The 72,089-nt window shown below is 37.2% G+C and overlaps 6 protein-coding genes across 6 annotated transcripts; 4 read left to right on the top strand and 2 right to left on the bottom strand.

The window, feature by feature from the left end:
* The first annotated feature begins 18,179 nt into the window (after positions 1–18,179).
* On the top strand, positions 18,180–22,211 carry LOC111905291 (protein unc-13 homolog). The gene is made up of 5 exons (XM_023900983.3): positions 18,180–19,027; positions 19,111–19,974; positions 20,084–20,539; positions 20,627–20,816; positions 20,995–22,211. The coding sequence occupies exons 1-5, from the start codon at positions 18,590–18,592 to the stop codon at positions 21,933–21,935; spliced, it is 2,889 nt and encodes a 962-aa protein (XP_023756751.1). The 5' UTR covers positions 18,180–18,589; the 3' UTR covers positions 21,936–22,211.
* Positions 22,212–24,040: 1,829 nt separating this feature from the next.
* LOC111905290 (dolichyl-diphosphooligosaccharide--protein glycosyltransferase subunit STT3A) lies at positions 24,041–29,728 on the bottom strand. The gene is made up of 22 exons (XM_023900982.3): positions 29,538–29,728; positions 29,372–29,434; positions 28,882–28,937; positions 28,722–28,793; positions 28,257–28,362; positions 28,099–28,149; positions 27,854–27,949; positions 27,678–27,737; positions 27,483–27,596; positions 27,283–27,369; positions 26,724–26,827; positions 26,399–26,494; positions 26,144–26,264; positions 25,986–26,066; positions 25,763–25,894; positions 25,477–25,698; positions 25,256–25,399; positions 24,994–25,180; positions 24,809–24,906; positions 24,660–24,739; positions 24,393–24,576; positions 24,041–24,272 (listed from the first exon to the last, which is right to left on the bottom strand). The coding sequence occupies exons 1-22, from the start codon at positions 29,661–29,663 to the stop codon at positions 24,210–24,212; spliced, it is 2,343 nt and encodes a 780-aa protein (XP_023756750.1). The 5' UTR covers positions 29,664–29,728; the 3' UTR covers positions 24,041–24,209.
* A 6,487-nt stretch (positions 29,729–36,215) lies between these two features.
* On the top strand, positions 36,216–38,891 carry LOC111905288 (SNW/SKI-interacting protein A). Its single transcript, XM_023900981.3, has 2 exons — positions 36,216–36,428; positions 36,858–38,891. Exon 2 carries the CDS (start codon positions 36,875–36,877, stop codon positions 38,690–38,692), a length of 1,818 nt encoding a protein of 605 aa, XP_023756749.1. The 5' UTR covers positions 36,216–36,428; positions 36,858–36,874; the 3' UTR covers positions 38,693–38,891.
* Positions 38,892–44,550: 5,659 nt separating this feature from the next.
* LOC111905287 (pentatricopeptide repeat-containing protein At1g77170, mitochondrial) lies at positions 44,551–46,272 on the top strand. Its single transcript, XM_023900980.3, has one exon. The coding sequence runs from the start codon at positions 44,583–44,585 to the stop codon at positions 45,987–45,989; it is 1,407 nt and encodes a 468-aa protein (XP_023756748.1). The 5' UTR covers positions 44,551–44,582; the 3' UTR covers positions 45,990–46,272.
* Positions 46,273–64,955: 18,683 nt separating this feature from the next.
* Positions 64,956–66,275, top strand: LOC122195423 (uncharacterized). Its single transcript, XM_042897310.1, has 3 exons — positions 64,956–65,064; positions 65,119–65,639; positions 65,847–66,275. The coding sequence occupies exons 1-3, from the start codon at positions 64,956–64,958 to the stop codon at positions 66,273–66,275; spliced, it is 1,059 nt and encodes a 352-aa protein (XP_042753244.1).
* A 1,160-nt stretch (positions 66,276–67,435) lies between these two features.
* Positions 67,436–69,380, bottom strand: LOC111905286 (SNW/SKI-interacting protein A). The gene has a single exon (XM_023900979.3). The coding sequence runs from the start codon at positions 69,378–69,380 to the stop codon at positions 67,593–67,595; it is 1,788 nt and encodes a 595-aa protein (XP_023756747.1). The 3' UTR covers positions 67,436–67,592.
* Positions 69,381–72,089: the final 2,709 nt, after the last annotated feature.

Here is a 72,089-nt window from a genome sequence, read left to right on the forward strand (position 1 = left end):
TCCAGATGCACATTGATAACCCAGATCGTAAGTAATGATCGTCATTCCTGGTTGTACTCTATAAATTTTCGCATCTTGTCGTATACTTCTTACTGCCTCCATCTACATCCCTATGATGTATTTGCGGTAATAGGTGATCACAGATCTGGAACGATTGTTACGTCTATACTTAGATTATATGAGTTGTTTTAGTTTCGAGATCCCTAAGTATCTAGTGGTTCTGAGGGTTCGCTTGTGCATATAATTGAGTCGTTGCAGCAATATGAAATAAATATAACACATAATCGTTTTAGGGGTATGTACCATCTTAGTACACGAAAGAGAGTCATGTCGGATAGTAGGGGAAATTAGAAAAGGATGATCCTATTCGTGGCGAGAAGTGTCTGGTGGTGATGCTGATGAAGTGGATGCACCTCGGAGACGAGCTACTTGTTGCTCGGTATATCGTAGGCGTGCCTCCCAAACTAACTGTCTCGCTCGAGAGTCTCCATTCACTTCCCGTGTTTTCCTTTCATCCCTCTTAATAACAAACCACATTTGTTTCGTTCGATTTGGGGTGTCCTGAGCTTGGTTATCGATACCTCGAGTGCGTCGCACCACGACTGGGAGGGCCTGGTCAGCCGGTCCTCTGTGGCTAAAATTAAAAGAGACCTCAGCTCCTACCGTGGTGTGGTCGTATTCCTTACTGGTGACTTTATCCCCAAATATCGGGTGCCCGAGGGGGCATGGGGTCACCGGGGCCCACACTATAAGTCGGTGCCCTGGATTTACATGGAGGATTGATGTCATTGGATTCTACATCCGTGTCGTCATCGTCACTGCCCTCCGGCTCTTCCTCTTCGAGGTCCACTATTGACTCAGCGGGTTCACCTGCGAGTTCTACTTCGTGTCCCTCCTGGGGTTCTTCCTCTGGGTCTAGCCACTCGACTATTCCTTGACTAGGGTGATAGGGTTTCCTGGCTAATGGTACTCGTCTATAGCGTATTGCACGATGGGCTATGAATACTAGAAACAAATAGCATACCAATTACTCCTATAGCTCTACGACTATTGCATAGATTCAGTTGAGGTTCTCTTCTTGGAGATTAAGGGGTATGATTTTAGGTTCCTAGTTATCACGATCTCTTCACGACATGTGATGGTTGTACCTTGGAGGGAATGTAGTTGATCAGGCTACATCCGCTCCTTGATACAACTAAGAACAGTCCTGAATTAGCCGAGATACTAGCATTATATTGTTTGGTTCGGTGTTAGGTTCCTATTCCTAATGCAAGCAAGGGTGTTTTATTTATTTGTTTTGTTCAGAGTTATGTTAGTCCCTCTTTTGGTTTATAGTTGCATATCAATGTGTGGCTCGACATGCTAGTTCACTATAAACAAAGCTCTGATACCAACCTGTCACACCCCCGAACCAGACGGCGGAAACGTCCGGGGGCTGTCGTGACTCAATTGAATACCATAACATTGAAGATATGTGAAACATAACAACATTCGTCACCATTCATTAATATAGTACAACCAGTAGCGTTTACATGTCATACATTGTTAAACATTACATTCCAACAAAAATTAAATTGTTCGGTTCGAAAATAAACTGCAAGCCGTCACTGAATATGATTTCCTTTGGTTCACTGGTTCCCTGAGAATACAAGTATTTTGAAAAACGTCAACATATGAAATGTTGGTGAGTTCATAAGTAGTGTTTGAAATCGAATGTTTGTATTGTTTGAAAAACCACCAGAAAATCCGATATTTTCTGAAAAGAAAAGCTTTTGAAAACGTTTGTGAAGATCCATAGGTATGCTTGTTTGTTTCTATACTTGTAAAAAAAAATGTTCATTTAAGATGTATGCATTTCAAATTTGTATGTATTGAAAACCCTAGGGAAACCCGATGTTCCCCTAGTTCCTTTGGAATCCATTAAGTTGCGTTGAAACCATTACGAAGATAGCAGTGTCAGTCCCAGGCGACGTTGGAAGGTTCTCGAGCAGGATTATTTACTACAAACCCGCGTTACGCAAACGCCCAGTTTGTAGATATACCAACGATTCCCGAAGGCGTCGTCAGTACTAATCGCGTTATCCAATCGCCCGGACAAGGTGTAGTCCCACATCCGAAGAGAAAGAGATCACGAAGACCCCGGTGACTCCATTAACCGGTTGGGGAAAATATGCGTGCGAGGGGTCCCCGACCCGCCTCGTAAAATATGCAGACTCTTCTAGCAATACCAAGGACCCTTGGGGACCAGTGGTACAAGCCATTGAAAGTCACTCCACGTTGTGCCAAGTCGGTGAAACTCAGCACTTCGTAGAAAATAAGTGTCTTCGGGCCTTAAGATCAGGTCATTGGGCTAGCTAGGCCCAACAAACAAGATTTTACACTTTTGGGGCCCGAAGATGGTGCGTAGACGTCTGTGCACACTCGTATGTATATGTATTACCAAACGTTATTTGTATGATTCGTAGTGTCGAAGAGTTAGTAGTTGTAGATTTCCATTGGCTCGAGACCGAGCCAATTCGTTTAACAACGACTTTTGGTATTGTAATGAGTTGTATTCCGTTGATAGTCGAGGTGTCATTATTTGATCAAATTGTACATATTGAATTAGCCTTGAAATATTTCTGTTTTCAGCCCCTCATTATTTGTAAAATTTACATTTATAACCCTTTTATTGTAATGTTTCCCGGTTTGGTCCTTAAACTATTTTTCTTGACATTTTAACACCAAAAATTATTGAAATTAATATTTTCCAGCATATTTTTCATAGAAAACAGTTTAAGTCCCTGAAAATGCAGTTTTTCTCGGTTTTAGCCCTTCTTTTCGCAATTTTGACAATTTTGGCCCAAATTGGAAAATTTGTGCAACTTTGGTCCTTTTTAAATTTAAAAAGCATTTTAAACCTTTGAAAAGGATTTGGGACACTTATAGTCCACTGTTTTACAGAAATTCACAGTTTTGGTCCTCCAAAACAGAAAAATTCGCATAATGGGCCTCCTTGGGCCGAAATTTTCATTTTTAGCCCAATAAGCTTGAAATTTATGTTTTTAATCCTCTATTTGAATATAATTCCAGAAATAGTTTTATGGAAACTGTTTTGGCACATTTCATCCATCAGAATCTGTGAAATGTCAATTTGGGCCCTTAATTTTGTATTTTTCACATTTTTGGCCCAAAATGTGTGTTTTTAGCTTAAAGAAAATTGTTGCTAACCACTTAGCTATTTTTCTTGTATCACTTTATATGTAGAAATATATTTGAAGCTAAAATCATAAAACATAAGTTATGTCTCGGTTTTGAGGGGTTTAATGGCTAGATCCAACATTAAAACACATAAAAGCATACATATAAGCATGGAAATCATACAAGGCATACAAAACACATATAGATCTACACTTTCACTTGTATTCCCCCCCCCACAAAACTCATAAAAACAGAAAATAGGGGGTATGAAGCTCACCTTGGGTGAAGGTTTCGGTTTTTGATGAAGAAAGTGAGAGATTTCGGCCTAGCTTGCTTCTTGAGAGGATCCTCAAAACTATGATGTTTCTAGTAGGATAATCAAGAGATTTGTGATGTTTCTAGGAGGATTTGATCATAGATGAATTTATACAACTTGAGGGTGAAGTAACTTACCTAGTATGTGAGTTTGATGAACTTTCTTGTGCACACACACCCTCTCACGGGTTTAAGGAGAAAATGGAAGAGTTCTTGGGGTTTTTGAGAGTGAAAGGAAACATGAATGATTTTTGGTGAGGGAAAATGGCCTTAGGCCGAGATTTAGAAGGGAGAGAGAGAGAAGAGAAGTGAGGTGACATTGCATGGATATCCACCATGCAATAAGTAGGTGGCATCCTCACAAATTTTCCCATAATTTCCAATTTTTGTTTTTATTTCCTTCACCATTCTTATCTCTTTTCTTCTTTCTTTCTTTTTTTTTTTTTTTATTAACATGGGCCTATTTGGGCTAAGGAGAGAGGAAAGGAATCATCTTGGGTCCATACTCGAATTTATGAAGCCCAAAAAAAATAAATTTTCGGCCCATTGGGGAAAATGAAATCTTTTATGGCCCAACAAGGCTCATTAGAGATAAGATGGATTATTTTAGGTCTACATGGCCCAAATACTAAAGTTTTATGAATGTGGTTTATTTAGAGCCCACTTAGGGCTTCTAGGCCCAATAGGATAATTTTAGTTCATAAGGAACTTGGACCGGGATTGCTAAGGTTTCCAACCCTTAGTTGAACATATGAGGTGTATTTTGATCGAGGATAGAGTATTGTATTCACTTAGAGTACATGCTTTTACAATGGATGATGTTTGTATGAGGATAGAATTTCCTAGCTAAAAATGCTAGTTGTGACATAATTCGCCTCCACCCTCACCAGCTCATGAAGGTAACCGAAACTCACCTCCTCCCTCTCCTACTCAGTCAGTGCCTATCACAATTGCTCTGTGCCCACCTCCCATTTCATCTTCAACTACAATTTCAATACCAATTCCCACCCCTTTATTTACCGAAGTTACCACAACCACTACTACTACAACCGAACCTCAAGTTCGTGTCAACGTATCTGATATGGGGACACCTACTTTCGAATCTGAACCCCAAATTACCTCAAAACCTCTATCCCCACCTCCCTCACACGAATATGACACTGTTCTTGGTGGAGCAGAAATGGAGTTTGATTCATGTTATTTCAGCCCATACAGCGTTCAAAGTGATGATGATGATGATGACACTCCTAACACGAAGAGGCATTTAAAGGATCTGAATGACAATCTTGACCAATTGCTTTCTTCTTCTTCTATTCCAAGTGGGGCATACTCTGAAGCCCCAATCAAGGCTCTGTTGACAACCTTTGTCAAGGAGCATGACACTTCCATTTCTAATGTTGTCAAAGCTATAGATGCCTCCACTTCCTCATGCCAACAAGCTTCTATTGCAATTGAAGAATCCACCAAAGATTGCAAGCAAGCGACCACAAAAGTCAAACAACTAATTTTTGATGCTTAAGTTTTTCTTGATTCTCTTCAGGCTGCAGCTCATAAGAATGCTCAAACGATAAATGCTTCTGTTGATGATCTTACCTGCTCGCTTCAAGCTGAAAAGAAGCACTTTGAGGAGGCACGCCAAGCTATCAAGTCTGCCAACACCGACCTTCAGACATCAGTTGATGCCCATCTTACTCAACTCGAAGCCGAACTAGCCGTGGAAAACAAGATAATGGATGAGCTGGATCGTTGAACTACTCAGCTTAAAACTCAGAACTTGAAGCTCAAGATGGCGACCAAGGAAATTGATGAACGTAAGTCTAAGCGAGCAGTCATAAAAATTTGTGTTGGTGATTTGCATTCCATTATTTTACATATTTTGGACGCACATGACTCGGTCCTTACTATCTCGGTTCGACGCCTCTTGGTTGAGGAGTTGAGACCTGATCTATACATTCTAAGCAGGATTGAAGGTGTTCCGGAGACCGTTGTCCCTTTGAAACAAGGGGGAGAATATGTTAGCCAGGGTCAACCACAACAACCTCCAAAAAGCAAACCCATCACCCAACCAAAAGTCACTGTTGAACTGAAGGGTAATGAAGCTTCGAGCAGTGGGAAGGACAAAAGAAAGAAGAAAATTGGTGATGATGATGAGGTTGAAATCGAAGATGTGGTTGAAACAGAAGAAAAAGCTTCCAAAATCGAAGACCTCAAAATCAAGTGAAATGATCGAGAGCTTGAGGAAAAGATTCGTAAAAAAAATGAAGAAGCTGAAAGGGAGAGGAAACAAAAAGAAGCAAGCGATGCTTTAGAACAAAGCAAATCTATGTTCCCTTTGTGGACGACGGAAAAACTTCTGAAGGAGGTAATTGAATCTCCAAGCACACATTGGCTCTAACCGGTCCTTTCATTCGATCTTGAGAATTCCAAGGATTCTCAATTTGATATGCGAATCACCTGAAAGGTGTAACATCCATAAATTTTATGCCAAATTTAAACTTTTCCAATTATAATTAAAACCCACATAGTGTTTGTTTACAAATTGTTTTCAAATCATTATTCATCAGAGTGTCCCAAAAACAAATCATAAGGATGAGGATCGGTACGGTCACACCTTCGCCTTCCCACGATCTCCTGAAGTACCTGGAACAATAACTAAAAACTGTAAGCCCAAGGGCTTAGTGAGCTACCCCCAAAATACCAATATCACACTGAAATACCAAAATGGTAACAATCAATCAACAACATGCATACTGGGCCAACGTCCTGACTGGACCGCCCTACAAGGCCTACAATCTAACTGAATCTATAACGATCCTTCGGCATGATGGGACCGCCACATGGGCCTACAGTCTCCCCGGACCGCTCATAGGGTATGTTGGCCTTCAACACAAAGCAGGACCGCCTCAACCCAAACAACAAGCAACTAATCATGTGCACATAATTAACATTTACTGGCATACATAAGCATCAAACCTATCTATCTCATGATCATAAATCATAGCAATCTCTCATAACTAAAGCATCGACCTAGCAGGCCACTAACATACCGATCCCTAAGGATCATAGAATCATTACATATTGTCTATCCTGATTCCGATCTATCAGATCGTAACCATATATATATCATAATGATAACAACTAAAGGGCCGGCCTTGGTGCCTTAGAACCTATTGATATAGTGAGGATAACTCACCTCGCAGATGCCGACTCGGTAGATAAATCCCAACTCTCGGATCACTGGCCAAAGACTCCACCACCTATTACCATAGTACAAATATACTCATAAGTCCTCAACCTCACAAGGTACTCCATAAACCAACTAGTCAACCCCTGGTCAAAGTCAAAGTCCTCAGTCAAGGTCAACAGTTCATGTTGACCTTAACTCGCCGAGTCACCGGGGTGACTCGTCGATTTCCTACGATTTTCGATCGAAACCCTAAGGGCACCCGCCGAGTTTCCTTCTTGCAACACGACGGATACACACGCATTCATAACTTGGGGAAAACTCATCCGACTCGCCGAGTTGTTCACATAACTCGTCGAGTCTATGGCAATCTTCATCAGACTCGCTGAGTCGTTCATCCAACTCGTCGAGTTCATGGCCATCTTCATATGACTCGCTGAGTCAACCTTGCGACTCGCCGAGTTCCTTTAGTCCTTAAGCCATGCAATGGCTCCAAATTACAGATCCAAGCTTCTAGGGCATGCTTTTCACGTAAAGTTGTAGACTTTACGTGCATGCATGACTAAAAAGGCTCTTAATGCCAAAAATAAGCACTTAATGGGGTTTCATGCACAAGGAGGGCTTCATCCACGACCAAAACAGAAACTTTATGATTCTAGAACTTGAGAAGGGTCCAGATCTGAAGTTACAATTTCAGATCTAGCCCATAGCTCACCAATTTTGACTCCAAGAATCCATAAAACCCTAAAACTCAACCACAATGAGATATAGAAGAAAAGGGGAGTAAAGATTGAAACTTGATACCTCCAAAAGATGCTAGCTGAGGTAAGTTCTGATTCCCAACCCTTCCTTGCTTCAACTTCTTATCTCTTCAAGCTTTTCCCTCCTAGCCAACCTTCTTTCCAAGGCTTAAAACACACCAAAAGAGTAACACACGAATTAGGGTTTCACTGAGCTCTCAAAGATTGTAAAGAGGCCCAAGGAGGCTTAGGCCTCCTTAAATAGGGTGCAAAACCCCAAGATTTAGGGTTTCCTCTGCCAGCTCCTACTCGTCGAGTCCCTCCCTGGACTCGGCGAGTAGGTCACTAAACACACGATCCCACCCAGCTGCTACTTGACGAGTAGGGCAACCAACTCGTCGAGTAGGACTTAAAACCAAAGAACCTTTAATTTAAATCCATACCTGAGAATCGGGGCGTTACAAAAGGCGTTCATCTTTCATTGTTTCGAGTCAACAGTTTCCATCCCATCTCCTGACCCGAAGGTTGATCAAGACCTGATCGAATACTATCTTGCGTTCTCTCAATCGCGATACCTGACTTGCAGTAAACAAAAGGTCACAACAGTCAAGGTGTTGAAACCCACTTCGACAGGGAAGTTTATCATTGTCAAATTCAAAGTGACCCGAGGCTCAGACAGTTCGGTTCATATGATCTCCTTAGCTTATCTGCCAAATTTAAATCCTCATGATTGGATTCTCCTGAACAATATTTTTTTCACTAATCAACAAGAGTATGAGCCTATCATCGATCACATCAAGTGAATGTTGGTGTGTTATATTCTTGAAGTCACGAAGATGGATCAGGAGTTCGCCTCTACCTTAAAGAAGAAGCCCACTATCAAGCTAATTGGGAAGGCAAGCGACATCAACGTGATGATGAAGGGAAAAATCGACCCACGGTTTCATACAGTCATGTTCACCAGAGGCGAAGGTCAAAAATGCATGTTTGTTCTTGTTGAAAAACACCTGTTCTCCGCTTCTTGCTTGGAGCATATTCTCAATATCATATACAGGTGCAATCAGAACATTGAAACTGATAAAAATATGTTTTCAGATATGCTTTGGTGGTATATTAACTTTCGTCAAACTCTTCTTGACATCATACCGAAGCTGTTCAAGACAATGAAGAAAACCACCGTTACTCAACTGAAGTGATCTCTCGCCTCAATTGGCGCAAAGGGGGAGATTGTTGAGTCTATGGGTTGCGCCATTGGGCTTCATTAGTTTAGTCCAATGTATTCACAGTTTGGGCCTGTCCAACCGTGTATTTGTTTTTAGGGTTTAGTATTTATAGTTCATGCATGCATCACATTAATGGGTCTTCTATTATATTTTCTTAAATAACACTGTAACCCTAGCACACCTCTACAGTAGAAGTTCTTCATCGAGCTCTTCTGAGGTGTTGTTGTTTTAATCATTCTACATCCTTTTGATTCACTGTGTGTTTGTTTTTGGTTTACTTTCTGTTTTATTTGTTAAGAATCTTAATGATCTTAAAAGAGTTTTCAACTCATCATCCCCTGCAAATCAGAACAAATGTGAAATCTACATCCTGTATCAAGGACCCCCGAATAAGAATATGGTGAGTTATTAGATAAGATAATGTATATACCTGTAGAAGTTGGCTTCACCTTGCCATCTTTAATGTCTTGCAGATACTTTGGGCAACTTCGTTTCCAATGCCCTTTTTTGTTGTAATAAAAACAAGTGGCCTCTTTAGGATTAGAGACATGAGGAGCATCAGAATTGGACTTACCTATGTGCCCATTGCTTGACGACCCAACTTGAGACTTTCCCTTCCAGTGCTATTTTGGAGGACCTTTCCTATTTTTTTCCTTTCTCTTGACCAATGGCCAAAATAGGAGCACTAGTAGGAATGGAGGCAATACTTTTTTCCTTCAACCCTGCTTCAAAGTGGTCTCATTGTTATTCAGATGATAAGTCAATATGAATTGATCATAACAACTAGGCAAGGAGTTTAAAACTATATCAATAGCCAACTCCTCATCAAAATTCACAATTAGCCTAACAACATGATCCACGTATCTGTAACACCTGGTTTGAGCATTGGTTAGAAACTTGCCAATGGAGAAGTTTCATGCATGGACTCGGCGAGTTGGGAGCTCAACTCGTCAAGTAGGGTCGTATTTCAGGGGCACAAATCGGAAGTGACTCGGTGAGTCAGAAGGCTGACTCGACGAGTCAACATTGTTTAATGAAAACCCTAATTCTAGGGTTTGCCCCTCTATAAACCTCATTAAACGCTCTTGTAGCCTCCCTTAACATCATAAGAGACTGTGTACGACCGCAAACTCCCTAGTGTGTGAAGTGTGTGCATTTAAGAGCTTGGCTTTAGGAATTTGGGAAGGAATCCAAGTTTGGAGAAGAAGAATCAAGGGGAAAACACTGGATATAGCATCCAGTTCATCTTGGACATCAAGTTGAGGTATGAATCTTTTACCTTAAGCCTATATTCTATTTGGGAGTTCATGACCAAACTTTGAGGAAATGGAAGCAAGCCTAGATCTAGACCTATCATAAGGGTATGGTTCCAAATCTGAACCTCACTAGGTCCCAAATATCATAAAGTTGCATGCTTTATAAGCTTATTCCCTCTCTATGTATGAAAACCTTGTTGGAGGATTAGTTTTGGTGTTTACGATTATTAAAGGCCCTGCATGCACGTAAAGTTTGTAACTTTACGTGAAATATACAATAGGAGATGATGGATCTAAAGTTTGGGGCCTTAAGTCCCACTGCAAAAGGACCGTAATCATGATGAACTTTGGGGGACTCGACGAGTCGTGCAAGTGACTCGGCGAGTCGAGAGGGTTTTCTCGTTTACGGCCAAGGTTTTACAGCCAAGGGTTTACGGTCAAAGGTGTACTGTTGGTGGTTTACGACCATAAACACCAAGGAACTCGACGAGTCACTCGGGCGACTCGAAGAGTCGACGAGTTAAGCAGGGAACCCGACGAGTGAATGATTGTACTTGGCGAGTCAAGGTCAATATGGACTGTTGACCCTGACTATAGACTTTGACTTTGGCCAGAGTTGACCCTGGGGGTATTTATGGGACTATGCTGAGATATTTACTCATTAATTATAAGCAGTTTGGGAAGAGCAGCACAGGACATACCGGAATCTAGTTTTCCAGTTCAGCCTTTGAAAGGTGAGTTTTCTCACCATACCAATGGGTCTAAGCCACCAAGGCCGACCCATCTTGTGATAGTTGGTTTACTTGTTACGTAGAGGTGTGATATGTATTGTATGTGTACATGATATGTGGTAGAGATAGCCTTTGTGGCTAACGGTAGAGATAGCCTTATGGCTAATGGTAGAGACAGCCTTAGGGCTAATAGTAGAGACAACCTTTATGGCTGATGGTAGAGATAGCCTTTGTGGCTAACGGTAGAGATAGCTTAATGGCTAATTGACATGTGATATGTGGTAGAGGTAGCTTTATAGCTAATGTGATATGTAGTTTGTGTGGGGTATGCTCTGGGGGACTCACTAAGTTTTCAGCTTAGCGTCTGTGGATTTGTTTCAGGTACTTCGGAGTCCAAGGGCAAAGGCAAGGCATGATGATGCGGCGTGCACTCTATCTCTCTTTTTCGATGATGTTTTGAAAATAATAATGTTGTAATGTTGATGGTTTTGAAAACAATTATTGGGATCTTTATGTTTTATGAAAAATGGTTGACTAATTAAAAATGAAAATTTTCTTTGTAAAATTTGGGTTGTTACAGTATCGTTGCATCCTTTGCACGTGGCTGCTAACAGACTCTCCCTCTTTCATTTTGCTTGTTATGAGGGACTTTACCACCTCGTACTTATCTTAAAAAGCTCGCTTATGGTACTTTTCCATAAGGTCATTGTTCATCTCGTACGGCCATTAATCCTCATAGAATATTTGCAGCTCAGGAGTCATGGTGGCTACCATGATGCAAGAAACTTTTGTTGCATCATTTTAGTGCTTCTTGTAAGCGGCTAGTTCTTCAGGAGTGGCCTTCTCTTCATCAAATTCATTCAATTATTTCTCAAGGACATACTCCTTGTCCTTGAAACGAAGGGCCATTTTGATGTTTTGCATCCAGTCATTGTAGTTGGTGCCATCCAATGTCACCCTTGAGCAAATGTTCAACAACGAGAAGTTTTGATTGGAGGAGGAGGAGGAACCAGAACCATCATTTGAAGTAGACATCTGTAAAAAGAAGGTAGTTTTAGTTAGATAAGAATAATCCTTAATATAGCAACCCAAAATGAAATATTAAGGCTAGGATCCAACTATATAATTCACAACTTAGAAAATGGATGTCGTAATCTAATTGTAAATTTTATAAAGGAAGGTAAATGACAATTTACCAATTCCACCATTAGAAAACGAAATTTGAAAGAAATTAAGTTAAGTAAAATTCCTAGATCTTTTAAGGCTCATTGAAACTATCAATGACATGTTTAATCTCAGATTATGTAATTCCATTTGTGACTGGGATACCGGGGATCACAAACAAGATGTGAACAACCATGTAAATTAGCTTGTCACTCTCGATGTCATTTATCATCTCATTTTAATATGTTGGTTAACCACATGTGCTCCATTAATCAATGATAATTCTCGAGATGCCCATTATTACTTTTTATAGTCACTATTAGTGTGTCGGTTAACCACACACGCTCCACTAACTACTATAAAGTATAATGTGTAATTTCATGGGTTAGCATACAAATTCACATTTTTCCTAAAGTAACTAATATTGTGATTTTTAATAAAAGAATTTTAGTTACTTTTAATCGCATTATACTTATTAATGAGAATTAATTATCTTATCAAACTCGTTCGACTAACGACCTCCACCATACAAGATAGTGGCGGGTAAGAATGGATACCCAATGACGGTTATTTTATAGGTCGCTTCCTTAAACTCCTCTTATAGTATGGCTTCGTGAATGAGGTGTACCAGCGTTCGTCTCACTTATTCTTATACATATAGTAATTATTAAACTTATAATCTTACATATAGTATAAAGTGTATTTTAAAACCTTTTCAAAATAGTAGGTTTATAATAAATTTCGAAAATTTATATAATTTAAACTTAATATAAACCAAATTATATTTGACATTAATTATTAGGATTAATTAATATCTAAATCAATTATTTACACACTTAAATATTAATCATATTAATCAATAAAATAATTAATCAAGTCAAAGATTTATTTCCTAACTTTTAGGATTTTATTTTATCATCAAATATTCAGCAAATTCGGATTTGGAAGTAATTTAAAGCAGATAATTACCAAATAAAACAAATTAGGTTGATAATCTCGAAAAAATTGGATATGTTCAGATCTCACGCCATGAGCATCAATTCTCACGTCGTGAGATGCAACAAATTCGAAAAATTTAGTTTTGATCGATTCACCAATGTGCAATCACATGAAAGATAACCATAGGCTCTGATACCAATGATGGAAAACGTAAGTTACAAAAAACATTGCTCTAAGTGGAAAAACATTTAACAATTAAATGACTAGGATACATGCAACCTAAGAAGGATCTATGTCTTTCATATAAAGGCAACATATTATGAACTATCAAACTATAAAATTTTCCTATTAAAAATCTGAATTCATAAGTATGAATACATACCTCGTTGATTGTTGAAGTAAACAACCAAGAATCCTTTTGTTGATCTTTTGGAAGCAAGCATCACAAGCTTCGTGACTCTAGTGGCTCACACCTAACATAAGCAAAAAAGTATATTGAGGAGAGAGGAGGGAAGAGGTAAGAATTTTGGCCAACCCTTGGGGAAGTATGAGTGTCGAAAATCAAAGCCATATGGGCCTTTATATATTATAGCAAGGAAACCTAGATAAGCCCAAAACCAATATAATAATATTATCGTGAATTGGTAATTATCTAGTTTCCTAATTATCCTCCAATGATAATTCTAGAAACCCTAAAACCCTCCTAAAACCATCGAAGGCTCTAGGTAGGTTCTAGAATGCCTCTTGTTTAACTATTGAACAATTACAGTGTAGTCCCTACACTTATAATTAATTCTATTAATCCCAAAATTAATTCCAATTAATTTCTGATTAACTATTAATTAAATATTACTATTTCTAATTAATATATTATGCTCATAATATATTAATAAATTATTTATTTAAATTTATTAATCTAATAATAAATCAACATCTCTTTCAAAAAATCATCATGTCCAATTGCTAGGTTTGAGGGCAACCCAAAATGATTGTGCTACTATCAATTCAAGTTTATACCAATTATAGTTATGAGCTTAGACACCTAATCCATCAACATAATACGGCTCTTAGAGGTTAGAACTAACATTAAAGTTGTTACTTTTTATTATATGAAAATTTTTCCTTTTTTTTTTCCTTTTTTTTTTTGCCATTTTCTAAATATGAGGGACCAATTCAATAAAAGAATCACCAATCACTACAAGTACCATCACCACCAATATAATCACTATCACCCCACCAATTACCACCAATACAATCACCACAAAAACCACTATCACCACCACCATCACCACCTTACCGACACCCATGACATCAATTTTACATAACAAGAAGAGGGAGGTGGGTGAATTTATTTATGGTTCCTGCTCTTTCACAGAACATGCATGCTCACACCCATCTATAAAATTAGATTTCAAAGAAAATAACCCATGCTACTCTTACCAATCACTTATAAGGTGTAGGATGAAAGCATAAACATGTATCAAGGAGTTAAATACCCAATATCCTCAGTTCATCGATTTCCCTCCTTGATTGACCCATGGTTATTCATCGAGAACCACATCAACAAAAGCACAACTAGCACAACTAGAGCATTGATTGGGGTAGGTCTTAGTTTTATAGATGTGTATTTAGGGATCGGTACAGAGGGGGAAAGGAAGGGGTAGATTTAATTCATAAAAGAATGATAAAAAGAGGGGAGGGAGGTTGTTATCGATCCAGAGTGTCACACCCCGGCCGTCAGCGGAAACACCGGGTAGTGCAACGTCATTTTTCGTATCACAGTTATATAACATACATTAAACAATACTTAAAGAAAATGCATACCTTTATTGATGATTGAAAGTTACATTATTGTTTTTCCTAGTATTTATTACATAATATCCGACTATGACATACTTCTTAAAGAACAGAAAGATACTAGTAAAACTTCTCCTGTTCGAATACATACCCGCTTTTCAAGTTCCTGAAAACACATGCGTTTTAAAATACGTCAACATAAAGTTGGTGAGTCCACATGTTTTGACTCCATAAAATAATACATTTTTACACATTCAAAAGTATAGTTTTGAAAGTATCATTTTGACTCTCCAACATTAGGTATAATTGTATACTTATCAATTAAGTGTTATACCTAAACATTTCTTAATCTTAAGGTATAAGTAGGGGAAAACTTATACTTAACATTAATACTTGTATACGACAAGGTATAATGTTTCTAACAATTTGCTACCATGAGCCTGTAACAGCTGTTATAACATAATACCTCTGATAGAACAATACACTCATGATTTACCATGAGAACAAATACACTCATGATTTAACATGAGAAACAACACCGTACGCTTCATCGACGCCGGAACAATAGCAAATAAAAGGATAGTTCATCACTTGTTTTTGGTTGACTGTAGCTAACAGTCACAAGTGGGGTGGTCAGCCCGTATACTAATTATACACGACTTCCTCGCTCACACGGGATTAACAGTTACAGTTCAGAGGTTTTCCGCTAAGATCCCCAATCTTAGTTGATGAATACAATTACTCATGTAGACTTTGACAGCTTCCTATAGCGCTAACAACAAAAGCATCTTCATGTCTAAAACCTTAAGTTACTAGACTTTGCTTTTAAACATTACTCCTAACTTCATAATATTTAGGCAGTATAACAACTATATCTTGAAGTAAAAACCAGGTTTTATCTTGACCTAAAACCAATAATAACAACATATAACGTTTCTAGTTTTATCTTGACATAAAAATAACAATAACAACATATCCAATTTTATCTTGACATAAAACTAATAATAACAACATATAACATATCTAGTTTTATCTTGACATAAAACCAATAATAACAACATATAACATATCTAGTTTTATCTTGACATAAAACTATTAATTGCAACATACTATATAACTTAACATATAAAACTTCCGAATATAACTTCGAAACTATATTGCACACAAAATATATATAGAATCCTAAGTATAACTCAAGATCTACATTAATATACTACTATAACAATAACATGTTAACAATGTTACGATATTTGTATATTTTCAGATACAAATAACTATATCTCGGTTATTATAACTATCTATGTTGATACTAATTTACTATCATATAGACATAATAATAACATATATACAATGACTAGCATGCGTTTTCCCCCGAAATATTAGAAAGTGGGGCCGTGAAACTCACCTTAGTAACGTGATTTTATGTAATCTAAGCAGAAACGGTCAGCGTGCGAGATCGTCGGGGCTCGGGATGCAAAAGGGCTTCAGCAAATGAGAGAGGAGAAAGGTGATCAGGTGTAAGAATGGTTGGGATCGATCTTGCTATTTATAGTAAGATTTTATGACACTCACGTCGTGTGTCTGCCTGATTCACTCTGTAGACTTGCCATTTGCGTCCCTAGCTTCGGAAGGTGGCCATGTGACTCCTCATGTCGTGAGTGTCATAAAACTCACGTCGTGAATTTTAGATCTTATCCTCTCGCAGCTTCTAGATTCCGAATTATGACAGAATGACTCCTCACGTCGTGAGTGTCATAAAACTCACGTCGTGAATTAGCTAGTTTAGGGTTTTTAAAAAACTAAATCTTCGGAAGGCCATAAATTTTGCATACGAACTCCGTTTTTTACGTTCTTTATATGCACGCATAGGTATTTACGAGTACTACAACTCTCTTTTAGACTTAAATAGCTAATTCTAAGTATATTTTAAATTTATCTTATTATAAAGATTTATAGTGTTCGGTTATCATAACTTCTTCATGCGAAGTCAGATTCAGACGTTCTCTATATTTTTGGAATCGTATGGACGTATACTTTGAGTTGTATCATAAAGAAAGTTCATATTTGTATTAGAATTTATCATGAACTACATAACATTCTTACCACATTACTAGGTTAACATAATCACATTACATGATTGGCATAATCACATGTGATTGTCTATTGACCTATTTTGACTAGTGTTACACAGAGGGACAGTGGCGAAGCCAAGATTTTGTTTTAGGGCATGCCAAATAATTTACAAAATATGAACAATTAGCAAAATACTAAAAATGGTAACAAAATGTAATAATATATAGAGGTGTTCGTTTGGATGGATCGGTTTGATCCGATCCAATCAAGTGAATCCAAATTGATTTCGGTTTTTAAAACATGGATCCGAATAGTCCAAACTAAATTCAAATCCGATCCAATCCAATCCAATTACAATTCGGTTGAATCGGTTTTTATAATTCAGTTTTCAAAAACCGAAACATTTTAAAACGACATATAATTATAATATTACCCAGCTTTACAAAAAAAACGAAAACAAATTATTTAGTTGTGATTTGAAATTTATAAACAATTACTAAGAAGATATATTATAGTTAAATATTTTATAGATAGAAAACTTTTGTGAGAAAATACATATTAATGTTTTTTGATCGAGTGAAACTTTTGAACCTATTTGAAAAAAATAAATTACAAAATTAATAAATAACTATAGATATATATTATAAATAAATAAATAAATAATAAATGTTTATTTGGTTTTTTGGAATATTCGGTTCTTATTTTATAAACCAAAATCAATCCAAAAACAAAAATAATAATTCGGTTTTGTTGAAAACCAATCCAAAAATCTGAATATCCGAACCAAATTGTTCAATCCAAATTGTCCAATTGGACAATTCGGTTTTATCCAAATAGTGAACAACCCTAACAATATATGATTTTAAATTAAATTGTTTGTTTAAATTAGAAGTAACTGATTAATTAAGATAATAAAAATATATTAAAATACAAACCTAATAAACTAGGATTTCATTGTGGAGATTGAAATGCAATTTGATCTATTAAAAAAAATTTGTTGCCTTAATTCTTTAATTCACATGTCTCAACATATAAGTTATTTTCTTCATTATGAATTTAAGTTTAGAATGAAATGGGTCATCTTATAATTCACAGTCTTGACATTTTTTATTCAAAAGAAATATAAAAATTTGTATATAGGGTGCGCTAAGGTCCACTCTTACACCCATATAGTTACACCTCTATAGAGGGAAGGGAGCTTGGTTCTTTAATGATGAACCTTGGGCATGGTTCACCACCGGAACCACCAATGAACGACACGCCACTATCATGTCAAACAACCTTGAAGCCACAAGAGAGAAAGGGAATCAACGTTTTTCTGTAGGGCTCGCGAACCATTTAATAACATAAAAACAATAGGAAGTGTATAAGAGTCCCTCTCTAGGCATTTAACGAAGCTATTTAGATGAAATTAGACTTAGTACCACAACACAATTGTAAACTACAAAAACCAGCCATGTTAAAAAATCCAATATTAAAAGTAAATGTATGCTTTTGAACATATGTGCAATTTACTCTTAATTTTATTGGTAGGAGCAGTTTTCCATATATTTTTGGGCATTTTCAACTTGGGAGGAGCATCAATATTGGTGGCGGTTGCCGGTGGGTCCCGGCGTTGAAACCCACAAAGAGACGCGTGGACATAACACGCATCGAAACATTAATCAAAAGGAAAACCAGAGGAGGAGCCGTTTGCACCACCGCGTTCTGTTTACTCTTTCCACCTCAGCTCTCATAAAAAAGAGACCTAAACTTCTCCATCATTTCATTCTTCAAACCCAAGCAAGAATTATTCCCAATTTCCCAATTTCCCAACCCAATTCATCTTTACTTACCCCTTTTCTCTTTCACGTTTTCTGAAATTTATACAGAATTCGATTTATAACCACTCTTTCAGCTTTTCAGATACCCACAGGTCTTCGATTTGTTCAGTTGACAGACAATCGGAGAAGCCCACCACCAGTTCACCATAAGCGGTACCGGCGTCATGCCAATTGAGAACACCGCTGGCTATATGATCCCTGTGTTGCCATCAAATGACCTCTCATATCCCTTTGGCCAACAAGGTTTGGATCTATCTGACTCTGAGCTTCGGGAAACCGCGTATGAGATCTTCGTCGGGGCTTGTCGGAGCTCCGGTGGAGGTAGGCCGTTGACTTATGTGTCTCAGTCGTCTGGGAGGTCATCTGACAAGGCATCATCGTTGCCGTCGCTGCAGAGGTCATTGACGTTGACGGCAGCCAGTAAGGTGAAGAAGGCGTTGGGTATCAAGCATAAAAAGAAAAACAACAGTTCCGAATCGAATGCTTCTTCGACGGAGAATCGGCCGGCGACAATAGGTGAGCTGATGAGGGTTCAGATGAGGATCTCGGAGCAAATTGATTCTAGGGTTCGACGTGCATTATTAAGAATCGCCGCTGGACAGGTAATCATGCTAATAATTTAGAGAATTACAGTCCCTTTAAACTTGTTTCGTCTGCGATCACTCTAATTACAAACTTTTTGCAGCTTGGTAGGCGCATCGAATCAATAGTTCTACCCATAGAGCTTTTACAGCAATTTAAATCATCCGATTTCCCAAATCAACGAGAATATGAAGTATGGCAAAAGAGAAAATTGAAGGTACTCGAGGCCGGACTGTTGCTCCACCCTAAACTACCTCTTGATCGGAAAGACCCATCGGCTCAAAAACTCCGACAGATCATAAGGGCGGCTCACGACCGACCAATTGAGACCGGAAAATACAGTGAAGCGTTTCAAACCCTACGAACAATTACAATGGAGCTTGCTTCTCGGTCATCTGACGATTATACCCCTGACACATGCCATTGGGCAGATGGATCCCCATTGAATCTTCGTCTCTACCAAATTCTTCTTGAAGCTCTTTTTGATGTCGAAGAGCCAACATCCATGATTGAAGAGGTCGATGAGGTGTTAGAACTCGTAAAAAAGACATGGGGAATCTTGGGAATTGATGAAAAACTCCATAATCTTTGTTTTTCGTGGGTTTTATTCAACCATTATGTATCCACAGGTCAAGTTGAGAACGATTTCCTTTTTGCTGCTGATAATTTATTGCTTGAAATCAAGAAAGATGCAAAGTCAACTTTGGATTCTGTTTATACCAAGACTTTGTGTTCCACATTGAACTCGATGTTGGAGTGGGCAGAAAGGGGGCTTTTAGGGTACCATGAGTCGTTTTACAGGGGTAATATCGACTTAATGCAAAGTATTCTATCACTAGCGTTATCTGCTGCCACCATATTGGCTGAAGAAAATCCTCGTGAAAATGGCGGAATGAAAGTCATTGATGTTGCAAATGCCAAAGTTGATATCTACATCAGATCATCCATGCGCAAAGCTTTTAATCAGGCAAGTTTTGATCTTTTGCATTAATTAGCTAGAAATAGCTCTACATACTTAGCATCTAGAAGACAAACCCTTTTGTAGAACTAATCTTTCTTGTGTTTCTTCTATTTAGGAAATTGAGAAAGTGCGTGTAAGTCGAAAGTCAACAAAAAGTCAACTAAACAGTCTTCCATCACTCTGCATACTTGCCCAAGATGTGACTGACCTTGCTTTTACTGAAAAGGAGATTTACAGCCCAATTTTACAAAAATGGCATCCTCTTGCAGTTGGGGTGGCAGTAGCCACTCTCCATTCATGTTTTGGACAAGAAATCAAGAAATTTGTTTCAGGAATCAGTGAGTTGACTCCAGGTGTTATTCAAGTGCTAATAGCAGCTGATAAGTTGGAAAAAGATTTAGTACAAATGGCAGTTGAAGATTCGGTCAACAGTGATGATGGTGGAAAGTCAATAATTCAAGAAATGAGTCCTTATGAAGCCGAAGGTGTGATTGTGGATTTGGTTAAATCTTGGATAAAAACTCGAGTTGATAGACTTGAAGAATGGGTTGATAGAACTTTGCAACAAGAGGTAACTTTTATACTTCTTTTAGTAACCAAGTTTTACATTTGTTCCGCTTTGGTCCCTCAAGTTTTTAATTTTCTTTTTCGTTTATAGGAGTGGGACCCACGAGCAAATAGAGAACGTTTTGCTCCTTCTGCGGTTGAAGTTTTAAGAACTATTGATGAAACTTTGGAAGCTTTCTTTTTATTACCAATTCCTATGCATCCCGATTTACTACCCGAGTTGATGAGTGGTCTTGATAGATGCCTTCAAGATTACATTTTAAAGGCAAAATCCGGTTCTGGTAAGTATTACTTTATTTTATATTCTTTCTGCAAAAAGGGTTGTCCTTACAGGAACAACCCTAACCCTCCTGAGCTGAGTTGGCCCACACTGCAGTGTGGGCCAACTAACTGGCCAGCTCAAGGGTTACTGAAAGAATTACCTTTTTCAGAAGATGACTATTTATTTTCTTGTTATAGGATCTCGACGATCTTTTCTTCCAATTTTGCCCCCATTGACTCGATGCAAAGGTGGGTCAAAACTCAATGGTGTCTTTAAGAAAAAAGATCGGTTACAAATAAGTCAAAGGAGGAAACTTTTACCAAATACTACAACAAATGGTAACGATTCTTCCCATAGTATCCAACATTTATGTGTTCGGGTCAATACTTTTCACTACATTAGGAAAGATCTAGAAGTCTTGGAAAAAAGAGCAATCGCGCATTTAAAAAGCAACGGAATCCGTGAGGGTAATTTCGTCAAAAAACACTTTGAGTTATCTTTATCCGCGTGTGTAGAAGCAATCCAACAAGTATGCGAGGCAACCGCATATAAAGTCATATTTCATGAATTAGATCATGTGTTCTATAACGGATTATACACAACCGAAGTTTCATCATCATCAAGAATCGAACCGTTTTTACAAGAACTCGAACAAAATCTTGAAATCATAGCGGAAACTGTACAAGAAAACACGATTCGAACGCGTCTAATCACGAACATAATGAGAGCTTCGTTTGAGGGGTTTTTGTTGATTTTGCTTGCGGGAGGGCCTTCTCGTAATTTCACACTCGAAGATTCTTCGATGATACAAGAGGATTTTAAGTTTCTTATGGATTTGTTTTGGTCAAATGGCGATGGATTACCGAGTGATTTAATCGGGAAACATTCGGTTGTAGTGAAAGGGGTTTTACCTCTTTTAGGTATTGATACAAGTCTTCTTATTGAGAAATTTAAATCTTTAGTTGTTGATAATGATGGTCATGTTTCATCAACAAAATCAAGACTTCCTTTGCCTCCAACAACCGAGGCGTGGGGTCCGGGTGAAGCGAACACGGTTTTGAGAGTGTTGTGTTATCGGAATGATAAGGAGGCTACCGTGTTCTTGAAGAAGAATTATAATTTCCCGAAAAAGCTTTGATGGTTTTTGTGATTATAGCTTTGGGGTTGTAGATAATACGAGAGACGCCAGTTGATCGATAATGTGTTTTTGGTTTGTGTTTTATAGTGATGTGGGATGAAACCCAGAGATATTTATTGTATATGGGTTATGAGAAGTTTTTGAGATGCATTGAATGTTTATGGTTTCAAATTTTAAATGTATATTTCTTCATTGTAGTGATTTAAAGTCACTATTAATGTGTAATCATGAATTGCTAAGATATTCTTAAATAATAACAAAGATATGTTGAATTTATATATCATGTTCGAAAAAAAAAAAAAATCAACTATGTTTGTATGTATTTGATAGAAGCCAATTATGGATGACTAGTCCCCTTTAGAAATATAGATAGGAGAGATATTAGAGAAACACAAATGAAACCATTTTCTTACTTCATTCATAAAACTCACAAAATGAAATTACAGGAACATAAATACGTAACTTGAGCATAAACTAAGGAGTAGTGGGAAAATGGAAATCATGGGCAACTAATTTTGACAGGAAACTAAAGAACGTGAGCTTTTACTACCTAATTGCATGCATCATGGAAAAAAGGAACATATGAATTGGTCTTCTAAGTCAACATAGACGTATCAGTATTGTATTTTAATTGAAGTTTATTTATTTATATTTTTAAAACAAACGTAGATTGTTGAATTAGTTAGAACTGTATACAACCAAGGTTGTATGCCTTCCTATGTCACGGGAGCCTGGAATGCATTATATGGAAAATGGCAACGTACTTTTAAGTCATATTAATTTTATTAAACCAATGAATGGAGCCTGTAGGTATGATATTATTTTATGTAAACTCATTTAGTATTTTATATAGATGTATAGGAAATCAATTGATTTATATATTTTGGTTATATTTTGTATTGAGATAAATTACGAAAAAAAAATATATCTTTGGCTTAATAATTTATGCGGTTATAATGGTGCAATTGGTTTCAAAATTTGATGATATTTAATGTACCAGGTTGAATAAAAAAAATGACATAGAATTTATTAAACTCATGTGGGTTCCGATGTCCGTGAATTTCGTACTTTAGCATGTGTGATTAGGGATGTTATTCGGGTCGGAACCGAACCGAACCGACCCAAACCCGAATAAACCGAAAACCGAATAAGGGTAATTGTATGAACCGAAAACCGAACCAAATAAGCAACACGGGTTTGATTCGGTTCGGGTATTATTCGGTTCGATTCGGTTCCGATCCGAATAACCCAAATAACATATAAAAGATGATTAAGGAGCTGAATAACCCAAATAACATTTACAATGTGATTATAACTATTGTATTTTGTATTAATTTTGTAGCTTATGATAAACACGAATAACACGGGTTAACTATTCTTGATATATAAAATGTAAAATCCAACCACCACAATCTTAAGATATAGTTATTAAGCAACATATTAAACACTAAATATTAAACATCCGAAACGCCTAAAAAACTATCTATAAGTATATAAGTTAAACATTAAACATTACGTGGGTATTTGGGGTAACGATTGATAGAACACAAGACCGAATAAGCAATCGTGCAGGTGGAAAAAAATGTGACTTTTCATATTCGGTTCGGTCCAATTGGACCGAATAAGCCCTTATTCGGGTAACCCGGACCGAATAACCCGAAAACCGAATAAGACTTATTTAATTACCCGAAAACCGAATCGAATTGCTTATTCGGGTCTAATTCGGTTCGGTTCGATTTGGTTTTCGGTTCAGTTCGGGTTTTCAGGCCAAATTCTCATCCCTATGTGTGATTTACCGAAAACATCATTTATGATTTTTTTTTTTTTTTTGAAACGGCGATATATTAATATAAACAAAAACAAAAGAGTAATATATATATATATATATATATATATATATATATATATATATATATATATATATATATATATATATATTTGCATCATTATTCAGATAAAAATGAGATGGTCTCAGTGATATATCTGGATCTATATGAATATTATGTAATATAAATTAAAATAAATTTTTGATTAAGCAGCTAAATTTATTTATAAAGATAAAAAGGCAAAAAAAAAAAAAAAAAAAAAAAAAAAAAACTAATAAGTTAGTGTCCAAGTGTCCATGATTGCATAATTGTTGTTGATAGTAATACTAATAGGAATTCCGCGTTTATTGGTCAAAGGATTGTTTTCTTCTCTGTATGTATTACATTTAAGCTACCTCTCATAAAGTTAAGGCCCGAAAAATGTAAAAAATAAAACAAAAAAACATTCCTAGTGCCAAGGATTCCTTTTCGTTAATGTTCTAGTTGGTGTTGTGGTGGTCGAGCTACTTTTCTGCAAAATAAAGTAGATGTCAATTGTTAGTGTAGTTACAGCCAACATGAAAAAAGGTAAATTATCGACCAATTCTTTACTGTAATAACATATAACAGCCCAATAAAAGTGTAGTTATACCGATCTAGATTTCTTTGCTGTCTTGCCACGAATCCTGTTCTTTTGAGGTTTTAGTTTATATATCCGAACCATCCAATGATGAGTTGTGAACACCTCTTCAAAATGAGTCAACTTGAAATGTTTTTTCCCTATTTCAGTCCTCCTAACTCTATCATATCCTCTACCACCATCCGTCTCCACAAACCTATCAAAAGAAATAAAAAATCAGTTATACATAAAATGTCGTTGAACAAAAAGTCAAAAAGTAGTAGATTTTTTACTAATTACCTGAAATATGATAGTTTATACATAAGGCAGTTTAGCATGGTTGGAGTCGCCTGTGAATCAATTCGGTATTGCCCATCTCTCTGTGTATATGATGGATGATATTATTAGAATTCAGAAGAGATAAATAAAAATCAAATAAGTAAACTTACAAGATAATCAGGCTCCTTGATATGTGGGAAGACACCTCCTCCTATACGAACCATCCATAGGAACTTATTTATATCATCACTAGAGTATCCCACAACACCTGACACGCACATGAACATCAATCAACAACTTTATATAATTAATTTCTTATTTTCAATTTTCCAAAGAAGAAAAAAGGAAAACCAACCTCCAAAAACAACAAGGACATATTTGACATCCAAGGAGTTGAAAATTTCCCAAGCAGCTTTTTCGGGTGATGACATGGCAGTGCCAACAGTAGCAATATGTGTGTTGTTCCATGTGTTGTTATCAACTATAACTGTACGGTTAGCCATTGCTGTTGTTTGGTAACCATAGTCCCACCATGATGCCACCTGAAATCCAAACCATGGTTAAGACCTTATATATATATATATATATATGCTCATTGAATACACTGAGCTACTTACTTTATCATCTACTTCAGTGTTATGGCTTAACCATGCGTAAGCCTCTCTGAAATCATCAAAAACATGAAGCCCTTCGGGTGAATGAGAAGTCAGCACAATTGAAGGAGCTGAATAAGCCTCTGCTGCAGCCCATACACTATGGACCTACACAAAGGGTAAAATCGTCATTTACTTTGTCATGCAGATGGTTCATTAGGTGCAAAAAAGAAAAGTATAGTTACCACATAGAAGGCACCCAACAACACAATTAAGAAAAGAGCAAAAATCGATGTGTCAACAGGCAAAACTAAAGGCCTCTTTTCAGTCTTCTTCTTCTTAGAACTCTCTTCCACAACCACCTTCTCTTTCTTCTTGTTTTTCTTGGAACCTCTTTCCTTCAACAACTCTTCTTTTTTGTCATTATTTTCCATGGACACATTACTAGCAGATGCTCCATCCCCTGCCTTAGTGGTCAAAGTCAACAAAACAATTTCAAGCACTAAAGAATTTCATATTGGAGATACTTACTTCAGTCTGGAGATTTTCAGATAGGTCAGATACATAGAATTTAATTGATCTTGTGAAAACATCAAAGGCTTCAGAAAGAGCAATTCCAGATAATATGCATGCAGCTGGAGCAAGCACAAGCATTAATCGTACCTGTCATGTCATTAAAGATCAAATTTTAACATGACATGAAATTAAGTATTTGAAAACAAGGGTAAAAACGTAAAATGACTAGAATCCTTACCATGACACTGGAAAAATATACCGACATTACTATGTAAAGGATGACAAAGGAACTTGCATCAGATAGAGGTGAAAAACATGCCTGCAACATTGTCACAAATAACAAGGGGTAAAATTGGAATAGGTAAGAGAGACTAAAAGGAATTGAGATGAACTTACAATAATTCCAGCAGGAACCAAGAATGCTAGTACATTTAGATCCATAAAGTAAGATGGCCAAGTAGGTGGTTGATGTTCACTGACACTTGCAATAATTGGAATGTATTTGCTTGCATATGTTCTAACACAATACAAAAAGGAATGTCACATGTCACATATCACATATAGAAAGTTTCTGAAAACATATAGAGCATATTATTAATATTATTTAACCCTATATTAAAATAGTTGTTAAACAAGAGACATGAAACTCACGGATCAAGAAGACTTAAACTTCTTCCACTCCATCCCTTTGTTGGACTAGATGCAACCACTGCTACAAGTACAGCTACTACACCACAGCATACCACCCTGAATGAATCAATAAATAATTTATTAATTATGTAACCGTTTTTATAATTTCAGATTTGTAAGGTGGGACAACAAAAACATGTGATAATATAATCTTTTGTTATTGAAATTTAGTTTTATATGTTCTCTGCTAAATACTAATATAGGTTTTCAGTCATTTAAAAAAAGCTTTCAAGAAACAGTTTATTGAATTCTTGAAAATTTAAAACAAAATAAAAGATGGGCTTACATGCCAACTGATATAACAAGAGTGGCTGCTACTTTAAACATCTTTGGTGAGAGGATTCCTTTAATGTAATATGCAAGAGCGACCAAATGGATGATAATGAAAACCTGTAATAATGTTACAAAAACAAAGAGTTACTGATATCAATAAAGTTACAAAAACCAAAAAGAAAAACTATGAGCAAGAATTTCCAACATCATCAGGAAAAAGAAATATCTGAAAGCAAGCCTAAAACTACACAATAATCATAAGAATCTAGGTTCAAACATCAAAAAGTAAATCAAAAGAAATTGTATAAAGGTAGCATGAGGACTTTTTTTATAAGTTCAATACTCATCTAATGCAACATGCTCTATGTATCTTTATTATATTCTTTTGTTTGTGAGGGAAATGAATTTTATGTCAATGAGACCACTCAGAACTTAATTACTTTTAACTGGTTTTTGATTGTTGAATCTAAAAGCATTTAAATGCTAAATATCCCAAGAAGCTGTTGAAATTTATTAGGAAAATAAAACATGCTTAAAAAAATTTCCCTGAAAAGGTACAACTTGTAACTCACCAAAAATGATGCAAAATGTTCTGATGTCATGACTGCATTAAAACCAACAACAGGCACTAATGCTGCCAGTAATGTTCCCAAGACAACCTGCATAGAATAGCAAACAATGGTTATAAAGTATAAACCAAAAGCAATTGCATGTCTCCTTTTTAGTATTTTAATTTTATATTAATATAAAACTGGACCAATCAAACACTTACAAGTGGAGCATATGCAATGTAGAGCCGAGATGAATAGCGACCAGTCACAATGCAAAGAAGCACATGCATTGGTATCAGATTGATAATAAAGGTGTATCCTCCCCAAGAGCATACCTGAAAGATAAAAGAATTTAAGGAGACAAGACACAAAAATGAGAGATATAACAAGATATAAAAGATCTATAGCATGCCTACCATGTAGAAGTATGCAATTGAGTTTAAAGTAGCATAGAAAAGGGATCCTGTGTTCAATGTCTGCATATCCAGTAAAAAATCAATCTCAGAAAATAGTTTCATCATTTGTTAACAGTATTATTTATTTATTTGTCTAGAGAAACAAAACTTGAAAGTAAGTTGTACAAAAAGTTAACCTTAATGTAGAGATAGAAGGTGAAGATCAAAGCAAAGATGGCTACAGCTTCATTGTCATAGCTCCCAGCCACTGATCTAGATATGTAAGATGGAACCTGTAGAATATTTAACATAAACAGGTAAATCCACTAGGAGATCATGATACAGAGCAGAATCTGGGATTATTCCATATAACAACATGCATCTATCTTCATCTAAAAGAAAACTGAAACATCAGAAAATACCCAATGAATGATCTGCATACCATGGCCAGAAGAACTGCAGCTGTTAGTCCAGCACCTGCTCCTTTAACTTCCTATATAAAGGAAGGAAAACAAGAATGAGAGATTTCTATACAAGTTTATGTGTGTTATGGATTTAGAACAATCTAAAGACCAGAATGTGGAGATGGAAAAAACAAACCTTTGTCAAGAGATATGTTGCCCATGCAGCAAAGGCTGAGAATACAGGAGCAGTGAATACACAAACAGTTTCCACAGATAGGGGAATATTCAAGGACTGAAGTACCCTGCAATCATAAACAGTAATCAACAACAAGAAAGCCCAAAATCCCATACAAATGGGGTAAGGGCCTAGATTCCATACTTGAACTCCTGCATATGAAACTCTAACTTACAATGGAAATGTGGTGGAAAAGTATATGCAGAGGATAAAGAAAATATAGACAGCAACAACAGAGCATGCAATACACTATTGTTTCTAATATAAGCTTATAGTGTATTCCAACTAGTTTGGGGTAAAAGCCTTTGTTCTTGTATTCTTTGGTTATCAAGTAAAGAGACCTGTTATATATGAGATACTAAATTCAAGCTTGAAGGTTAAATGATTGGGTCATAACAAACAGAAATCATTTAAAAAAAAACGCACTTCCATATTGTCCCAGCTGTTAGAGTCAATCCAGGGTAAACCGTTCCACCAATGACTCGTCCAAGAGGATACCTTAAGACAAGTAAGGAATAGGGTTTCATGTTAGTTTTGTTCATCAATAGACTAAACAAATGAGAAAAAAGAAAGGATCTAAATTTACCAGGTTCGATCATCAAACCAATTCCAGAAATCATATATCCCATTCTTCGTGAGAAACTGCAAGCCAAAGATATCTTGTAATAGGCAATGTCTTTAAAAATGGAGACATAAAGAAGGTATAGAGGTATACACAAGTAACATAAGTATAATGGGACTGAAAAAGAAAAGTTGCAGGTTCTAAAGTTCATGACTGGTGTAACTTTTGGGGAAGGGGACGGGAGAAAGGAAACATATGATATAAATGAGATTTCTAAATATTCCTGGATAAAATTAGGTTAGTACGGTAGCTTGGTTTCTGAAAATGCATACGATTCAATTATGGAAATCACAAATAACTTTTTTTTATCTAAAAATGAACGGGAAAAAATCTTTACAGATATCCTGGATGTTAAACCAAGGTGATGTAATACTCAAAAAACTTGAATTCTATCAAACTACCATCGCATAAACAAAAAACTGAAGTAATAGAAACAAAATGTTATAAATCAAACCTGAGTAACTCTGTAATTGAAATAAGGATCGAACTCGTGAATAACACTTTCATATTTAATAACCTGGAAGACAAATGTACCAAAAAAAGGAATTCATGTCACCAAACATTCAAAATCTGATCCATAAGTCTAATACTGAGCAGGGCGTTAGATCCAATGAACTCACCGAAAAAAGACGGATCGAGAATGCGAGTACGCCAATTAACAGGAGGATGAAGAATGCGAGAATATTTCCAGAGGCGTGCCGGAGAGTCGTCGACGGCGCTGCCGTTGTATCTGTAGAGGCCGCCATTAACGGGCGTAATTGCTTTGATGTGTGTGTGTTTTCGTTCGGGTTTATAGCGATTTCGGTCGAGTCAACTAGACACGACAAAGAGAAGACTTGCTTCTAGCTCCCCATGTGTTCGTTTTTCCCATTTTACCATTTTACCCTTGGCATTACATCTTAGCACCGTTTGATAGTTGCTGTCTGGGAAAGTGTTGTATGGGAAAGTGTTGTCTGGGAAAGTTTTCTGACCGGGAAAGAAACAATGTTATTTGATTGTACATATGACTGACTGTGCTGAATGATGAAAAATGACCATATTACCCTGTTGTTTTATTCTATGATGGATAGAGTTGATGAATGATTATAGAAACATATAAATTATCATACAAAATCAAAATTACACAGTAATCATTTAAAAATCCGAATACAAATTGTCTTACAAAGTAATTAAACATAAATCAATCAAAATCCAAATAGAAACATATTGAAATTGAAAATAACATACTAATTTGCATACATCTCTAAAGTAAACCGGGTGAAAGTAGTTGATTAGCAATCTGCTCACGCAAAGTAGCCATGTATTCACCGGCTTCTGAACCCCATTCTACGCCTTGTGTGTTTTTGCCTTCAATTCCTCCACCGTACACATCAAGATTAACCATAACGTTCTCTTCAAAATTTTCAAATAACTCATCTTGGATATTGTATTTCCTTATAAAATTATGGATCGCGACACAAGCAATGACGATGTCTCTTTGTATCGGAAAAGGATAAGGAGCCATTTGTTTTAAAATTGGGAATCTCGCTTTCAATATACCATAGGCACGCTCAATAACATTTCTAAGTTGTGCATGAGCAAGATTGAACCTTTCTTCTTTAGTTAAAGGTCGACGTCCTCGAAAATCGGCTCACCAATACCTAGTGCCACGGTACGGAGCCATGAACCCACGAGTGTTGGTATATATGCTGCATCACAAATATAATATTTATCTGTAGGCGACTGGCATTTATTATATAAAGAATATAGATAATAAAACTTATATAAAGAATATAAATAAACTTATATAAATATTAGAAACCTGGTGGAGGGAATGGAAATCCGGAAGACGGATTGAATGCAACTTCTTTCAAAACTCTTGAATCATGTGGTATGCCTTCCCATCCAGCCCATACAAAGGTGAATATCATATCAAAATCACAAATTCCTAATACATTTTGATAACATTCACCTTTTCCTCTTCCACTATACCTCGTTTGTTGATCAACGGGCACAATTGCATGTACAAGAGTTCCATCTAGTGCACCTATTGCTCCGAAAAATATAGCTTTTAACCGTCTTTGTCGTTCTGAGGCATGTCTTGTTGGATTAGGATTTGTTGGTACTATAATTTCTTTTGCAAAACACATCATTGCATTTAAGACCTCATGAAAACATTAATGAATGGTTTGTGTGGAGTGATGAAATCTTCCTTTAACCGCTCGAAAACTTTCATTAATGTCCTATAACATGTAAAAACATAGCCATCTTCTCTTCAATGTTTATCGTTCTACTAGCTTGCAACCAACTTCTTTGCGTAAAATGATTGCATAATAATACAAATGCCTCTTGTGTAAGACGCATCATATCGTAACATTCGATAGGGTCCTCGTGTATCAAATCTTGCGTATACGCATAACCGCTTGAATCGTTATCTCTTATTCTATGAATTTTTTTAGCCTTGGCCGGTTTAACCTCAACCAATACAAGACAAGTAAAAGAAAAGCTAAAGCTTCACCATTAGAAATCATACTTGACCTGTAAAATACAATTACATATAACATGTTAAATATAAAATAAACAACCAAAATATTTATAACATGACAAGTATAAAGTAAATAACAAAAAAAATATTTATCTAATAACACAAAAGTGATGCACCAAAAATTATCCAATAAAAAAACTCATGCATATAAAATTCATCAAACGTAACATAACAAAAGTCATAGAAAATATCATCAAACGTAACATAACAAAGAAATAGTAAAAGTAATCAAATATAACATCTAAAAAGTCATCTAAGGTAACCAAACTTCATTCCTGCACTCCTCACCCACGACTCACAAGTAGTAGGCGTAAGTCGTAACCAAACTTTCCTAATATCGACACTTTCAGCAAATAACAAAAGAGCGGTCTTGTGTCTTTCATCTTCTTCTCCCCATCCCATTTTTGCCAATTTCTCCATACATGCATTTATGTCCTTATCCATTTCACTTCTTTGATTTTGTTCACTTCTTTGGTTTTGTTCCACAAGCGTCCTCGCAAACTTGATGATTTCCTCCTCAAATTCTAGTGCCCTTGCGTTTCTCTTGTTTCCACCAGCTCTTTTGTTTCCACTCACTCTCCTATTTTTCGAATGTCCAAAGGATTCTTCACTTGCAGCTACGTGTTGGGTTGATTCGGGAGTTTCCGTTTGGGTGCATTGAACCTCATCAAAGTCATGCTCAGTGTATTTAGGAGAAGGACGGGGGAGTGTAGAAGATGGCCCCCAACTATCAAAGCTGGTAGAGGTTGAACCTTCAAATAATTGTGTGCACATATCAGGGAAAAGGAGGGGCACAGTTTTCAAAGCTCCTACAGTCTTGTTCAACTGTTTAACATTTTGAAATTATCAAACCATTAAAAGAAAATAATCATATTTCTACTATTTTGTTTTATAATTAGACGAATATATATTACCATCGTCTCTGTCTCCCATTGTTCGTCAGTCAAATTAAATTTATTTGTTAGAGGATCATATATATTTCCGGTTTTGCTTTTAAGTTTCACCCAAGCTTGATACTTTCCTTTGTAGTAGTCGTAGTGGTTTCTCATCTGTTTTTGGTCAACGACTAAACCGTGTTCCTTTAATAATTTTTCGGCTACAGTTTTCCATGAATTTGGTTTTAGGGCACTACCCTCACGACCATATGTGGTTACTTCTTGGATACAAGCATCAAGAAAAGTTTTGTCTAAACTTTGGTCCCAAATGATTCTAGATTTCCTTTGTGACATGTCTATAATAAAAAACAACAATAACTATGAAATTTCAGCATATATATTCAAAAAAACATGTATATACACAATTCAGCATATATATATATATATATATATATATATATATTAAAAAAAACAGCATTTATATACACAATTCAGCATATATATTAAAAAAAATATATTCAAAAAAACAGCATGTATATACACAATTCAGCATATATATGAAATTCAACATGTATATTAAAAAAAACAACATATATATACACAAATCAGCAAGTATTTTCAAAAAGCAAAAAACAAACAAAAAAAATCAGCATATATATACACAAATCAGCATGTATTTTCAGCATCTATGTAAAAAATACATCATATATCGGCAAAAAAAAACAAAAAACAACATGTTTCAACATTTTTGTTCATCTTTCCGAATCAACACGTATTTTTCTTCACCTATGCACGAAAATCATAAGAGAAAAGAAAACAAGATGAAAAACATGAAACAAATTCTGATTTTGATACAAAAAGATGAACAAAAATCAGATTTCTAACATACAACTGAAAAGATGAAGCATAAAAATCAGAAGAAAAAAAACATAACACAAATGACACATACAATCGAAATGCAATCAAAAGAAATCATAATTTCTGATTTCAATCCCCAGAAGAAATCGACAAGAAATCGGCAGAAAAAAAGGAAGAAATTACCTGTGGGAGGAGCTGCAGGGCGGAGCCGGTGGCGATGGAGGCTGGCGGGAGAAGACGAGTGATGAAAATCAACGAAGGGAAGACGATGATGACGGATGGAGGCGACGCAGGGAAAGGGAATACGCTTCTTTTTTTTGCTAGGGCATAATTGTCCAACGCCTTTTCTTTTCCATCCAGACTTGGATTTATTGCTTTGTGGGAAAGACCCATCTTACCGAGAAAGATGATTTTTTTTGTCCAAATCAAATGGCCTTTCCGGCCCATTCAGCTGGAAAGATCTTTATGGGTCGGAAAAGACGTTTATCAAACGGCCCCTTAGGCTATCCGGTGGCAAACTGTGCTCATTTTACTATTTTACCCTGACATTACATCTTAGGCTATCCAACATGCTTTGCCACCACACCCACACCATCGTGACCACCTGCTCACACTCACCACCGCACATCATGAAACACTTGGGATGCATGGAATGCAGATAGGGGTGCAAACGAGACAAGCTACTTGCGAACTACTCGGGATCGGATCGTTAAAAGTTTGACTTGAAACTGATTTTAAACGAGCCCCAGCTGAACTCAAGCTTAATATTAAGTTCGTTTATTAAACGAGCTCGAGCTCAAGCCTATGTCATTAAGCTCGATTAGGCTCGCGAGCCTAAACGAGCCTTTATATAATATGATTTATTATTATATATATATTAAAATAAAAACATATTAGGGAATTATTGATTTAGGGTATCGGTAAACGAGCTTCTTAACGAGCTCGAGTCGAGCTTAAGCTTATTTAGGCACATCAGATAAAAAACGAGTCAATCCCGAGCTCGAGCCGAGTTTGTATAATTCTTTACGATCTCGAGTCGAGCTCAATACAAGAAAGCTCAAATCGAGCCGAGCTCGAGCTTCATATAAATTAAACGAGCCTGAACCAAGCCTGTCCATACTCGGGCTCGGCTCGGCTCGTTTGCACCACTAAATGCAAAGCACCCTAAACTTCATTAAAGAGAGAAAGGACGCTCTGTTTAATTTGCTCCGGTTTCGGGCCAAGATATATAAGGTGTGGTGTGCTCAAGCTTCACGTCAACTACCAAACGCTTTCGACGATGTATATATGGGCGGACGCATAATTTCGTAATAGGTGTTGTTGGTGGTATTTTTTTTACCTAGCAGCACAATAGTAAAAAAACGAAAAATTCAAAATTTACATTGCGTCCGAAAAAATAGGGTTGTCGGTGCCACTATGGGCACCATAGTGGAACCACCCCTGGATGTATGCTTGATAGCTTTAGACCCCTTGGTATGAAGTATATCGCACACTGCAGTATATGATGCGGCATCGTGGTGTGTAGTGAACATCACACCGACCCCCCCCCCCCCCCCCCCCCCCCCAAAAAAAAAAAAAAAAAAAAAAAGAATGTGGTATGTGTCTCACATGTTATTATTTCACCGAACCTCAAATTCGAATTTATGACGGTTTTTGGCCATTGGCAAACGACCATAATGGTGATTTTGATTATTATTATTATTTTTAAAAACACTATAAATACAAAAAATGAATCAATTAAAAAAAGAAAAAAAAAAGAAACAAAGAATAAATCAATTTCAAAAAGCAAAGAATGAATCAATTTCAAAAAACAAAGAATATATATATATATATATATATATATATATATATATATATATATATATATATATATATATATATATATATATATAAAATAAGTCTAAGTTGCAAATATGGTAAAGAACACCCACCCTCCAGAAAAAATGACATTCTATCAGCGTTGAAGAGTGAGTAATCACATGCAAACTTAAACAAATACTCACACTCACAACATGGTAACTTAGATTATTTTCTTGAGCATATTGAACGTTTAATGGAATTGCGACACACAACGATAAAATATATTTTGAAAAAAAAAACAAAATTAATTTAAAGTATCGATACAATATACCACATTTCAAATACTTTTAAAAAATCAGATAAGAGTTGGATTGGCTGACACACAACAAATAACCGAGGACGATTGTGGTTGTCAAGTCCGACGTAGTTGTGGGTTACTTTGTCCGCACATAATTGCAATTTATTCATATGTGGGCTAATCGATACCACTATGGTCCATTGACAATTTTGTGAACGTTTGATTTAAACAACGCTTTTGTTACAACTGAATACGATACATTTGATTCTGTAGATTACATGCAATCGTTTCAAAGGCTACGCTAAACAATCAAAAGAAGAAAAACAAATTTATGTGACAAAAATTGTGGGGGGTTTTATCACCATCAACAAGGACAATTATTGATCTAGTTGTTAGCAAAAATGTTGTGGGGGGTTTTATCACCATCAACAACGACAATTATTGATCTAGTTGTTAGCAAAAATATACATAAACACCCGATTGAGTAAAAAATGCATCCTACCCCACCAAACACCTGCTCATACATCATACCTCACCAACTTAAGATCCTCGTAAACGTATTTATTCTACGTATGCATCAGATTACAATGAGACTAACTGGTTTGACTTAAATTATAAACTAACTAGATATAACATATATTCATTTCGAGAATATTCAATTTCAAACTCATATTTCAACCAAGAACAACCATTATATAACTCAAATCATATGAACTAAAATACTATGCAAGATTATTGATCTAAAAAACAACTTATTTAAATAATAATATTTTTTAAGATTCGTTATTAATATTAAAGATTTAAAAAGAAAAACTCTAATCAGAAACGATGTAAATAAAATTAAATAGCTATAAAGGGGAAAAAAATAGAATAAATTTGTTCATTAAAAAAAAAGCATGCCACCAACGTATTACATTTGGGCACTTGTACGTAAAGTCGGTGAAGGACAAAATTATATAAAAGATAACCCTAAATATTGGCCGACGATTTCAACACACCACTCGTCCTCAATTGACCCCCAAAACGGATTTCATCGCCTACTGCTGCTATCGATCCCTACCATATTCTTCAGATCACGCCGCCGCATCCACCACCACCACCACCACCGTCAACCTCCGCATCGACCACCACCACCATTAACCTCCGCATCGAGCAGGTAATGTTCAATATATCACTTGATTGAATTGTTTGAAAACTTCCGTTTAGCTTAAACCTATGTCCTTCAAAGGATCAAGACTGCTAATTACTTCATCATCTAGGGTAAAAAGTATGGTTAATAATTCGAATTAGAGGTTGACTCGTATATGGATGTTAATTCGAATTTAGGGCAAAAAAGTAATAAAGATGTGATCTGCTCGGTTCGTTCCTGATCTATTTGGGTTCTAATTACTTCTTCATCTTTTCATTTTGATGTTGTTTTTCTCAAAAACATAACCTAACAAAATCAAAATAAATTTTGTGTGGAGAATCAGCAAGATCATTGTTGAATTTGTCGAAAGAAAAGACTCTGATCAATCTCATACTTTTCTCTTAGTTTCTTTTGCTGAAGACATGTTTAATTTGTTTATTTTGATTTTCTTCATAGGTTGGTTTCTTTCATTCATGGCGGCTTTGAAGGAGCTTTTGCCACCTGCAAAATCATCTTCTTCCACCTTCTATGATCATTCAAGCGACCCATGGTTTAAGCAAAGATACAGCGCCCCAACAGAGGATGAACATACTGAAATCATCAAAAAGAACCCTGTCCCATTATACAACACACCTGAGCGTTTCAAATACCGGCCCTCAAAACCACAAGACTTTGGTGATGGTGGAGCTTTCCCCGAGATACACTATGCACAGTTCCCCCTTGATCTTGGTAGGAAAAAAGATTCATCTTCTGGACCAAAAACCCTACCTGTAACAGTCGATAAACATGGTAACTTAACATTTGATGCGATCGTGAAGCAAAATGAAAACGCTTCAAAGATTGTTCACTCACAGCACAAAGATCTTGTACCCAAGATTCTAAAGGATGAAGAAGATGAAGAAGATGAAGAGGAAGTGGAGAAGCAGAAAAAGATTGAAGAAACAACCCTTCAAACAAAAGCAGCTCTCGAAAAGATTGTGAATGTAAGACTAAGTGCAGCACAACCCAAAAACGTTACCACACAATCTCAAGATTCAAAGTTCATCAAATACAAACCCTCACAACAATCATCCGCGTTCAACTCAGGGGCAAAAGAGAGAATCATTAGAATGGTGGAAATGCCAGTTGACCCATTGGACCCACCAAAGTTCAAACACAAAAGAGTCCCAAAAGCTAACGGGTCGCCACCTGTCCCTGTCATGCATTCCCCTCCTAGACCCGTAACAGTAAAAGACCAACAAGATTGGAAAATCCCTCCATGTATTTCAAACTGGAAGAATCCAAAAGGGTACACAATTCCACTTGATAAACGTTTAGCAGCAGATGGAAGAGGGCTTCAAGAGGTACAAATCAATGATAATTTTGCCAAACTTTCAGAAGCTTTATATGTAGCTGAACAAAAAGCAAGAGAAGCTGTTTCCATGAGGTCAAAAGTCCAAAAGGAAATGATGATGAAAGAAAAAGAAAGAAAAGAACAAGAACTCCGCGCATTAGCTCAAAAAGCAAGATCCGAAAGAACCGGGACCGCAACCGGACCACCTCCTGCCGCCCCACCGCCGCCTCCCTCCGGGAAGAGCATGATGGATGTTGACGAGAGAGAACCAAGAGAACCAAGAGAAACAAGAGAGACAAGAGAGGAGAGAGAGGAGAGGATTCAGAGAGAGAAGATTCGGGAGGAGAGGAGGAGAGAGAGGGAGAGAGAGAGAAGACTGGAAGCGAAAGATGCAGCAATGGGGAAAAAGAGTAAGATAACACGGGACAGAGACCGTGACATCAGCGAGAAGGTGGCGCTGGGGATGGCGTCAGGAGGGGCGGCGCGTGGTGGTGAAGTGATGTACGATCAGCGGTTGTTTAATCAAGAGAAAGGGATGGATTCAGGGTTTGGGACAGAGGATCAATACAATGTTTATGACAAAGGATTGTTTACAGCTCAGCCTACTCTCTCCACCTTATACCGCCCTAAGAAGGATGCTGATGGTGAGATGTATGGTGGGGCGGATGAGCAGATTGAGAAGATTAGGAAAACGGATCGATTTAAACCGGATAAAGGGTTCACGGGTGCCAACGAGAAAGCGGGTCCCAGGGATAGACCCGTTGAGTTTGAAAAAGAAGTCGCTGAAGAAGCGGATCCATTTGGTTTGGATCAGTTTTTGACCCAAGTCAAAGGAGGGAAGAAGGCGATGGATAAAGTTGGAAGCAGTGGGACCATGAAAGCAAGTGGTGGGGCTTCTATGCGTGAAGGGTATGAAGGTTCTGGAAGGAGTCGGATTGGGTTTGAAAGGGGGCGATAGAGAGAGTGAGAGTAAGGTATGGATTAATGACATGATCATAAACTCGCTTTATATTTTAATTCTTGTGTTTTTGGTTAATGGATATCTCTTTATCAAGTGTTATGACATATGATGATGGCACTGTGATTTGTACTTTTTATGTTAAACTTGTACTTGGCTTTTGTGATTTCGGTATTTGAAAAACTATTATGTTTGTTTACTGTTTTCTTTGATTATTTCAACTTGAAAAGATGACTACCGTTGTTTATAAAACTACTTGTTCTACAAAATAATCAGTAGAAATACACAAGTATTTTATGTTGCTGTTATGGGAGGAATAAAAAAAAAAGCATAATGTCCATATTGGGAAGTAGTCAGAATTCTCATATCAGCAATGTACTTACACATAATGACAACGTACTTAGAATTTGTTATCAGTAATAGCAACATAGTTAGTTACACTTGTTTACCCAATAATTGCAACATTTATTAAAGAAAACATATTATTGCTTATAAGGGTAAAAAAATACAAGTAAATTGCTACTACTGATAAAAACTAAATTACTTTGTTATTAACTGTATTAAAATGCAAGTATGTTGGTATTATGGGGTTAAAAAGTAAAGTAAGTAATAAGTTGCTGTTATGGGTTAAACAATAAAGTAGCATGCTTATATCTGTAAAATTAGATTTTTTGAGCATTCAAGATAGCATGATGCTAAAAGGTATAGCATTCAATGATAGTAATAGTACTATAGTAGCATTCAAGAATAGTAGGATGCTATTAAAGAGTGTTTTTTTTACATGATTTTTTACAGTTTCTAGTTTCTACATGCTATTTTAGAATCCTTAGTAGGATGCTATAATTAACAAGTACAGTACCTAATTAATAATTTGAAAATCAACTCTTTAACTTTCAAACATAACAAGTTAATGAACTTTTTTTTTTTTTTTTTTTTTTTTTTTTTTTTTTTTTTTTTAAGAATAGGAGAATGCTGTTAACAGTTTATAATTTAAAAATGATGCTACGATTAACAATTTATAATAGTAGGATATGCTATTGAAAATTATAAGTTGTGTAATTCCAATATAGAAGAGATTAAATACCCATTTTCAAACTTTTGGAATCATCCAACAAAGGGAGCAGTCACCATTAGAGCAAGACCGTACCTCTATAGTGTTTGCAAGACACATGGCACATGAATTAGATATTATTTATTTATTATAAAGATAATATATCAATTCAATTGTTTTTAATATCTAGATATACCATTTGATTAAAATACTAATATAATATTTTTGTAAGCCTTTTAAGTTTTGAAAGACACACTCCTATGTGACATGAAATAATGGCGCATCTAGCCTTGCAAACCAATTGCAAGCCATTGATGTAGATGGTCTTAACCAAAAATATGGTTGATGTCATGTGATTGCCATCTCATCATCTTGCATAACTATATTAGATTATACATCATTATATTATTCTTATTTTTACTTTAAATATATTTTTTTTATTACTTTAAAATATTTTTTTTATTACATTATATCCCTCTCATTATATATATTTTTTCATTACTTTAATTTTTTAATACTTTAAATATATATTTCAGTTAATTAAATGTAAAGAGGTAGAGAGAAAAAAAATTGTGATTGGATGCTCAATTGTGATGGTGATCACATTTCACCACAATGTGGTGCTTTGACAGTCTACCACATTAGGCTGTGGAGAGTGGTTGCACCCAAACCACCAGCTAACTCAGCGCCACGTAGATATTTTAGCATTCCACAACCAACCGACTAGGTTGTGGAAATGGTGTTCACCTAGTGGGTTGGTAGTGAAAGGGCAAAAATGATGAAAGAGAAGGAGATAAAATGGAAACTGACATAACAATTAGCTAATCATCTTGTGTGTCTTCATGCGTCTTGGCAACCACTTCACATCCAACCCACCGGAGCTTGGGTCGGTGTTCACGCGTAGGTTGGCTTGCCACATAGGATCTCACGCGTGAAATAACCCTCCACTCCGGATAGTCTTATCATGGGTGATCTTTACATTCAACATATTTGTACATCAAACACATTTGTGGTTGGTGGTGACCATTCCGAAAGACCTTATATGTTAGATGATAATCCATCTCGTCATTTGTTGCAAACCTATTGAATTAGGTTAATTATTTGGGAAAAAAATACCAATGGTTTAAACGAGACAAAAAAAATCATTGATGGCTTGAATAAAAGAGTAGCCTATTTGTGTTATTTTTCTGATTTTCATGCCATGTGTCGTATGAGTAGTGTATGTTTGCATGTTGTATATTTTTTTTTTTTTATGGTAGTAGACTTAGTAGTATTGATAAATGTGCGTGGTTGAAAAAGATCAAATCGTGTTGAAAGTTTTAATAATTAAGTAGTTAAGAAATTTTTTATGTTATTTTATTTTTAGACTAAATAAGATGTTATCAAGCAATGACATAACCATGTAAACATGTTTTCATTGTTTTTACATTCAAAACATATTCAGTAATCTGACCCCATCCAATGTAACCTCATTCGAGTTAACTTGTGAAGACCAATTGATATTTAAGTTGAGTCAAGCCTGGTCAAAGTATAAGCTCGTGAAGGGATGGAGCATGCTGACGAAGGTAAATCATTGCGATTAATCCAAACGGAGCTATCAACCACTACACAACATGCCACTCATCCGATGTTGGCTCTGACCTCTCTATAGAGTTATTATCCTCCTATTACAATTTCAAATCAATTGTTAACAACATATATAGTAAAAATGGCAGTTTTAAATAAATAATCATATTCAATCAACGTCAATGACCACCTTCGAGCTAGTCTTCTATAATCGCTTAAGCTTTGATCATGGAATGGTCCAAGGGATCACCAAATACATGGCTAATTGAAAAAGTCTCAAAAATCCAGATCAATGAAACTCACGTATCACAATATTAGCAAAGAGAAAACATTAAAAATATAAATTAAATATTTAATATTTTCTTGAAAACGTATATAACCTGCTTAGGCTATACGTCAATTTGTAAGGTTTATTTTTCTTTAGTTTGACGAGATGAATAAGTTCATAAACTTTCGTATATATTATCTTCAACTGATTGGATAATTGCTCACAAATTATCCTTCCTAAAAAAATTATGTGTCACAAAAAAAAACAACCATTAGTTACATCAAAACAGTTACAAAGGATAAATGACATGACACTCGTTGAAGTCGTCAAAGTTGGATACAAGGCCTAAGACTTATCATTCATAGGCAACCAACTATTAAAACCCTTCTCCAACAAATAGAGCAACACACACATACTACATCCTCGTCCAATAAATCATACACAGATTTATTAAAAACGTTATTCATGTTTTCCAAACTTACTGGGTCGCTCAGAACAACCATTGGAAACATACGTAATCGGAAATCGTAACCGAAATCAGAAGCCATGAAATACTCACCAAACTGGAACCGATAACAAGATAAAATTCCTTCCTCCTAACGGTCAATTTGTAGTCTTCGATTTCAAAAAATATTTCCTCTATTTTGTTTTAGTGGGTTGTGAAACCTTCTTTGCATATATATATATATATATATATATATATATATATATATATATATATATATATATATATATATATATATATATATATATATATATATATATATATATATATATATTTCCTCTAAAGCGTGATTTGAAGTTATAACAAAGTAAAGAAAAAAAAAGTATATATATAACAAGCGGTGCAGTGCGGTTTGAACCGCAATTTTGTAAATACAAACCGCAAACCACACCGCATAGTGTGATTTGATAAAATGATAACCGCAAACTGCACCACGAAATTCTAAACCACATTATGCGGTGCGGTGCGGGTGGTTTGTGCGGTTTTTTGCACAACCCTAGTTTGAGGGATCAAAACAACAACCATCTTCAACTTTATATAAGTGAAGACTTGAAATGGTTTAAGAAATGGCCCGAGGTTTGGCTTAAATCATAAAACCAAAACCAAACCCAAAAACATGAGCGAAAAACCAAACATTTGAAAAACCAAACTCACCTGATTGTGTTTTAGTTTGGTTTCAAATTTTTAGAAACCGATGTTCTTTAGTTTTTGGTTAGGTTTAAGGTTAAAACTAACCCAAACTGACTCATGCTCACTCCTATACATAAGTAACTTTGTAAGGGCGTAGCCAATATAGGGCAAGAGTGGGTCTTGGCCCACCCACACAAAATTAAGGTTACATATATATGGTAGGTACAATATATATTTTTGTTAACCAAAATGATTTATGGTTGTGATATGACATATTCCATTCAAAACTTAAAATTAGTAGAAGGGGATACATTGTTGTTGTAAGACAACATCGTGGGCAACTTAAAATTTACAATTTAGTTAAAAATTCATTGATAGTTATATTTTGTTATCGTTTTCATATTTTGTATATTATTTGACATACCCTAAAATAAAATCCTGACTACACCATCGTAGCTTTGTAAGGCTTTTGATACAAATTAACACTCTATTTCAGACTAACCCATAAAAACTCATAAACAAGTAAAAGAATAAAAAACTAACCCATAAAATCTCAATATCATCGTGATCACATTCCATTAAACGGAGGACCAATGAGTCCGGAACATGTCCTGGAAAATGGTCAGGCCGGACTTGACTCGGAAATGACATGTTCCGAACTATCATTCTTTAAAAAAACAAAAATTAAAGTTATTTATTTACATTGAGATTACATAGATTAGTTTAATTAATAGAGAAAATGACAAAAATAGCCATTTATACTAATTGCATTACAAAAATAGCCAAAAAAAATCGAAATTACAAAAATGGCCACCCATTTCGCAGATGAGAAAGGTCCCATCTGCGAAATGGGCTTCTCATCTGCGAAAGTACAAGTACCTAAAACACAGTTGTGCTTTAGGTACTTGTACTTTCGCAGATGAGAATTTTTTTTTTAATATTTTTTCTTTATAAATAGGGTTAATTTCGCAGATGGAATAGGTCCATCTGCGAAATCCTCTCAGTCTATCTGCGAAATGGTGTATTTTTTTGTATTTTTTTTTTATAAGTTTGACTATGAAATGAATTGGTTTGACTATTCCATCTTAAAAAAAAATACAAAAAAATACACCATTTCGCAGTCAAACTTAAAAAATACATTTCATAGTCAAACTTAAAAAATACATTTCGCAGTATTTTTTTGTAGTCAAACCAATTCATTTCAGTCTATCTGCGAAATGGTGTATTTTTTTGTATTTTGTATTTTTTTTTTTAAGTTTGACTATGAAATGAATTGGTTTGACTATTCCATCTTAAAAAAAATACACCATTTCGCAGTCAAACTTAAAAAATACATTTCATAGTCAAACTTAAAAAATACATTTCGCAGTATTTTTTTTGTAGTCAAACCAATTCATTTCATAGTCAAACTTAAAAAAAAAATACAAAAAAATACACCAGATAGACTGAGAGGATTTCGCAGATGGACCTATTCCATCTGTGAAATTAACCCTATTTATACAGAAAAAATATTAAAAAAAAAAAAAATTCTCATCTGCGAAAGTACAAGTACCTAAAGCACAACTGTGCTTTAGGTACTTGTACTTTCGCAGATGAGAAGCCCATTTCGCAGATGGGACCTTCTCTGTGCTTTAGGTACTTGTACTTTCGCAGATGAGAAGCCCATTTCGCAGATGGGACCTTCTCATCTGCGAAATGGGTGACCATTTTTGTAATTTCGATTTTTTTTGGTTATTTTTGTAATGCAATTAATGTAAATGGCTATTTTTGTCATTTTCTCTAATTAATATCCCAAAAACATAAGCTCAGAACCCTAGCGGCCTAGTTTAGGTACAAAACTTATACACACTCCTTTTGAAGAGGACAAAACATGACTTTGACTCATCCTCTCGGTATTAACCTATGGAGACATCAAATCCCCAAATACTTCACCATTTCTTGCCATCTCAATCACAGTCTCACTACACTTGATCCCTTTAGAAACGCGAGCAATGGTTACGGTTACACCAGCCAAGATTGGGTCAAGGCAATATCAACCCATATCACAAACTGCACTAATATACAGCAACTCAACGAAATCTACGCTCATGTTATCAGAGTCCATATGCTTGAACATCAACGAGCTCCATTTTATTGGAACACCATCATAAGAGCATACACCAGGCTATCATCCCCTTCAAAGGCACTGTATGTAAGCATAGCCATGTCTCGAGCTGGGGTCCACCCGGATACCTACACTCTTCCCGTCATTTTACAATCCGTCTCTCAGAAAAACGAAATCTCAATCGTCAGACAGTTCCATTCGGTGGCCATCAAACACGGGCTGAGTACGAATTTATTTTGCGAGAGTGGGTTCATCAGATTGTATTCAAAAGCTGGTGATTTCAACAATGCGCTTAAACTGTTCGACGAAAGTCCTGAGAGAAACCTCGGTTCTTGGAATGCTGTTATAGGCGGGTTATCACAAAGTGGGCGTGCTAGAGAAACTGTGGACATGTTCTTGGAGTTAAAAAGAAGTGGGTTAGCCCCAGATGATGTAACCATGGTTAGCATCACTTCCGCTTGTGGGAGTTTAGGCGATTTCAATTTAGCTCTTCAGCTACACAAATGTGTCCTTCAAGCTAAAACCTTAGAAAAACCTGATCTTTTGATGTTGAATTCACTCATAGACATGTATGGGAAATGTGGTAGAATGGATTTAGCTCATATCATCTTTTCAAGAATGCAAGAAAGAAACGTATCCTCATGGACATCTATGATTGTAGGGTATGCAACACATGGACATGTAAATGAAGCATTAGAATGCTTTCGTGCTATGAGAGAAACACATGTTAGGCCTAATGGTGTGACATTTGTGGGTGTTTTGAGCGCATGTGTTCATTGTGGGGTTGTGGAAGAAGGGAGATATTACTTTAATATGATGAAAAATGAGTATGGGATCAAACCATGTTTAGAGCATTATGGGTGTATGGTGGATTTGTTTAGTCGATGTGGGTTGCTTGATGAGGCAAGAGAGATGGTGGAGGCGATGCCGATGGAGGGTAATGTGGTAATTTGGGGGAGTTTGATGGGTGGTTGTGAGAAGTATGGGAATGTGAAGATGGGGGAGTTTGTGGGGAAGAAATTGATGGAATTAGAACCATGGAATGATGGGGTTTATGTGGTTATGTCTAATATTTATGCTACTAATGGGTTATGGGAAGATGTTGGAAAAATGAGAAAAATTATGAAAGAGAAGAGACTTGCGAAGGTTCCTGGTTATAGCTTGGGAGTATGAGTTTAAGGGGGTTAATTGATTTAAATCATTAAAATATCATTCAATAATAAGAAAATGACACTATTGTTTATGAAAATAGAAAAGAAAAAAAAGTTTTGCTGATATCATGTAAATCGCGTATACAAATTGTCTGCCACACGTAAAATGCCAAGCATAGAGAAGTTGACAAGTATCAAATTATTGTTTTGATGTTTTGTGTGTTTTTCAATGACCATGTAAGTAAAAAGTTAACAGATTTTACATTTATTTCACCTAGTATTTCAAACTCTTTTCAAGAGGTTTAGCCACTTGATTTTTAGTTTTATTCTATTATTTTTTGAGATTTATATATTTTTTTTGTTTCATTGTGAAAGATTGAAAGTTTGTATTCTTTTGTTGTCATGGTGCTTGTTAAGGTGGACATATGATGTGTCCATCCATTATTGTAACACTTCGTTCATGTTGTATTAGGTTGGAGGGTGTGTAGTCATAAGAACCACTCTCTCCTTTGCCATGTAGGCTACATGTCAATTATACCATACAAAGTATGGTTCTTTACCACACACAATGTGTGGGAACACACACACACACACACACAGAAAGAGAGAGAGACTACCACATGCAGTTAAACCGCACTCGAAACCATAGGGGGGCAGTGTTCCTCCTTTAGCAGGCAAGACTGCTACAAGTGCGACAAGCCACATGAGAGAGCTTGTAGGTCAGGGGGCTCAGGCTGCTACAAGTGCGGCAAGACTTGACAATTTAGCAGGGATTGTACTGCCCCTACTCCCACCATTCAGACATCAGACTTGATTTGCTTTCATTGCAATTAGAGGGGCCACAAGAAGGCCCACTGCTCGAGTCTAGCCTCAAAAGCACTAGTGATGGCGCCAGCTAAGTGACCTTGCGGATCACAGATGGCCGTCAGGGTAAGACGGATGCTCCAGTGGTGAGGAGTCAAGCCTTTCAGTTGACTGCCGAGGAGGCGCGGGCCGCACCAGATGTGGTGACGGGTATGTTGCTTTCCTTTAACTTTTATTTTATGTCGATTTCGATACTTATAGTTTATGTGTTTTGTTCTAGGATCGTTCCATGTGAACGAGGAGCATCTGCGAGAGGTTCTGGAGACTTTGAGGAGCGATAACTTGTATGCTAAGTTCTCCAAGTGTGAGTTCTGGTTGCGCGACGTGCAGTTCCTTGGACATCTCGTCAACCAGAATGAGATCTCAATAGACCCCACCAAAGTGGAGGCCGTGATGAGATGGGAGGTTCCAAAGTCTCGATCCGAGATTCGGAGTTTCCTAGGATTAGCCGGCTACTATCGGAGATTCATCCAGGATTTCTCCAAAATAGCCGTACCTCTGACCAGGCTAACAAGGAAGGCTGTGGTCTTTCGTTGGGGGCCTGAGTAACAGGCCGCGTTCGAGACACTGAGACAGAGATTGTCCGAGGCGCCAATCTTAGCCCTGCCAGAGGGCATGGAGGATTTTGTTGTGTACTGCGATGCGTCCATCTCAGGTTTAGGCACAATATTGATGCAGAGAGGACATGTCATCGCCTACGCGTCGAGGCAGCTAAAGCCTCACGAGGCGAACTACCCGAAGTATGATTTGGAGTTGGGGGCTGTTGTATTCGCCCTCAAGATTTGGCATCTTTACCTCTATGGGGTTCGTTGTACCATCTACACGGACCATAAGAGTCTGAGGTACCTCATGGACCAGCTGAATCTAAACATGAGGCAGTGCCAGTGGATGGACGTGGTAAAGGATTAAGATTGTGAGATCCTTTATCACCCAGGTAAGGCCAATTTGGTGGTCGACGCGCTTAGCCGCAAGGCAGCGCCGATCAAGGATATATGCCTGAGGATGATAGTGGTGACTCCGCTATTGGAGCGGATTCGGGAGGCCCAGCAGGAGGCCATGAAGGAGGAACATCGGAAGAGCGACCGGATCGTGGGGCAGGTTTCCTCCTTCGACTATGACAACCGATGATTACTGACACTACACCGTAGGGTGTGGGTGCCATACCACGGGGGTGTGCGCCAGGTCTGATGGAGGAGGCACACAAATCTCGGTTCTCCATTCATCCCGGGGCGACGAAATTATATAGGGATCTTCGTCTGGACTATTGGTGGCCCTGCATGAAGAGGGATGTGACATGGTTTGTGGAGCAGTGTTTGACCTGCAGGAAGGTCAAGGTTGAGCATTAGAGACCTCACGGCAAGATGCAGTCGTTGGATATTCCGCTTTGGAAATGGGAAGACATCACGATGGATTTTATCACCAAGCTTCCCAGGACCGCACGGGGAGTGGATTCGATCTGGGTCATCGTCGATCGATTGACCAAGAGAGACCATTTTATCCCGGTTCAGGAGAGCATCTCGGCCGAGAAGTTGGCTGACGTCTATATCTGGGAGGTGGTGGCACGGCACGGTGTGCCAGCTTCTGTGATTTCAGATAGGGATGTGCGGTTCACTTCTAGGTTTTGGAGGAAATTTCATGACGAGCTGGGCACTCGTCTGCATTTTAGCACCGCCTTTCACTCGCAGACAGATGGTCAGAGCGAGCGGACCATCCAGACCCTGGAGGATATGCTGCGAGCATGCATATTAGACTTTGGAGGTAGTTGGGATACCTACCTTCCATTGACAGAGCTCTCCTATAACAATAGTTATCATGCGAGCATTGATCGTCCTCCCTTCGAGATGCTATATAGGAGGAAGTGCAGGACCCCGATATCTTGGGGCGAGGTTGGCCAGAGGGTAATGGGGAGCACTGAGGTAGTGCTCAAGACGACATAGAAGATTCAGCAGGTCCGGAGCCGGCTTCAGACTGCTCAGAGTCAGCAGAAAAGCTATGCCGATAAGCGCCGATCAGACCTGGAGTTCCAGGTCGGGGATATGGTTCTCCTGAAGGTGTCGCCATGGAAAGGCGTTATCCGATTCAGGAAGCGGGGAAAGTTGGGCCCTAGGTACATTGGACCATTCAGGGTTATAGTTCGGGTGGGCAGGGTGGCGTATATGCTGGATTTGTCAGCCGAACTCAGTCAAATACACAACACTTTCCATGTTTCTCAGCTGCGAAAGTGCCTGGTGGACGCCTCAGTAGTGGTACCCTTGGAGGACATTCGGGTTGATGACAGCCTGAACTACATTGAGCGACCGATGGCAATCCTCGACCGGAAGTCGAAAGATTTGAGGAACAAAAGAGTGGAACTCGTGAAGGTGCAATGGCAGCACCAGAAGGGGTCGGGGTGGACTTGGGAGCCGACGGACGAGATGATGGAGCATTACCCCGAGCTGTTTCAGGATCGAGCAGCAGACTTCAAGGACGAAGTCTAAAATAAGTGGGGGAGATTTGTAGCATCTGGTTCTTGGTAAGTATTCTTTTATTAATTCTTTAAAATGTTTTGCATTTTGGCCTTGGACTCGGTGAGTTGAAGGACCAACTCGCCGAGTAGAAGCGGGATGAGAAGCAGGGTTTAAGCAGTGGAATCGACGAGTAGGGTACCAGACTCAGCGAGTAGTCCCTGTCTGGACAAAAACCCTAACTGAGGGTTTGCACCCTATTTAAAAACCTTAACTTGGCCTCCTTCGTCCCATTTGCTCCCAGAAGACCCCCATAGCAAACCCTAGCCGTTATTGAAGCAATCTAAGGCATTTGGAGTGATTTTGGTGCTTTTGTGACCCAAGGAAGGAAGGAAAAGCTTGAAGGGTCAAGAGGAGGCTAGAAGGATCCAATTTTGAGCATCATTTGCAGTCTACAGAAGGTATAAAGTCTATACCTTGTTTGTTCTTTTGATAGATCCCATTTTGTGGAGTTTTAGGGCTTTTCTAAGCCATTTTGGTCACCAACCATGATTGCGAGCATGGTTAGGGGTTGATGTTTCAGATCTAGGCTCTTAGAGGGGTTACAAGGCAGAAAGGAGTGGCGCTTGCACTCAAAGAAGGCCCCATGCATTGTAAGAGGTTGTTTTAGGACCTTTTGAGCTCAAAGTCCCATGCAAGCACATAAAGGTTGTAACTTTATGTGCTAGATCGATTGTAGAAGCATAGATCTATCTTTTGATCAAGGGTTGTACATCAAAAATCGAAGATTTAGTGAGAGGATGTGACCGACTCGGCGAGTCCAAGGTTTTTGTCCCATATCAGTTGAGAGTCATAAGGACCCAGTTGAGTGTGGAAAGGTTTTAGGGGGTCCCGGGGAGTGACCCAACATTCTGGACTAAGCCGATGTTTTGGAAGTTCATGGGACTCGGCGAGTGCATGAGCAAACTCGGTGAGTCCAAGGCAATCTTCTTAAGGATGAAGATGAACTCGACGAGTTGTTCATACAACTCGGCGAGTCAAGGACAGGACCTGTGTATCAGTTGAAGGTCAACTCGACGAGTTGTTCATACAACTCGGCGAGTCAGATGAGGATTCAGTCAATGTTCATTAAGAAGGAAAACTCGTCGAGTCATCGCCTAACTCGATGAGTAGAGACGGGTATAAGGACAAATGGAAGGATAGGGACTCGACGAGTTGGCAAGCCAACTTGGCGAGTAAGGTCAACTAGAAGTTAACTTTGACTTTGATTTGGTCAGGGGTAAAATGGTCATTTTAACCTAAGAACAGTTAGCAGTGTATGACTAAGTGTTTGTGGGAATTATAGCCGGAGCATTTCCGAAGCAGCAGCGGCAACAGTTATAGGATTCCCGCACAGATCAGCAGCTACTACGAGGTGAGTTACCTTCCAGTAGCAGTGGGTCTACGGCCATAATGCCAGCCCACCAGTAGGAGTTGTATGTTAGATGATTGTCTTTGTGATATCATCTAGGTTTGCTACTATCTGATATGTTATATGCTGGCATGATATCTTATATGTGATAGTAGTAGAGTTCGGTTGTTAGGACCGAAGGGTAGGTCAGACATCCCAAATATGCCTGACAGTATGTGATGATATGTTTATATGTTGGCATGATATGTTATATGTGATAGTGGTAGTAGGAGGGGAATAGTCCCCAAGTTCGGTTGTTAGGACCGAAGGGTAGTTCGGACACCCCAGATATGTCTGATAGTATGTTTATGTTATGATATATGTGATAGCAGTAGTAGGGGTGGATTAGTCCCCGAGGGTCGGTTGTTAGGACCGACGGGTAGGTCAGCACCCCAAAATGGCTCGACACGGGTAGGTCGGCACCCCAAAATGGTCGTACCGGGTAGGTCGGGCACCCCATAATTGCCCGGCAGTATGTATGCTATGTTATTGTATGGTATGTGGTACGATGGGGGAACTCACTAAACTTCGTGCTTACAGTTTATAGTTTTGGTTTCAGGTACCTCTTCAGCGAAGGGGAAGGAGCTGGTGCGGTAGCGGCACATCATACGCACACTTTTTGTTTTCCGCACTATGAGTTATTCTGAGATTTGTACTCTGACATTATTATGTTTTTACGATTCGGTTTTCAGATACGAGACATGTTTTTATTAATGATATGATCGGATGATATTTTGTTACAAATGTTTTGCAAATCACTTAATCAAAAATGAAATTTTTGGACGTGAAAATTGGGTCGTTACACTATAAAAAGTATAAAAACAAGCCCTAACTAGATCTATGAAAGAGAACCATCAAGTTAAGAGCTTTATACCTCCAAAAGCATTCCAAGTAGGTGATGATTTTGGATCCACAAGCTCTAGCCACACCAATGCAACTTCCAAAAGTTCTTCTTCCTTAAAGATTACCAAAAACACCTTCAAAGTTCGCATCCAAGCTCAAAACACTCAAAAGGTAATTAGGGAGAGGTGGAGGTTGGTCATAAGAAAGTCCATGAGCAACTTAAGGTGTTTACATAGGACACAAACCCTAACAATTAGGCTTTGCCCCTGGTGACCATACACCCTGCGTGCCTCCATGTATACCCCGCGTACGTGGCTGCCTCCGTGACCATGCCATCAAGCTAGTACGCCCAACATACTGCTAATGTACGCCCAACGTATTCGGCTAGGGACCAAAATGCAAGAATTTTTAAGTTAAGGGTATAAAGGGAAAATACCTTAAATGCAAATGTTACAGTAGATCCTTTTAAGACAAAATCAGTGTTCTTCCAAATGGGTTCTATTGGGGGTTTGTTGATATGTTTCATTTATGTGCTCAATTGCATCATAGGCCTCACGGTGATTCATGAACATGTTTCTCCAAATGTCATAGTTTGATCGTTCAAGATCAAGAATAAGAGGAATGTAGGATTTTATCTTGGAAACACATAAGACTTTGTGAGGATTGGGGTGGAAGAATCGCCTATCGTGGCATGACAAGAGGAGAGGGTAAATTAGGGTTATTGTGGAGAGGATGAACAGTCGTTGACAGAAGCGAGAAGGAGAGGAGGGAAAGAAGAAGATAAGAAAGCAAGGTATCAAATTTAGCTTTGATACCATATTATCAAATGATCTCAATTGAGTTCAAACACTACATCATTACATATATACACAAATACATTAGGCTATACAAGGCTAATCACAATGGGCTATACATGATGGGCTATACACTAACAGATGATTCCCAAGTTGTTGCATTAACCCAACAAATGCAACAATACATCAAGTGCAACAAGTGTATAATAACTCATTGGTGTCTGCAATTTCTAACTTCCAACCACCACTAATGCCACAATTTCAATTCGATCAACAAAATGCCCCTGTACCAACCAACGAGATTGAGGAGAACGAGGGGGCCGAAAAAGATTGTGATTGATCTTTTATGTTATTTTGAACAATGTTTGTTGAAGACTTGTTTTTTTGTTTTATTTATTTATTTATTGTTATTTTGGTATGTAGTAGATCTTGAATTTGAACATTGATGGTTTCTTATGTTTATTTAGTGTTTGACATTACAAAATTTGTGATATATATATATATATATATATATATATATATATATATATATATATATATATATATATATATAGAGAGAGAGAGAGAGAGAGAGAGAGCTAGGTTCAAATGTTTTTGACAACTATTGTGTGACTGAATGCACCAATAGGAATTGAGGAATAATTAAATAATTAAAAAATTGAATAAGGGTAATTATGTAACTTTAGAATGATAATTAAAATAAAATCCCTTAATTAATGGGAATTACCATAAAAATCTCTTTGACTAACTACTTAACCCTAGCCCTAAATCTAACTCATCATCGTTTCTAATCCACGTCTTCTACTTCTTCTTCTACAATCAATCATCAAGATTCAAAACTCATTACCAGGTAATTATCCTTCTCCAATCAATTATTAAGATTTTCTTTCTTTTCATAAACTCATTTTTTTCTTTAATCGATCAATCATCATCGGTGATGATGGTGGTGGAGGGAACTTGTCACAAGAATTGATGGAAAACACGTGTAGCCTCTTCCTCGTCTCCTCCGCTACTTATAAAATGGTTCGATTATGTTTCAGGCAGTCATGGCCAACACAACTTCCCCTTATGTCCTCCAAGTCCACAACCTCTCCCTCTTATAAGTTATCTCGTCTCACGGTTGGCTTCTTCTATTGCTCCGCTTCTTCACACGACTAAACCCTTGTAACTGAAGATGAAAAGGGCGTCGCCACCAAATAATTTCAATCCCAGGTACTTTTAATTTTTTTTAGGCTAATAATTCAAATTGACATCTGATACTGGTGCACATAATCTCAAAAGTACTTAACTTTTGATTGTGAATTATGTTTTCCAGATTTCAAAACCCAATTTTGATTGCCAAAACTTAACCTAGTATATATGGAAGAAATTAAGTCACTTACGGTTTTGGAATTTCTCAGATTCAATATTTGCACAAACAGTGTAATGCTACTATTATGTTTTAATCAATCATCTGTAATTTCCTTTATCAAGTTTAGGTTTTCCCAGAGTTTGGCTACAAATTCAGTCGAGTACTTGATCTTTTTCAAAGGATGGAAAAAATCTATTAAGGTTTTATCAAGACCTAAAAATACATGTTTTTATCTAAAACCAAGTCTTTATTGATTCAATCTACCTCACTCAAAACTCAAAAGTGGGCTCCTGTGTGGTTGGTGTGCCACTTCAACTCTGTTGTTGATCTGATAAAGAAGGCTTTAGTTTGAGGAAGGCTACAAATTCTTTAAGAATATTTAAAACCATTCTGCAAGAATAGTTTATTCTGTAAGAATATTTTTGTTGTATTCTGAAAGAATTGCAATTAATTATTTGTATGCTTAAGGTGCAGTTGTTAGGATGATGCAGGAATGATGAGGAAACTTATGAAAAAAAGATATATGATACTTCATTCTCAAATAATGAAGAAAAACAACAATATTCTTTCAGAATTTCAAGATTCAACATCCAAAAACAGCAATATTCTTTCAGAATTCAATAATTCAAGAAGAAAACATGGCACACGATAGTATTCTAGCGGAATGTTGTTATTTTTTTTAAGAATGTTATTCATTTTTGTTTATATTCTTTTAGAATTTTTATAACTATATTAAAATGTATAAGACTTTTAGTATGTAAGAATATGTATGAATTTGTATTTAAGTTCGGATGTATAAGAATATATTAGAATGTTTGTTATTTGAACATCTTATTCATGAATTTTGTTTTTCTTCAGTAATATTCTGTTAGAATAAAATTCTGAAAGAGTATCATTCTAACAAAAAGATATTCTGATAGAATAAAATCGGTAAAAATTGAAATTGAATTAATTAAAAAATTCAGATTTTTTTTAAATTAGGAGAATTAATCATCCCTAAAAATCCGAAAATTTCCTTTTATAAATGTAGTTAATTGTCCAAAATACCCTTTTGATAAAAATTGTGTGATTATATGATACATGCTACCCTATTGTAATCATAGACCCTCAGATCATGATTGTTGATTCTATTCATCCGATGATCCAGATCTGTGCATTCTGACACACAATAGTTATTTGAAACAATATAACCTAACCCTATATATATATATATATATATATATATATATATATATATATATATATATATATATATATATGCTCTACCAACGACATGTCGTTGGTACAATTCTTAACTACAAAAAAGGTTTTTACCTTTACCGACGACATATCATCTACATAGCTAAAACGAAAATAATGGTTACCATCTTTTCCCGACAAGTTGTTTGAATTTTTTAACTTGTCCCGACCACAAGTCGTCGGTATAGATTGCATCTCTACCGATGACAAGTCGTCTGTTAATGTATATAATACAACTTTTTTTTCTTGAAAATGTTACATCCTAAAATTGAAGACCAAAAATTTTATTTTTAATTAACTTATTATCCTACCTAATAAATGAAAATAATTTTGTCACATGTCACTCTCTCATTAACTTGGACACATGTCATTTTTTGGTATTTTTGATTAAATGTTTTTTCCATTTGTCATTTTCTTATTTTGTATCTTTTCTTAATTAACACATCATATTTACACCTCAAATAATAATTACTTTAATTGAAAATAACCAATAAATTATAATATTACTACTCATATAATATTTAATATGTTTCCTTTTAAATTCAAATTTTTAATTTTAAATTTCAAATCTAAAATTTTAAATTTAAATAAATTTTTATTTAAACTTTCATATTTAATTTTTTGTTTTATTGAACTCGTATAACATACGAGTCTCATACCTAGTAAAACCAATAATATAAAAACATCCATAGTGTCATCCCATATTAAAACCAGTATATCAATAATCAAAACATGTCATAATGAAACAATATCAGAGTATAATCCCAAAGATCTCATGTGTGGAAAACATGGTGTGATGCGTTGCGATTATGCCGGCTCCTTTCGTTTTGAAGAAGAAGTACCTGAAACCAAAACTGAAAACCGTAAGCACGAAGCTTAGTGAGTTTCCCCATCATGCCACATACCATACAATACACATACTATATTGCATATCCGGTTGTCGGCCTTACCCCTTCGGTCTCTTTCAACCGGTAACCGCCTAGCATATCAGGGTGCTGGCCTACCCCTTCGGTCTCTTTCAACTGGTAACTGCCTAGCATATCTGGGTGCTCACCTATGCCTTTGGTCTCTTTCAACCGGTAACTGGCTAGCATATCTAGGTGTTGGCCCACCCCTTCGGTCTCTTTCACCGGTAACTACCTAGCATATCTAGGTGTTGGCCTACCCCTTTGATCTCTTTCAACCGGTAACCAGGGACTATTTCACCCCTACCACTACCACATAATACCCTAGCATATAAACATAAATCACATACTGCCTAGCATATCTGGGTGCTGGCCTACATCTTTGGTCTCTTTCAACTGGTAACCGGGGACTATTTCACCCCTACCACTACCACATAAATACGTAGCATAACATAGCATACTAGCACATAAGCATAACATATAGTGACATACCGGACTATTATCACACAGACAATCATCTACATATAAACAAGTACTAGTGGGTCGGTAGTTGTGCCTTCGACCCACTTCTACTTGGAAGGTAACTCACCTCACACTACTGAAGTCCCGCAGACAAAACTCTAGCTGCTGGATGACAGATTCTCGAACTGTTAACATCAAAATAACACCTAATTAATAATTGGTTTCTAACACATAACCATAAGTCCAGGCGTGGGGTAAAAGACTACTTTACCCCCAACTTAGCTTGATTCGAGCCCACGACCCAATCCAAAGGCCCAAAAGTCAAACAATAAACCATTTATTCTAGTCCCAACACTTGGCATTCCGATGGTCCAATGTCTCATAATCATCAAGGCCCAATTATGGCCCATCTATGGCCTAATTTTCCAAATTGGGCCCACACCCCTCACATGAGCCTAACCCTAAGGCCTATCCAAATATTCTAGTCCACATACTTGGTCTTGGATGGCCTATCAATATATAGCCCAGACACCAAAGCCCAATAGAAAGGCCCAACTCAAGGCCCAAACAAAATTAGGGTTTTCACATAAAATGACGATTAGGGTTAAGTGTTCTCGCTTAACCCATTAAGGAATTAATCCATTAAGTCCATCACTCTAATAGGTCAACCATACAATGTGGTCAGGATTAATCCATAATTCCAATCCAATGGTCCAAACATGCGGGTCCCGACAATTCCTAATTAACATATCTAAAATTAGGGTTTTCTAAACCCAAATTGGGGTTTCCAACCCAATCGCATTCCAATTATTCAATTTGTGAAGTCTTTAGGTAAATTAATGCTAATTAAGTCGGGCACCATCCACTGCCACCTCGAGTGGTGGTGGTCGACGACGACTCACAATGGCAGCTACCACCTCGTGGTGGTGGTTATGATTCTAATCCAAATCATGTCTAAGCATCTAAACTAGCAATCCAATCTCACAATGCGCAATGCCACCCAACACGGCGGCTGGTGGCGGCAGAAGGCGGCAGCCACCACCTCATGGTGGTGGTTATGAATTTCCTTCATTATTTCGGCCCCAAAATACAATTATACAACAATATCCAAATGAACACACACACAAAAAAATAACATACACACCCACACTCAACCACCCTTGTGGCGGCAGGCGGTGGTTGGAGGTCACAACCACCACCTCACGGTGGTGGTGGTCGCTTTTCTAGTGAAGTCCGGCCAAGCAGACACTACACACGACACATTGCTCGAGATCTGAATTGTAACACCCAGAATCCAGAAGGCCAATTAAGGAAAGAAAAACCCCAAGTCAAGAGGTCTACTCGTCGAGTCCAGGTGGATAACTCGACGGGTAAGAGCGATTTTTGGGACGTGGGTTAAGTGACCTACTCGACGAGTTAGAAGACCAACTTGGCGAGTTGTTCTGGGTTTGGGAAACCCTAAATTCACTCATTTGTTCCCTATTTAAGCATCTTATTCTCCTCCCATCAACCTCATTTCCAGCTTACTCTACCCAAACCTTAATCCATAAAACCCTAGTGCCTTCCATGAGCTTGTGAGCCATTTATAAGTGTTCTTGAGTGCTTGGTAGCTTGAAGAAGAAAGAGAAGCCTTAGGGATACAAGAAGAGACTAGTAGATCCAAAAACCTCTTGCACTCCTCATCATTTCCTGGTAAGCAAGTTCCAACCTTGATCATTATGCACTTAGATCTCTTTGTCACTTTATGAGGGTTTTTGGTCTAAGTATCCTAGCATGTAGACAACAAGTATAATCTACATACATCATAAGAATCTTCCTTGGGATTACCCCGACATCGGACCCCCGGTCTGGAGACATACTATTATCTATCATACTTCGGGCTTACCCCGACATCGGACCCTCGGTCCAGAACCTATCGTGCTGACACATGCAAGAATCACAAAGACCTCTAGCATCCTAACATTCCTCGGGCCTCGCCCGACATCAGCTCGTAACCCAGAACATATAACAATAATTGCCTAGGACTAACCCTCGGGTCTTCCTTCTATACATAAACATAAACATAATGGGTCAACATTGTGGTCGTAGACCCATGCACACAGTGAGGAGACTCACCTCGCACTGCTGAAGACTAGTTGAACACTTCTGACTGGTAACTGGCGACTTCTGAACTGCTGATCCTTCGACCTCCCAAACTATCAATACCCAAAATAACATTTAGACCACAATACTCTCAAAAGTCAACCCAGGTCAAACTTGGTCAAAGTCAACGCTCCGAGTTGACCCAACTCACTGAGTTGACCCACCAACTCGTCGAGTTCCACAATCCACACAAAACTTTGGACTTTGATCCTACTCGTTGAGTTCTCTGTGAACTCGTCGAGTGCACCTTCAACACCTCGGGACCCTCCTTCATCTGACTCGCCAAGTTCCTCTTTAAACTCGCCGAGTCTACCTTCATAAATTAAGGAGATTGCCTTAGACTCGCCGAGTTCCTTCTTGAACTTGTCGAGTACGATGATCTTCATGTCCACTATGAACCCAGACTCGCTGAGTCCCTGACCAACTCAACTCATACCCTTTAACAGAAGGGTTTTGAGGCAGGAAAATGGTCTGGCTCGCCGAGTCCCTCTACGACCCAATCTATTCAGACAATTTTTGAGGATCTCAAAGCATCCAGAATATAGATCTGGACCCAACCACCTCATAACCATGCAAAGCTACTGCCTTTTTTCTCCATTCATGGCCTTTTGAGCTAAAAAGGCCAAAAGAACACTTCATATGCTTGCATGGGGGTTCCTATGGCATAAAGCTTGCACCTTTATGCCATAACAACCCTTAGTGGTGCTAGATCTGAAAACACAAGCCCTTGGGACGTCCATTCCTCTCATGCTAGGGTTCTTGGACCACCCCCCCCCCCCCCCCCCCCCAACCCCAAAAAAAAAAGTGACAAATAAGAGATCTACATGCATAATGATCAAGGTGGAAGCTTTCTTACCAGAAAATGGAGGAGAATGCAAGAGGTTTCTGGATCTAGTAGTCTCTTCTTATATCCCCAAGGCTTCACCTTCTTCTTCAAGCTTCACAACACTCAAAAAATGCTCACAAACTCATGGAAGGCACTACGGTTCCGTTCTGGTCTTAAGAGAGCATCCAGGAGGCTGAGGAAATGAGAATGAGATGCTTAAATAGTGCACCAAGTCCCGAAATTAGGGTTTCCCAACCCAGACCAGACTCGCCGAGTCGGCCGCTTAATCCGCGACACGGAACTCGCTCCTACTCGTCAAGTTCTTCCTTGGACTCGACGAGTTGACTCCTTGACTTAGGGTTTTCCTTTCCTTTCTTGGTCTGCTGGATTAGGGATGTTATAGTATCATATAAGCTTACTTATCTTTAGACTAATTTACATTCTTGATCCTTGGGTATACCTTTTTTTTTTTTTTTTTTCAGTTTTAGTCCTTAATTGAGGTTCATGTAAGGTCCAAAACTGCAATAAATATTTGTTGGGACCAAAATTGAAAGAATTAGTATACTCAGGGATCAAAAATGTAATTTACTCTATTTTTTGTAATATGTTATTTGATTTGTTAAAAAAGCGCCAAACCTTATTGCACCAGCATGATTGCTTGACCTGCCATAGTGATGGACGAAGAATGGCATGCAACTTAAGCACTCATAATAAATCAAAACACAACAAAACCAATCAGTCTTTCATAATTTATGTAATAATAACAATTAGTGACATTAAAATTATACTAAAATTATGTTGTTATGAATCACCTTGAGGAAAGAGGGTATCGACTATTAATTGAGGACCCAAGTAATCTAGCCTCAAGTAATCTAGATTTTCGAAGAAATGCTCTCAAGGGATACGAAAGGTCACAAGAAATCGGATGGTCAGGGTGGCTGGACAGAGGTCCGGCGAAACAACAGTATCCAAAAAGGAAACAATGCTATGAAGGTGGTAACATCGTACTATGTCTCCAATCTTCCAGACAGAGTATCAAAAGCACATATCAGGCAGTCCTTCCAATCGTTTGGAAGAGTGGTGGATATTTACATTGGTGGCAAAAGAGATCGCAGGTTTGATATTTAATTTTGTTAGATTTGAAGATATACATGATGTAAAAGTACTTGACAAAGAAATGAGCAAAGTTAGATGTGAGCACTGCATTCTTAGAGTCAATATAGCATGTTATCAAAAGCAACATGACTCCATTGGAGCCAAAACCAATACCAATTACACTGCAGCACCAACAAAGACACATAAGGGAGCATCGCAAGCAACCAGAGACTCAGGAACATTTACGGAGGTGGCGAGAGGCACATCATCCAGACCGTTGACATCGGGGGCTAATCCCATCATCATTAAACCTGCAACAATCTCTGATGGTTGGGCTGATTGTGTGATGGTTGGTGAAACCATCAACATTCAACATACTGTTGATTTACCCACCTTGCTTCCCATTGAAGGAAACCCTGCTGGTATGGTATACTATATTGGTGGTTTGAATGTCATCACAAAATTCATCAACCAAAAATCTGTGAAGGCATTCTATGACAATGAACATAATTGGAACCATTGGTTCAAATGGCTCAAAATGGGATTTAATGATGACCTGATACAAGAAAGAATTACATGGGTAAAAATTAATGGTTTGCCCATACACTTCAGATCAAACGTAAACCTTGAACTCATTGAAAATGCTTGTGTGAAAACACTTGAGATCATCGCCATTGACTGGAATGCATATGATCTATCTCGTGGCAACGTTTGCATTATCAATAAACACAATACAATTATAAACGAGGTGGTTAACGTCTCATGTGAAAACAACATATTTCATGTTGGTGTGGTGGAATATGATAGGGATTGGTCGCCTTTTGATAGATCAATACTAAAAGAAAATGTTCCTCATGATAACAATAACGACGATGATGAGGAGGATGACGTGGGAGATGAAAATTACGTACAAGATGAAGATGAAGATCCAGACTCCGATGAAGATGCAATATCAGCAACATGGATGGGTACAGTCCAACAAAATGATGGCGCCTGAAGAAGGCGAAATCATTGAAGAATCCGGCGAGTGCGTAGCTCCGACGACGGTGGAGTTAGAAGATCCTGAAACTCGAAACGATGAATTAAATTTGGAAGATGAAGCATCAAAATGGGATATATACAGTAAAGTCCCAATATTTTCATCGATTTGACAAGAAAGTCCTAAACTTTATTTTTTTTACAGTAAAGTCCAAATTACCGGCAGTTTTTGACACTTTTACCCTTTTTTCCCGGTTATCCGGTAATTAGGATTTTTTTGTCAAAAATAATAAAGTTTAGGACTTTCTTGTCAAATCGTCAATTAGGACTTTACTGTCAAAAAAAGTAAAGTTTAGGACTTTTTTGTCATTTTGTTGAAAATATTGGGACTTTAGTGTATATATAACTTTTTTTGGTTAGAAATTTAATGATATGATACTTTTTAAGCATAAGAGTTATTGAAACCTTCACTAATCTGCTAGATCGTATTGAAATCCTTAACGTTTTGCTTCTTGTTAAATCGTTTTTTTAATCTCAAGAAACCGACATTGAAAAAAATTGAGATAATCAAGAAAAAAGAACCAGGGTAGTGTTAACCTTTTGCAACTCCAAAAATGGAGAAATAAGAAACCAAAAAAAAACGAAATTGTCATTCTTTCCTTTCTCCACATTCACACCCTTTTGACTAGACATGTGTTGTTTGTGTTTGTATAAAGCCAGGGCAATTTCGTTTTTTTAGGTTTCTAATTTCTCCATTTTTGAGACTGCAAAAAGCCAACACAACCCTAGTTCTTTCTTTCTTTCTTGATTATCTCAATTTTTTTCAATGTCTGTTTGTTGAGATTAAAAAAATGATTTATCAAGAAGCAAACGTAAAGGATTTCAATATGATCTAGCTGATTAGAGAATGTTTCAATAACTCTTATGCTTAAAGAGTATCATACCATTAAATTTCTAACCAAAAAAATTATATATACACTAAAGTCCCAATATTTTCAACGATTTGACAAAAAAGTCCTAAACTTTATTTTTTTGACAGTAAAGTCCTAATTGACGATTTGACAAGAAAGTGCTAAACTTTATTTTGTTGACAAAAAAGTCCTAATTACCGGCTAACCGGGAAAAAAGGGTAAAAGTGTCAAAAACTGCCGGTAATTTGGACTTTACTGTCAAAAAAATAAAGTTTAGGACTTTCTTGTCAAATCGATGAAAATATTGGGACTTTACTGTATATATCCCCATCAAAATAGATCAATGTTCTGGTTGGTTCCGATACGGAAGATAATGATCCCGAAGTAGGTCAATTCCCTGGTGGCCAAGATGATACCGCTATTAAACCTAACAACACAACTTTTGAGCCCAATACCAACACACCAATTAGGCCTATTTCTATGATACCGCTTCCAGGTGGAGATGATTCGCCCCTACTCATAAACTGAACCACATAGCTAACATGATTCCGGAGTTTGAAAAAGGAGAATCGCACGATAAACGAAGAAGGATTAATGGTGCTAAATCGTTTTCCGACGCCAATATGGCTCAATCCATCCGATCGCCGAAATATCCATGGAATGGACCTCCCCTGCTACCCGACCAGCAGTTGCTCCATTATTTGACTTCAACACATCCGCTGTTGAATCGAATTCCAAGGATTAGTCCTCAATTGATGAATCGAGGTCCTCATCTAGTGAATTTACAAAATTAGTCAAGGTCGGTCTTGAGGTTGGCTTTCAAATGTTTGAAAATGATCCAATTGTTACTGGAATTGCAAATAGGGGTGATGGTGTCAACACGCTGAACCAATGAATTGCCTAAGTCTCAACATTAGGGGGTGTGGGGAATACCACAAAATAGACTGGTTACGCAGACTCAAACATGTACACAAGGTTGATTTCATATGCCTTCAAGAAACATGTGTGGCTGACTCAAATATGATCAATCTTGCTGGAGAATAGGGAAGCAACAACTATAATGTAGAATTTGTGAATCCAACTGGTAGGTCAGGTGGGATTGTCTCCATTTGGGATCCAAACATTTTCTCTAAAAAAATCAGGTTATGTCCTCCCGACATTACATTGTAATAACAGGTCAATGGAAAGGTGTGAATGGGGCTACAATTGTGGTCAATGTATATGCACCACAATCAAAGTTAGACAAAATAAAACTTTGGTCATATTTAATTAATCTAAAAAGGAATCCAAATGGCATTTGGATATTTCTTGGTGACTTTAATGCAGTAAGAAAAGCTGATGAAAGGATCAACTCGAGATTTTGTCATCGCACGGCTAAAGATTTTAATGAATTCATCAAAAGGACAGGATTACAAGAGTTTAATCTCGGTGGTAAGAAATTCACATATATGTGTGATGACGACCTCAAGTTAAGTAAGTTTGACAGAATTATGGTATGTTCTAACTTTATTGCCCAATAGCCATTATCTATGGTTATTGCTCTGGATCGGGAATATTCTGACCATACGCCATTAATTCTCAAACCGTTGACCCAAGACTTTGGGCAACCAATGTTTCTTTTTTTAAACTCATGGCTACATAAAGACGGATCTAATGAAGAATTTTCAAAAGCATGGAACTCCTTCAGAGGTTTTGGTTTACCTGACATATTTCTCAAGTCCAAGCTTAAATATGTTAAAGCCTGTATTCGCAAATAGAGACTCGCAAACCATGATAAAGAATCGAGAATGTTGTTGGAATAAAAGGCCAGGGTTTCTGAATTAGAACAATTGGCTAAATCTCGGGCACTGTCTAATGGTGAATTATTGGAGAGAAAGGAATGTAAACTTAGAATAGGTGAACTAGAGACTCGCAAAGCTCAATCTACAACAGATGAAAATCAAATGGCTTGTTGATTGTGCTGAGAACACTGCTTTCTTTCACGCCACGATCAAATTTAAGAATCGTAAAAATCGTATTCACGGTTTGGTAATCGATGGTGCTTGGAATACGAACCCAAAGGACATAATGCAAGAGGTCCATAATTTCTTTGCTAATAAATTCCATAAGAAGTGGCCTGAAAGACCGAAACTAATTAGTAATCTCTTCAAAACTCTCTCCTCTAATCAAATTGATGCTCTGGACTCGCCCTTTCTTATTGAAGAGGTAAAACAAGCTGTACGGAATTGTGGTGGAGACAAGGCCCCTGGGCAGGATGGATATACTTTTAAAATTCTTAAAAATAAATGGGAGCTCATCAAATATGACCTATATCGGTTTGCACGACACTTTGAGTCGTATGGTTGTTTTGCACGTGGATGCAATTCTTCATTCATAACACTTATCCCAAAAGTGAATGACCCCCTTGATCTTGGAGACTATCGACCTATCAATTTGATTGGTTGCTTATACAAAGTGATTGCCAAAATTCTTGCCTCCCGTCTTAAAATGGTGGTGGATTCTGTAATTAATGATGTTCAATCAACATACATTTAAGGAAGGAACATACTTGATGGGCCACTTGTTATCAATGAAGTGTGCTCGTGGGCTAAAAAATCCAAAGAATTTTTTTTATGTTCAAGGTGGATTTTGAAAAGGCTTTCGACTCATTAAATTGGTGATTTCTCGATTCTGCAACGGAACAAATGGGTTTTAGTGGTAAATGGAGAAAGTGGATTCATGGATGCCTTACTTCTTCCAGAGCATCAATCCTTGTTAATGGATCCCCAATTGACGAGTATTCCATAACAAAGGGTGTGTGACAAGGAGATCCATTGTCATAATTTTTGTTCATCATTGCATTGGAAGGATTGAATATTGCCATTAAGAGTGCCTCCCAACAGCTCTTGATTAAAGGTCTCAAGTTACCTAATAATGGTCCTTGTTTAACGCATTTGTTTTATGCAGATGATGCCATTTTCATTGGCAAATGGGATAGAAGAAGCATCAAGAATTTAGATTGTATTCTTAAGTGCTTTCACATCAGCTCTAGCCTTAAAGTAAACTTTCACAAGTCAAAGCTATTTGGTATTGGTGTGACAGATGAAGAATTACAAGATCAAGCAAGTCTTCTAGGATGTGTAAAAGGGTATTTTCCGTTTACATATCTGGGGATTCCAGTGGGGGCAAATACATCCCTAACAAAGAATTGGCGTCCGATAATTGAGAAGTTTCAAGCAAGACTTTCGTTATGGAAAGCAAAGACCTTATCATTTGGTGGTCATCTTACACTCGTGAAATCGGTATTAAACAGCCTTCCAACATATTACTTTTCATTATTTAAAGCACCAAACGGAGTTATTGAAGATCTTGAAAAAGCTCAAACGCAGGTTTGTGTGGGGTGGTGACAATACGAAAACAAAAATTCATTGGGTGTCGTGGTCGAAGGTAATAGCGGATAAAAGAGATGGAGGTCTTGGTGTTGGGTCATTAAAGGCACAAAATCTTGCTCTCGTCACAAAATGGTTATGGCGACTCAAGTCAACCACAAAAACCATATGTAGAAAGTGTATTGACATCATACACAATTTATTCAGGAAACCAATTATGTATATGGCGAGAAATCAATTCCTGGTGTCTGGTCCAATATTGCGAAAATGGTTAACATCTTTCCTGAAGTACATATTAATCATCAATCCTTCTTCTCCATGGTTCCTGGTTCTAATGTGGAAATTCTATTTTGGTTAGATCGGTGGTGTGGTGATGATACTCTTAAAAGTAAATTCCCTTTACTATATAAATTGGAATTGGTGAAAAGATGTTTTGTTACTGAAAGGGTATCTGACTCAAGATTTATCTGGTGCTGGAAATCACTACTTAGAGGAAATAACGTTCTATCGGAATTTTTGGAACTATGCTCTATCCTCAACAATATCAGAATCACACCCAATGTGATGGGGTTTAGATTCAATCTCAATGCTGATGGTATATATATACACGGTGAACATATTAAGGAAGAAACTTGATTCCATGTCAAGTTCACACAATGGCCCAATAGTTGAATGGTTAAAAATTATTCCTCTCAAAGTGTGTTGTCTCGTGTGGCGTGTTGCCTTGAGGAGAGTACCGTTGCAACAAAGCTTGTTCAAAAAGGTATTAATGTCCGGTCCAATTTATGTACACTCTGTGGAGTTGAATTGGAGACGGTAGACCATCTATTTGTAACTTGTAAGGTTGTAGAAGATAAACGTGATTGCATTTTAAAATGGTGTGGCATAACTGGTGGACGATTTTCCAACATAGAATCTTGACTTTGCTGCTTCTTGGGGTAATTGCCCTAAGAAGAAGTTGATCCTCATTTAGTCTTTTATTGCATGATTTGGTACATTTGGATGGCAAGGAACAACAAGGCATTCAACAAGGTGATTAGGACTCCGACAATGATGGCGGATGATATTATTTCCCAATCGTTTTCGTAATTTAAATACCGAAGCTTTAATTCGTGTGTTAGCTGGATTGATTGGTGTATTTCACCTTTTAACTTTTGTTAAGCATGTTATTTGTAATCTCTTTGTACCTTGCCCATGATCTAGTCACTTGCTAATCATATGGCTTTTAATATATTTGTTGTTTCCAAAAAAAAAACTATCGATTGTTATGTAATAGCTTAAAATGACAAACATGCTCTAATATATAAACATTGTGTGCATGTAATATACTTAATTTTTGTATAAATTCAAATATTAATAGACTAAACACTCACATTGAATATAACAATTCACGAAATAATTGTTGTTTGTCATTTTCTATATAAAAAACCGCTTCATTTCCTAGAAAAAAAATAATCAATAAATAAATTAGATATCACATATTTATTTAATTAAACACTACCAAGTAAACAAACAGTATTAACTAACCGTGTGTATGTCATGCATGGTTCTATGCCAATCTGTAAAAAGTATATATTGGAGCACCAAGAAGATGAGAGGAAGGATCTAACTCACATTATAAACCAACACGAGACATACACACGTGGTAAGGATCTTCATACCATTATTTTTCTAAGCCAATCATTTCTGCAATCTGATGAGTTTACTCCTCAATATTGTCATCTATCATAGATGAAAGTAGTTTCATAAACAAGGGTAGTCATCTTTTCATGCTGAAATAATAAATAAAAAAATAGTAAACAAACGTAATAGTTTTTCAAATACCGAAATCACAAAGCCAAGTACAAGTTTTAACACTTGATAAAGAGATATCCATTAACCAAAAACACAAGAATTAAAATATAAAGCGAGTTTATGATCATGTCATTAATCCATACCTTACTCTCACTCTCTCTATCGCCCCCTTTCAAACCCAATCCGACTCCTTCCAGAACCTTCATACCCTTCACGCATAGAAGCCCCACCACTTGCTTTCATGGTCCCACTGCTTCCAACTTTATCCATCGCCTTCTTCCCTCCTTTGACTTGGGTCAAAAACTGATCCAAACCAAATGGATCCGCTTCTTCAGCGACTTCTTTTTCAAACTCAACGGGTCTATCCCTGGGACCCGCTTTCTCGTTGGCACCCGTGAACCCTTTATCCGGTTTAAATCGATCCGTTTTCCTAATCTTCTCAATCTGCTCATCCGCCCCACCATACATCTCACCATCAGCATCCTTCTTAGGGCGGTATAAGGTGGAGAGAGTAGGCTGAGCTGTAAACAATCCTTTGTCATAAACATTGTATTGATCCTCTGTCCCAAACCCTGAATCCATCCCTTTCTCTTGATTAAACAACCGCTGATCGTACATCACTTCACCACCACGCGCCGCCCCTCCTGACGCCATCCCCAGCGCCACCTTCTCGCTGATGTCACGGTCTCTGTCCCGTGTTATCTTACTCTTTTTCCCCATTGCTGCATCTTTCGCTTCCAGTCTTCTCTCTCTCTCCCTCTCTCTCCTCCTCTCCTCCCGAATCTTCTCTCTCTGAATCCTCTCCTCTCTTGTCTCTCTTGTTTCTCTCTCGTCAACATCCATCATGGTCTTCCCGGAGGGTGGTGGCGGTGGGGCGGCGGGAGGTGCTCCGGTTGCAGTGCCGGTTCTTTCGGATCTTGCTTTTTGAGCTAATGCGCGAAGTTCTTGTTCTTTTCTTTCTTTTTCTTGCATCATTGTTTCCTTTTGGAGTTTTGACCTCAAGGAGACAGCTTCTCTAGATTTTTGTTGAGCTACATAAAAAGCTTCTGAAAGTTTGGCAAAATTATCGTTGATTTGTACGTCTTGAAGCCCTCTTCCATCGGCTGCTAGACGTTTATGAAGAGGAATTGTGTACCCTTTTTGATTCTTCCAGTTTGAAATACACGGAGGGATCTTCCAAACTTGTTGGTCTTTTACTGTTACGGGTCTAGGAGGGGAGTGCATGACAGGGACAGGTGGCAACCCGTTAGCTTTTGGGACTCTTTTGTGTTTGAACTTTGGTGGGTCTAATGGGTCAACTGGCATTTCCACCATTCTAATGATTCTTTCTTTTGCCCCTGAGTTAAATGCGGATGATTGTTGTGAGGGTTTGTATTTGATAAACTTTGAATCTTGAGATTGTGTGGTAACGTGTTTGGGTTGTGCTGCACTTAGTCTTACATTCACAATCCTTTCGAGAGCTGCTTTTGTTTGAAGGGTTGTTTCTTCAATCTTTTTCTGCTTCTCCACTTCCTCTTCGTCTTCTTCATCCTTTAGAATCTTGGGTACAAGATCTTTGTGCTGTGAATGTACAATCTTTGATGCGTTTTCGTTTTGCTTCACGATCGCATCAAATGTTAGATTACCATGTTTATCGACTGTTACAGGTAGGGTTTTTGGGCCTGAAGATGAATATTTTTTCCTACCAAGATCAAGAGGGTACTGTGCATAGTGTATCTCGGGAAAAGCTCCACCATCACCAAAGTCGTGTGGTTTCAATGGTCGATACTTTAAACGCTCAGATGTGTTGTATAATGGGACAGAGTTGTTTTTGTTTTTGATGATTTCAGCATGTTCATTCTCTGTTGGGGTACTGTATCTTCGCTTGAACCATGGATCGCTTGCATGATCATAGAAGGTGGAAGAAGATGATTTTGCAGGTGGCAAAAACTCCTTCAAAGCCGCCATGAATTAAAGAAACCAACCTATGAAGAATTAGAAAACCAAATAAACAAATTAAACAAGTCTTCCGCAAATATAAACCAAACGAGCATCTACTCTCTCAGTTTTTATCGAACAGGGAAAGTAAAATTTTACTCTCACTTTGATATAAATTGCCTAAATCCTGTTCATCAAATGGATATTTAGGAAAACCGATGTCAAAAAACGTACCTGAAGTGGATTTTGAGGGAATCCGCGCACAAATTCTGAGATTACGTTTTATTGAATTCAACCCTAAGGTTTTCTTCCTACTGAGATTCGTCGAAGGCGATAACCTAGAAATCAGAAGACTGTAGGAGACTCCATCATCGATCTTCAAGAAGTCGTCGGTATCGTATCCATCGATCAGTTAGCGAAAGAAAGTAGCGATGAGTGGTGGATAAGAAGCAGAACGAGAACAGGGGAAAAGAAACAGAGAGCAGTTACTTGGCGCCAAAGGCTTTCTTTTGATAAAGCCTACAATTAACCTACGATGACTTATTTATACCAAGACTAAAAGCAATTTGACCCAAATACAAACACTTGAAAAGGAAACACTTAATAAAAAGATTTTTTTTATTTTTATTTTGCCATGCATCTAATTTTACTGAATTAATCCGAAATGTAATTTTTTGATTTCTTTTTATACAACCATCAAAATTATGAGATAAAAACAGTTAAATATTTCAAAAGGTAACTTAATGATATATTAAGTTGACTATGTTAGGGAATTAAAGGTAACCTACAACAATTTATAAGAAATCAAAATACACTGGAAAAATGTATTCAAAATTATTTTTTCAAATCGGATCACTTTATAGAAGTTTTCGAAGAAAAAAAAAAGTTAGAGGCTATAACTTTTATTTGTATATAAATGTTAGGCAAATACAGCTGAAAACTTTTAAAACATGTAAATCAATAAATCATATAAAATAACTTATCTAAAACATGTCGTTGATTTTAAAAACTGATAATTAATTCAGTTTGTAAAATTATAAAAGAGTTTTTTTTATTAATGTTAATATAAGTAACTTTTGGATTTGAAGCTTTTGTTTTATCTAAAAACTAGAATCTCATCCTGTCGAACAAATATTTTTCTTTTTTGAGTTTTTTTTTAACTGCTAAAAGTTATAAGCTATCAAAAGCAGCATGATAGACCATTTACGTATTGATCAACCTTTGTTACCCCATTGGGCGCCAACCTCCTAGCTAAACTCAAAAGCTTTCGGAATTTTGCATTGTACTCCGTTATAGTCATCTTTTCTTTCTTCAAATCCATGAAGTTTTTGTCAAAATCATGTATTTTCTCTTTTGCAAAATCTTTTTTCAACCTTTCCAAGAATTCTTCCAAAGTCATTCTCTTGATCACACTTTCCTTGAGTTATAGCCACCGGTCAAGTGTGTCCTCTTTAAAAATGGTTATTGCAAAGTTCACTCTTTGATCATCAAAGCATTAACAAGCATAAAAGCACATCTCCATTTCAATAATCCAATTGTGAATCATAACTGGGTTAGAGTTCCAATGTAAGTTGGAGTTTTATGCATACCAAAGTCTTTGTAGTTGCACCTTCTCTTCAAACTTCTTCTTCGTCAGGATAGCTTTCTAAGGGAGTATTGCCTCCTACACTTGCAAGCGGAACACTTTGACTCCTTCCTCTGAGTTCATGCATGATAAAATTTGCATTTTATTATATCTAATTCATTACATCTTCTTTGATTTCCTTTCTAACTTCTTATGTATTATGGTAATCACATATTTAAATTTCTCAATCATCTTCTTTTCTTGCTTAGTCATCATTTTGGTCATCATTGTTTGAATCTAGTCCAACATAGGTGTCACATGTTGTTCAACCACATTTTGTTTCATATCATCACCTTCTACATTTGGGGCATAATTTTGTGTTCTTACCACTATGCGAAATTTACATGTTAGCTCTAATATAATAATTATACATTTGGAGATCTAGGCAGATAAGATTTATCCTCATTATTTTTCACCACCTTAATATTTTATTTGAATAAATTTTGCCACAATATCATTTAATTTTTAAATTATTCATGCTATTTTATAGTTGAATTTATTTATTTACTAATCAACTTTACACCACCTCAAGTTTAAAATAAACTCATTATAACATAAATTATTTTATTTATGAGTTTGGATGGTGTTTACAACTTAGTGGTTTTTACACACACTAAAATGAAGAAGTAATTCATTTTGTGTGTCCCAAATCAAGTCCTACTTCCTCTTTTAACTATCCTACTTCATTCTAAGGTGTTTACACAAATAATATATGAAGCAAACACGCCCAAACATCATTGGTCTGGTTCTAACCGTTTCGTTATTTTCTAGGGAGTTTTCATGCCTAAATTGTGAAGAAAACAAGCTCATATCCGTCTGTAACATCTCAAAAATCAAGACAAAGTTTTTGTTTTTAAAACCATTCCAAAATCCATAAATTACACCAAAATCATGAATCAAAGTATCCCAAAATCATAAGCCAACAAAAATCTAGAATGATATGCACAATCACGCCTTCGCCTTGCCTCTGTCCTCTGATGTACTTGAAACCATAAATCAAAATGTAAGTCAAAGCTCAGTGAGTTCCCCTAAAGTACCACACACAACAACATAATACAGTGCACGCAACCAGGCCTGCAACACTAGGTTGGACCGCTAATGAGCCTTCAACTACT

This window comes from Lactuca sativa, chromosome 8, assembly GCF_002870075.4.
Source record: "Lactuca sativa cultivar Salinas chromosome 8, Lsat_Salinas_v11, whole genome shotgun sequence".
NCBI lineage: Eukaryota > Viridiplantae > Streptophyta > Magnoliopsida > Asterales > Asteraceae > Lactuca > Lactuca sativa.

Bases quoted from the DNA above. Each gene is read 5' to 3' on its own strand.
- LOC111905286 (XM_023900979.3), bottom strand. From the start codon at position 69,380: ATGGCGGCTTTGAAGGAGTTTTTGCCACCTGCAAAATCATCTTCTTCC.
- LOC111905288 (XM_023900981.3), top strand. From the start codon at position 36,875: ATGGCGGCTTTGAAGGAGCTTTTGCCACCTGCAAAATCATCTTCTTCC.
- LOC111905290 (XM_023900982.3), bottom strand. From the start codon at position 29,663: ATGGCGGCCTCTACAGATACAACGGCAGCGCCGTCGACGACTCTCCGG. The intron at 28,363-28,721 runs GTGCGTTTTTTT...TTATGATTGCAG, and splicing joins ACAGCTGGGACAATATGGAA to GGTACTTCAGTCCTTGAATA. The intron at 25,699-25,762 runs GTAAGTATCTCC...TTGACCACTAAG, and splicing joins CTGAAAATCTCCAGACTGAA to GCAGGGGATGGAGCATCTGC.
- LOC111905287 (XM_023900980.3), top strand. From the start codon at position 44,583: ATGACTTTGACTCATCCTCTCGGTATTAACCTATGGAGACATCAAATC.
- LOC122195423 (XM_042897310.1), top strand. From the start codon at position 64,956: ATGGGTTTTAGTGGTAAATGGAGAAAGTGGATTCATGGATGCCTTACT. The intron at 65,065-65,118 runs GTGTGTGACAAG...TTGCATTGGAAG, and splicing joins CGAGTATTCCATAACAAAGG to GATTGAATATTGCCATTAAG. The intron at 65,640-65,846 runs GTTTGTGTGGGG...CAATTTATTCAG, and splicing joins TTGAAAAAGCTCAAACGCAG to GAAACCAATTATGTATATGG.
- LOC111905291 (XM_023900983.3), top strand. From the start codon at position 18,590: ATGCCAATTGAGAACACCGCTGGCTATATGATCCCTGTGTTGCCATCA. The intron at 19,028-19,110 runs GTAATCATGCTA...AACTTTTTGCAG, and splicing joins TAAGAATCGCCGCTGGACAG to CTTGGTAGGCGCATCGAATC. The intron at 19,975-20,083 runs GCAAGTTTTGAT...TCTTCTATTTAG, and splicing joins TGCGCAAAGCTTTTAATCAG to GAAATTGAGAAAGTGCGTGT.